We start from the raw sequence: 70,958 nt of genomic DNA on the forward strand, positions 1-70,958 counted from the left end.
TGTCCCTTCATTGCAGCCTGAAGGACTCTGTAGCATTTCTTGTAGGTCTACTAGTAACAAGCCAGTTTTTTATCTGGCAATGTCTTAATTTCTACTTAATTTTTGAAGGGTAGTTTGACAGATACAGAATTCTTGCTTGACAAGATTTTTTCTTTCAGCACTTTGAATATGTGATCCCATTGCTTTCTGGCCTCCATGAGTTCTGAAGACAAATAGGCTATTAATCATACTGAGGCTTTCATGTACATTATGAGTCACTTCTTCCTTTATGCCTTCGAAATTCTCTCTTTTGCTTTTGACCATTTGACTATAATAGATCTCAGTGAGGGTCTCTTTAGTTTATCCTGCTTGGAGTTTGTTAACTTCTTGGTGTGTAGATTCATGTATTTCATCAAATATGGGAAGTTATTGGCCATTATCTCTTTTTTTTCTTTTTTTAAAAAATATTTATTTTTGAGAGAGAGTGCACACATGTGCACACAGGGGAGGGGCAGAGAAGAAGACAGAGGATCTGAAGGCTCTCTGACAGCACAAGCCTGATGCAGGGCTTGAACTCATGAACCATGAGCCAAAGTTAAATGCTTAACCGACTGAGCCACCCAGGCACCCCAGCCATTATTTCTTCAAATATTCTTTATTCCCTCTTTCTCTGTCATCTCTTTCTCTGGAAATCCCATTATGTATATGTTAATATGATTGATAGTGTCCCACCAGTTTCTGAGTTTCTATTAATTTTTCTTCATTCTTTTTTCTTCCTGCTCCTCAGATAATCTGGATTGATCTATCTCCAATTTCATTGGCTCTTTCTTCTGCTTGCCCAAATCTTCCTCAAAACTCTCTCCTCAAGGGAATTTTTTTATTTCAGTTATTGTACTTTTCAACTCCAGAATTTCTTTTTTGGTTCCTTTTTATAAATTCTATCTCTATTGATATTCTCTATTTGGTATGACATTGTTCTACTGGTTTCCTATAGTTCTTTGCTCTTGGCTTCCTTTAGCTCTTTGGACATATTTAAGACAGTTGATTTAAAGTCTTTCCTAGTAAATCCAATGTCTCTTCAGGAAGTTTCCATTAATTTCTTTTTACCTGTGAATGGTCATACTATCTTATTTATTTATTTTTAATGTTTTATTTATTTTTGAGAGAGAGCGTGAGCAGGGGAGGGCAGAGAGAGTGGAACAGAGGATCCGAAGTGGGCTCTGCTCTGACAGTAGTGATCCCGATGTGGGGCTTGAACTCATGAACTGCTAGATCATGACCTGAGCCAAAGTCAGACACTCAACCGACTGAGTCACCCAGGTGCCCCATGGGCCATATGGGCCATACTTTCTACTTTTTTTGCATGCCTTGTAATTTTTGTTGAAAACTGGTTGTTCTGAATATTATAATATGGCAACCCTTGAAATATTATTCTCTCCACACCCCAGGGTTTGTTTTTTGCTTCCTAGTGTAGGTTGTTGTTGTTTATTTGTTTAATGACTTTTCTAAACTATTTTTGTAACGTGTCTATTCTGTAATATGGCCAGTGACATTTGTATCCCATTAGCTTAGTGGTCAACTAGTATTTTGACAGATGTCCTCAAATGCCTGGAGCCAGGAAAAGAAAACCAGAAGAGAAAAAAGAGAAAGAAAAAAAGTACTCTCCCAATTTTTGCAGACTGACTTTGTGTTGGAGGACCCCTTCAAAGATTAGCCAAACCCATCTACAACTCTGCTTTAGCCTTCCATTCTTGCTTGCACAAATCCTGAAGGTCAGCTAGAAGTGAAAGCTTAGGTCTTCTCAGGTCTTTTCTGAGCATATGTGCAGCTCTGGGCATGCATGTGGCTTTCTCAATTTCCCAGTATACATGAGAGCTGTTAAAAGCTCTTATTCTCTCACATATTTTCTTTCATAGCCTCTTCTTTCCCAGGATTTTCAGGCTATCTATTGGTTGTCCTGATTATTATCCCTTTCCCAGGCTGCTCCAGACAATATTTTGCCTTTAAATGCTTTTGGCAAAAGCTACCCAGGAAGCCCTGGGAATGCTCAGAGTCAGGTGAAATAAAGGCAGGTCCTTATGCCAGTCCTTGAGGGAGTCACTAGTCAGGTTGAAACACACAACCACAATCTTTGAGAATAAGGTCCATATTGCTCCTTCTGGTGGTATCAACCTGTGCCAGGAGTGCAGGATGTTGTCTTCATGGCTGCCGCTGACCTGGGGAGTGAGAAGTTGGTAGGCAGGTGATCAGAAACACTACTGCACTCTTTTACTGCAACATAGCCACTTCTTTTTCATTAAACTTTCCCCTACTTGTTGTAAGATTTGGGGATTTTTTTGTACTACATTCCAGAGTTCCGCAAAAGTTGACAGTTTTTACCATCTAATTAGTAGTTTTCATGGAGAGATAGAACCCAGGAGTTCCTTAGTCTGCAACTTTTGGTAATGTAACTTGACAAGAATAGTTGCTATAAACTGTTTATTATCTTCCAGAGTTTTTATAAAGTTGATTTTGACAGTGACAATTTATTTCCTGCTTTTATGAAAGGAAGAACTTTTGCAGTTTCCTACTCCATCATTTTTGCTGATGTCACTCAAACACAGAAATTTTTTGTATCTGGACAAATTGCCCATCCCGGTATTTTATCCCACCAGAGAATCATTGCTGGAAGGAGACAGTGTCTGACCATTCTGACTTCTGCATTGGCCTAGTGTTGGCTCTCAGCTCCAACATTTTCATTGGAGTAAGATTTATCTTAAAGAAGATAGGACATATTAAAATGACCAACAACACTTCTATTAGAGCAATCTAATTTTTGTAAAAAAGAGCATTTAAAAAAAAGATTATTAAAAGATTATTATTATTATTATTAAAGATTCTGTCTCTCCCTCTCTGTTTTCCTCTTCCCCACTTGCACTCTCGGTCTCTCTCTCTCTCAAAAATAAATAAACATTAAAAATTTTTTTAAGATTATTTAGGGGCATCTGGCTGGCTCAGTTGGGAGAACATGCAACTCGTGAACTTCTGGTCATGAGTTTGAGCCCCACATTGGGAGCAGAGATTACTAAAAATAGAAAAATAAACTTAAAAAAAACTAATTTAAAAAATTAAAAAGGTTAGTTTTTCTTCTCTCCCACTTGCTTTTCTTTCCATTAACACATTTTCTTTCTTTTACTTGTCTGTATTTTATCTTATTTTTCAATTAACATGCAAGTTAATTTTATAATCAGAAAAAAATCAAGCTTTTTCAAAAACAGGTAAATATCCTGTTTCATAAATAGAATAAAAGAAGTTTCATGAATGTCATAGGAAAAAAATCCAAGCTCCTTACTAAAGCTCATAAAGAACAGTTACATTTTTTAATTGTTTTTTTCACCCGAAGAAAAAGATAAATAGTTGCATTATTACTTTATTATATTAGTGTTCTAGAATTGACAATTAATAATTTTTCTGCCTTCCCTTAGGTCATGGTAGTCATACATACTTGAAGGAATGGTTCTTGTAGGTTGAACTAATATTCAGTAACCACTCTTCAGTTTATAACCTACTGGAATTCTATTTAACCCCATGCTCATATAAAAAACAAGTTTTTTTTTTTTCAGAGATCACAGTCAGATTTAGAATAAGCCAATAAAGGGACACCTAGGTGGCTCAGTCAGTTAAGTGTCCAACTTTGGCTCAGGTCATGGTCTCATTGTCCATGAGTTTGAGCCCCATGTCGGGCTCTGTGCTGGCAGCTCAGTGCCTGGAGCCTGCTTCAGATTCTGTGTTTCCCCCTCTCTCTGCCCCTCCCCCACTCATGTTCACTTTCTCTCCCTCTCAAAATAAAAAAATTAAACATTAAAAACTTTAGAATAAGCTGACAAAGATTCAGGATTTCTCCTTTTCTCAGATATTTTCAGTAAAATCTCATTTCCTCCCATAATCACCTGCATACTCACACAGAAACAGTCACATAAGCATTACTTACTTTTCCAAAATAAAAAGTTATCTCGAGTATATATATCTCTCTCTGCCCTACATTCAGATCTGTTTCTGTGTAGCTAAGTCAAAAGCAACTTAACTTCAGCTCTCATTGACTTGGCCTAGAGTTATGATTGAGTCTTACTGTTCAAGGCTTGCACTATGGGTAAACAAATTTCCCAGAAAAATTCTCCAAATTAGGGGATATCCTGGGAACAAATAGCAGAAAGAGATAAGGATAAAGTTAATGTCAGACTCTAGAAATTGGAACTGCCTATGAACCTTTCAATAAAATCCTGCCTTTTTGTTCTTCTCTTCTGGTAGAAGTAGTGCTTTCTTAATCATAATGAAGTAGAAATTAAATGCTTACCTACTGCTAATTTCTCTGGACAACGTGATATATTTTCTTCTTATTTACCCAGTCATTTGCACACATTTGCTGATACTTTGATTGGTGGGTCATAACACATTAGAAACTATCAGCCTAAAAAATAAACTATCAATCCTGGCTCACTGGAATAGTGATAACTACTAGGGCATCAGTAAGAACTATCCTATTTGATAGCTGCTGTGGGATTTATTTAATTGGGAAAAAAACACTACTGGAATTTGGTAGATGCTCAGAGTTTACATAGCATAAGTGTATATTATATATAAGAGCTGTTGATTCTTTACAACGGCTGGACTTGACTTTAAGAAGTCTAGTGTATGTAAAAGTATATACCATATTTTGTTTATGTTCATGTTCCCTCACTTAGTCATGAACTTTGTGTTAGTAACCTTTGCAGTGGGAATTGGAAAAGCTACCAATTTTGTAGCCTGTGCCCGCTGGATGGACTGAATATATTAGTCAGGTAAGAAGAATTAAGATGCTTTATCTGAAGGGTGCCTGAATGGCTGAGTCAGTTCAGCATCTGACTCTTGATTTTGACTCAGGTCATGGTCTCACAGTTTGTGTGTTTGAGCCCCGCATCAGGCTCTGTGCTGACAGAGTGGAGCCTGCTTGGGATTCTCTGTCTCTCTCTCTTACTCTACACCCCCATCTCTCAAAATAAGTAAACATTTTTTTAAAAATATGCTTTATCTGAGACTTCTGTTAGCATCATCATAATTTTTATTCTTTCTCATTCTTATTTTTAATTTCTATATTCCCAAATTAATTCTAACTGATAGTATTTTACTTCTGTCAAAGATGGTCTTTTATTATCCTCATCTCTTTATTTATAATAAATTTTAAATTTTAGTGTTTAGAAGATACTATATATTTTAGTGAATATTTGCCCTTATATAAAACCTTCCAATTTTAACATTGCTTAAATCATTACTTCTACAGTAACTTTTATAAAGTTAATTTATCTGTCTTAATACCCTTTGCTGCTTCTTACTTTGTTCCTAGGACCATTTTTATTACTATCAGCCATTTTTATTCCTATCAAAACACTAGAAAAAAATCTATGTGGTATCAGGAAATTGTAATGATCTTGGTCATTTTTACCAAGAATTTTTCCAAGAATTGCCTAGCCTAACTTTGGTTTATTTACCTTTATCTGTTTTCCCCTAATCAATTTTATCTTCCAATTTTTTTAAAAAAATTAATTTTTTATTGTTTATTTTTGAGAGAGACAGTGTGTGAGTAGGGGAGGGGAAGAGAGAGACAGAGACACAGAATCCAAAGCAGGCTCCAGGCTCTGAGCTGTCAGCAAAGAGCCTGATATGGAATAAGACTCTTGAGCCATGAGATCATGACCTGAGCTGAAGTTGAATGCTTTAACCTACTGAGCCACCTACTCTTCCACTTTTTGAATGAGTAACTGAATATGCATAGAAAGATGGGCTGCATCCTAAGTGTTCCGAGCTCTAATGTAATATTGATCTATGCCTAACAGGGGGAGCAAAATTCTCCCTTATCACAGATGGTGGAGAAACTGAAAGATCTAGGTACTGATTGACAAAATGAAAACATTATTTCTAGTTAAAAATCACTTCGAATTTTTATTTTAAAATTACTTAGTAACAAGTTACACTGTGACCAGATATGGTTTATTCCAGTAATGAGGGTGGTTAGTTATAAGAAAATCTATCATCATAATCCATTATATCACCAAATTAAAAGAGAAAGTTCTATGATCACATTAATAGTGAAAAGGAATTTCTTAAAATTCAACAGAAATTCCTAAGAAAAACTCTAAGTAAAATAGGAATAGAAAAAAACCCTACATAATACTAGTCTATTTACCAAAGACCAACAACAAAGAGTATCCTAAGTAGTAGCAAAAGACTCAAACCATTTTGTGTAAAAGCAGAAACTGTACAGTTATGCCTATTATTATTATTCAATATTATTTTAAATATTCTATACATGTGTTGTTCAATATGTTTAATATGATACCTACTAGTCATATATAACTATCCACATTTAAATTAATTAAAATTAAATAAAATTTAAAATGTAGTTCTTCTGTCTCACTAGGCATATTTAAAGTGCTCTATAGCCACATGTGCCTAGTTGCTACATTAGACAGCACAGCTATAGAACATTTCCACCATCACAGAAAATTCCACTAGACAGTACTGTTATAGAGAATGAAGTAAGATAAGAAAAATTTGTGTATATACTGTGAAAGAAGAGATTAAATGACCTTTCTTTGGCTAATGTATGCTTATATACATAGCAAACCCAAGACTTTGGTAACAAAAAATCTAGAATTAATCAGAGAATTTGGATTCAAGATAAATTATTCTGTACCATAGCTATACATGCCTAAAAAATGGAAATAAGAAAAAAATTACACTTATGATAGCAGGACAAAAGAACTCATAAACAAAAAAAAGATACAAATACTGCATGATTTCACTTATATGTGGAATCTGAAAAAGTCACTCATAAAAACAGAGAGTAAGTAGAATGGTGGCTTCCAGAGTTCAGGGAGAGGTCACGGGGGAAATGGAGAGATGCTCAGTGTACAAAAGTTCATTAATATAGGAAGAATATGTTCTGGAAATCTAATGTCCAGCATGGAGACTATAGTTGGTAATACTGTATTATATTCTTGAAATTTACTAAAAGATTTTTAAAAGTTTTTATTTAAATTCCAGTTAGTTACCATGCAGTGTATGATATCTCATTGATCATACAATAATATCTCATAGTTTTGATTTGTACTTCCCTGATGATAAGTGATGTTGAGAATCTTTTTATGTGTCTGTTGGCCATCTATAGGTCTTCTTTGGAGAAATATCTATTCGTGTCTTCTGATGATTTTAATTGGATTATTTGTTCTTTATATATTTTGGATACTAGCCCTTTATCAGATATGTCATTTGCAAATGTCTTCTCCCATTCCATAGATTACCATTTAGTTTCCTTGATTGTTTCCTTCACTGTGCAGAAGCTTTCTATTGTGATGGTATCCTAATAGTTTATTTTTGCTTTTGTTTCCCTTGGCTCAAGAGACATATCTAGAAAGAAGTTGCTATGGCAGATGTCAAAGACATCACTGCCTGTGATCTCCTCCAGGATTTTTATGGTTTCAGGTCCCACATTTAGGTCTTAAACCATTTTGAATTTATTTTTGTGCATGGTATAAGAAAGTGGTCCAGTTTCATTCTTTTGCATATTGCTGTCCAGTTTTCCCAACACCATTTGTTGGAGAGACTGTCTTTTTCCCATCGGATATTCTTTCCTGCTTTGTTGAAGATTAGTTGGCCTTATAGTTGTGGGTTCGTTTTGGGGTGTTCTCTTCTTTTCCATTGATCTATGTGTCTCTTTTTGTGCCAGTACCACACTGTTTTCATCATTACAGCTTTGTAATATAACTTGAAGTCCAGCTTTGCTTTTCTCGTTCAAGGTTGCTCTGGCTATTCAGGGTCTTTTGTGGTTCCATTCAAATTTTACGATTGTTTATTCTAGCTCTGTGAAAAATGCTGGTGGTACTTTGATAGGGATTGCATTAAATCTATAGATTGCTTTGGGTAGTATAGACATTTTAACAATATTTGTTTTCTGATCCATAAACATGAAATGTCTTTCCATTTCTTCACGTCATATTCAAATTCTTTCATCAGTGTGTTACAGTTTTCAGAGTACAGGACTTTCACCTCTTTGGTTAAGTTTATGTCTAGGTATTTTGTTGTTTTGGGGGCAATTATTAAGTAGGACTGATTCCTTAATTTCTCTTTCTGCTGCTTCATTATTGGTGTATAGAAATTCAACTGATTTCTGTACGTTGCTTTTATATCCTGTGACTTTACTGTATTTGTTTATCAATTCTAGCAGTTTTTTTGGTGAAGTCTTTAAGATTTTCTGTATATGGTATCATGTAATCTGCAAATAGTGAAAGTATTACTTCTTGCCAATTTGGATGCTATTTTTTTCTTTTTTGTTGTCTGATTGCTGTGACTAGGATTTCCAGTACTATGTTGAATAAATGTAGTGAGAGTGGTCATCCTTGTCTTTTTTCTGACCTTAGGTGAAAAGCTCTCTTTTTTTCCAAACATTGAGGATGATATTAGCTGTGGGTTTTTCACATGTGGCCTTTATTACGTTGAGGTATGTTCCCTCTAAACCTACTTTGTTGATGGTTATCATGAATGGATGTTGTAGTATGTCAAATGCTTTTTCTTTTCCTTTTTTTAAAAATTTTTAATGTTTATTTATTTTTGAGAGAGAGAGAGAGCACACAACCAGGGAGGGACAGAGAAAGAGTGAGACACAGAATCAGAAGCATCTTCAGGCTCTGAGCTGTCATCATAGAGCCCAACACAGGGCCTGAACCCACGAACCGTGAGATCATGACCTGAGCCAAAGTTGGACATTTAACCGACTGAGCCACCCAGGCGCCCCTCAGATGCTTTTTCTGCATCTATTGAAAGGATCTATGGTTTTTATTTTTTCTTTTATTAATGTGATATATCACATTCATTGATTTGTGAATATTGAAGCACCCTTGCAACCTGAGAATAAATCCCACTTGATCATAGTGAATCATTTTTTAATGTATTGTTGGATTCAGTTTGCTAATATTTTACTGAGAATTTTTGCATCCATGTTCATCAGGGATATTGGCCTTTTTTTAGTGGAGACCTTATCTGGTTTTGGAATCAGGGTAATGCTGGCCTCATAGAATGAATTTGGAAGTTTTCCTTCCTTTTCTATTTTTTGGAATAGCTTGAGAAAAATAGGTATTAACTCCTTTTTATTTTTTTTAAATGTTTTTATTTGTTTTTGAGACAGAGAGAGACAGAGCATGAGCAGGGGAGGGGGAGAGAGAAAGGGAGACACAGAATCTGAAGCAGGCTCCAGGCTCTGAGCTGTCAGCACAGAGCCCAACGCAGGGCTCGAACTCATGAGCTGTGAGATCATGACCTGAGCCAAATTCAGACGCTCAACCGACTGAGCCATTCAGGCGCCCCTAACTCCTCTTTAAATGTTTGGTAGAATTCACCTGTGCAGCCACTTGGCTCTGGACTTTTGTTTGCTGTGAGTTTTTTTGATTACTGATTCAATTTATTTGCTAGTTATGAGTCTGTTCAAGTTTTCTAGTTCTTCTTGTCTCAATTTTGGTAGTTTATATATTTCTAGAAACTTATCCATTTCTTCCAGGCTGTCCAATTTATTGGCATGTAGTTTTTCATAACATTTTCTTATAATTGTTTGTGTTTCTGTGGTGTTGGTTGTTATTTCTCCTCTCTCATTTGTGATTTTATATATATATGTAGAATATATATATATATATATTACACATATTAAGAGCTTTAAGATATTAATACTTTTTTATTTAGTAAGTCCACTTCAGATTAACTAACTTAAAGGGTTTATCTGACTTGCACACAATGTTTTGTGGGCAAGTATATTCTTCACTGGGTTATTTGTAATAGGAAATAAGTGGAAAAGATCTAAATGTGCAACATTTGGGGAATATTGTGGTGAGCTTTATGATCTGTACCTACTATGAAGCCAGTCAAATATATCAAAGAAGAGTATACCATAACAATCAAGAGCATAGGTTTTGAAGACAGATGTGGATTCAAATTGAAGCACCCTCCCTGGCTGAGTATTTTTGGGCAAATCACTTCATAGTCTTTATAAGCCCACTTACCTGTAAAATAGGGGCAATAAGAGTTTTCAACACATGCGGGTTTTGTGAAGAGTCAGTGACTTTATTCATGTGTTTAGCCCAGCCTTGGCAGATAGCTTAGTAAATAGTAACTCAGAATAACTCTAGGATGTATGTTTTTAGAGAAGAGAAAGTGGGATCAGGGAGAAGATGAGTTACTTACCCAAGTTCATATAGCTAGTAAGTGGTGAGCTGGAATTCAAACACAGAATTTTGACTTCAAAACCCAAGTTCATAATGAAAACACTGAAATGTTAGCTGTTATTTATGTTCTTGCAGCAGCTGCTTCATGACATGGGAAAATGCTTATGGAAAAAATATTGAGTAAAAAAAGTAGAATACAAGATTGTAGTATTATTCCACTTTTTCTTTGATATATATACATATATATACATAAATATGCATGAATAAAAGGCTGTAAGAAAATATGTCAATATATTAAAATGATTATATTTTGAGTAAAGTGTTTAGAACAATCCTGGCACATAAAAAATGGTAAGTATTATCATGATAATTTGTTTTGATCTGAAGATTTGCTAAAATGGACTAAATGTGAATTTAATAGTATTTATCTTGCTCAGGATTCAGACTTCCTGAATCTGAGAATTCATCTCTTTAACTCATCTGTTCTGGAACACCCTCAGTCATTACTTCTTTGAATATTATTTTTCCCATTTGTCTCTTCACCTCTCTTTCATATTTTTATTTCTTTATCTCTCTGTACTGTTTTCTGTATATCTATATTCCAGTGTACCACTTTTTGTCTTTAGCAGTGCTCCATCTGTGGTTTAATCTCTCCATTGGGTTTTTAGTTTTAAAATTATTTTTTTCATTTCTAGAATAATTTTTTATTTATGTATTAAAAAATTTTCATTATGTTTATTTTGAGAGAGAGAGAGAGACAGAGGGTGAGCTGGGTAGGGGCATAGAGAGAGAGAGGGAGACACAGAATTCAAAGCAGGCTCCAGGCTCCGAGCTGTCAGCACAGAGCCTGACGCAAGGCTTGAATCCACAAGCCATGAGATCATGACATGAGCTGAAGTCAGATGTTTAACTGACTGAGCCACCCAGGTGTCCCATATTTATGTATTTAGATTCAAGTTAGTTAACATACAGTGTAGTATTGGTTTCATAATTTAGTGATCCATCACTTACATACCCAGTGCTCATCCCAACAAGTGCCCTCCTTAATGCCCATCACTGATTTAGTCCATCCCCCACCCACTTCCCCTCCAGCAACCCTCACTTTGTTCTCTGTATTTAAAAGTCTCTTATGTTTTTCCTTCTTCTCTGTTTTTCTTAGTTTTCCTCCCCTTCCCTTTTGTTCATCTGTTGTGTTTCTTAAATTCCACATAGGGAATCATATGATATGTCTTTCTCTGACTGATTTATTTCACTTACCATAATACACACTAGTTCCATCCACATTGTTGCAAATGGCAAGATTTCATTATTTTTGATCACTGGGTAGTATTCTAGTAGATATATGTATGTATACTACATCTTCTTTATCCATTCAACAGTCAATGGATATTTGGGCTCTTTCCATAATTTGGCTATTGTTGATAGTGCTGCTATAAACATTGGGGTGCATGTGCCCCTTTGAATCAACATTTCTTAAAGTTTATTTTTAAGTTTATTTATTTTGAGAGACAAAGCACGAGTGGGGTAGGGGGGAGAGAGAGAGAGAGAGAGAGAGAGAGAGAGAGAGAGAGAATCCCAAGCAAGCTCTGCACTATCAGCGTGGAGCCCAATGTGGGGCTTGAACTTACGAACCATGTGACCGTTACCTGAGCCAAAGTCAAGAGTTGGACACTTAACCAGCTGAGCCACCCAGGTGCCCCTCGAATCAGCAATTTTGTATCCTTTGGATAAATACCTAGCAGAATTTTTTTTTTCTTTTTTTTCTTTGTCAATGAGGGCCAAGTGGCTGAGGAAGAAGTACATAGGGGTGTGGAGGCCAGAGTTCAGCCTGATGTTGAGTAGGTTCCCCAGCACCATGGTCAGGTACACGCCCAGGATAGGGGCAAACTACATACCTTGTGACTCTAGCCAGATGGGGAGCCCCAGGAGAAGGAACTCGGACACACTGCTCTGGTTCTCTCACCTCATGTTCATCTTCTGCTGGGGATAAAAGGATAGTGAAAAAAGCAGAAATCAACAAATGTTGATTTAACAGCAGGCAGATTAAAATGACATCCTTTCTACTGATGAAAAAAAAATTTTGTCTTTTAAAAAAATAGTGTCACTTTCTCGTGTTTTCAATTATGTCTGTAGTCATTTTATACAGAGTCATAGTGTTAAATGATTATGACACTGAAAATTTATCTGAAGATTTGGGGTCTAATCCTGCTGTTATGTGTTCAGGCATTGGCTTATGGTGTGGTATTGCTTCGTGTGTTTTGTAATTTTTTTATTATAAATCATATTCAGCATGGCTTTACCTGTGGCAATCTTGTGGAAGATTTGTCCCTGTAGAGCTGTTTTATGTTGCTTCTGCCAGGTAGTTCAAGGGATAGCTCTGGTTTATGGCTTTCCACTTTGTGTTTGGACCCCTAGTGATTTCTTTTACTTACTTGGAAACTCAGCTATACATTTAAAAGGCTACTATATTTTATTCCATATTTCGAAGTGTTTTAGAGTGAGGGAAGACTTTCAGGCTATTTTCACCACATTACTGTAAATGGACATGAAATATTATACTTATAATAATCTTAGAATGGCAGGCAGCATTGGCTTTGATGTTAATTCTTTATTGAGAAGGCCATCCTTTCATAGAAGAATATAAATGGATTTTTCCTGCCCTACTTCACTAAAAATATTTTTGCTTGCCTAAAAAGAAAACAAAACTGTCAACCTACCAGTTACCTGAGGTCTGCTGCCACTTTTATTTTTTCTATCCAAGTCATGGTACATTTGGCAGAATACCAGATTTCTTGTCAGTTTCTTGCAAAGGACTATAGTGAAGGTGAGGAGGATATATCTCACATATGTGAGATATGGATATGGATGGGTCACTATTAATATGAGAAAATCGATCATATGCATGATTCTCAAGCTTTTTGGTGAGCTACATTAGAAAAATAAAAGCTGTTTGGCATACTTTTTAGAAAGGAGAGAGTAATGTATCTCCTTTCACACATTTCAGGAATGTGTAATATAAATAATATGGATCCCGAACAAGTTGTAAATGGGTGAATCTTGAATGGTTGGTCATCCTCATTTTTTCCTCTTCTCTCAGCCATCAAAACCCAGCCTATTTACCTTGGCATTACCTTTCTACCTTAAAAATCTATCAGGTCTCTACTTCTAGTCTTGTCCTTCAGTCACACTGATATAATTCTAATCTTCCTAAAACCTGTGCTTTAAAATACTTTATATGTGGGGCGCCTGGGTGGCTCAGTCGGTTGGGCGTCGGACTTCAGCTCAGGTCATGATCTCTTGGTCCGTGAGTTCGAGCCCCACGTCAGGCTCTTTGCTGACAGCTCAGAGCCTGGAGCCTGCTTCAGATTCTGGGTCTCCCTCTCTCTCTGACCGTCCCCTGTTCATGCTCTGTCTCTGTCTGTCTCAAAAATAAATAAACGTTTAAAAAATTAAAAAATAAAATAAAATAAAATGAAAGACTTTATATGTTCCCCAGTGCCTGCAAAATAAAATCCAAGCTCCTGAGCATGGCATAATGAAATATTCCAGGCCTACCTTGTGATTCTTATCACCAGAGATTCCCCAATGTCTACCATGCATTTCAGTTGCACCAGATTACTAGCACTTTTCTTCCCCCCCCCCCCACCCCCACAAATTCTACATATTCTTTTCGGCCTAATTAAATATGTAATGAAAATATTACTGGTTTTGACGAAAATGTGTTCATGAGTTTGCTTCCATTAAAGCCAGGAAAATAAAACTTTAATAAATTATGGTCTTGGCATAAATAAAATATTTAAACTAAATGCTGTGAGTTTTAATGTATCTACTTTTCAATTTTGTAACTGCTTTAATGTTCTGGAAAACATTAACCATTCAAGAATACATAAAAACATGTATATGGGGTCCACATTTTTCCTTTTGACTCAAGCTCCAGTATGGCTCAGTATGGCACTTTTGTTGATCCTGTCCTTATTTAAAATTTTGATATTCTGTTCATCATGGATTTTTGCATTAATTTCAATTGGCAAATACTTAATTATCTAGATTATTGAGGTTTTTCTGGTATCCCCTTAAATTCTGCACACAAGGTGAGTGCTTTATTCATCTCACCCTTATCCCACATTTGCTTGAGGTCCTTAGGTATATAAATAATCTGAGACTAGTGGACATCTGAAAGAATTGCAGTTCAGGGGGCGCCTGGCTGGGTCAGTCAGTGGAGCCTGCAACTCTTGATCTCAGGGTTATGAGTTTGAGCCCCCGGTTGGGTGTAGAGATTATTTATTTTTATTTATTTTTTTTAAATATGAAATTTATTGTCAAATTGGTTTCCATACAACACCCAGTGCTCATCCCAACAGGTGCCCTCCTCAATACCCATCACCCACCCTCCCCTCCCTCCCACCCGCCATCAACCCTCAGTTTGTTCTCAGTTTTTAAGAGTCTCTTATGATTTGGCTCCCTCCCTCTCTAACCTCTTTTTTTTCTTCCCCTCCCCCATGGTCTTCTATTAAGTTTCTCAGGATCCACATAAGAGTGAAAACATATGGTATCTGTCTTTCTCTGTATGACTTATTTCACTTAGCATAACACTCTCCAGTTCCATCCACGTTGCTACGAAAGACCATCTTTCATTCTTTCTCATTGCCACGTAGTATTCCATTGTGTATATAAACCACAATTTCTTGATCCATTCATCAGTTGATGGACATTTAGGCTCTTTCCATAATTTGGCTATTGTTGAGAGTGCCGCTATAAACATTGGGGTACAAGTGCCCCTATGCATCAGCACTCCTGTATCCCTTGGGTAAATTCCTAGCAGTGCTATTGCTGACTCCTAGGGTAGATCTATTAATTTTTTGAGGAACGTCCACACTGTTTTCCAGAGTGGCTGCACCAATTTGCATTCCCACCAACAGTGCAAGAGGGTTCCCGTTTTTCCACATCCTCACCAGCATCTATAGTCTCCTGATTTGTTCATTTTAGCCACTCTGGCGTCGGGTGGTATCTCAGTGTGGTTTTGATTTGTATTTCCCTGATGAGGAGCGACGTTGAGCACCCGATTATTTAAAAATAAAATCTTAAAAAAATGAAAAGAATAGGAAGGAAGAGGGGCACCTCGTTGACCCAGCTGGTAGAGCATGCAACTATTGATCTCAGGGTCGTGAGTTTAAGCTCCAGGTTGGGAGTTGAGCCTTCTTAAACAAATAAACAACAACAACGACAAAACTAAAACTACTTGAAAGTGTTGCAATTCAAATATAGAGCTTTTATTCCTGGAAGTGGTTTCCATCATACCTCTCCACTTTTGAGTACAGAGCTCAGAGTTCTGAAGTGGGGAGAAATTTTATTTTTAAAATAATATTTATTTTTTGAATATGTAATACATTCACATGATTCAAAATTCAAAAGGCATACAGAAAAGATGTATGGTAAAGCCTCCTCCCATCCTTACTCCCCAACGACATGGTTCCTCTTCCCGGATGCAACCAACGTTAACAATATCTTTCAAGAGATATTTTATGCTTATTCAAGCAAATGTGCACATATGTTTTAATCTCCCCCCCCTTTTACACAAATGGTAGCATATTGTGTCTTCAATCTTGCTGTTTTAATTTAACTATGTATTGGAGTTCAATATTGGTATAGAGATCCCTCATACATTTTTGTATGTATGTATGTAGCCTCATAGCTACATAGTTAAGTATCTCATTGTAGGAACATTTTTTAATCAATATCTTATTGAGAGACACTTGGGTTGTTTCCAGTCCCTTTCTGTTACAATGCTGCAGTGAATAATCTTATTTGTCAGCTGGAACATGTGCGTATATCCATAGGATGAATTCCTAGAAGTCAGATTTCTGGAATAGAAGGTGTGTACATATATAACTTGGTGGATATTGTTAAACTGCTTTCCATGGAGATGATACCAATTTACACCCCCACTAGTAGTGTAAGGGTAACCGTTTCCTTTCACCACCCACACAACAGTATGTTACCAGAATTTTGTTTTGACAGTCTAACAGGTGAGAGATGTTATAGCTCAGTGTAGGTTTTTAAAATTTCTCTTAAATATAAACATCTTTTCACATATTCAAGAGCCATCTGTGTTTCCATTTCTTTGAATTGTCTTTTTATATCCTTTGTCCATTTTTCTATTGAATGGTCTTTTATGATTGATTCGTAGGGGTCCTTTATGTAAGGAAATTAGTCCTTTGTAGAAAAGGTTCAAAGATTCGCTTCCTATTATTTTTCTTTTAACTTTGCTTAATGAAGTTTTTGCTGTTCAGAATTTTTTATATAGACAAAATTAACAACCTTTTATTTTACAGCTCCTGAGTTTTGTGTGAAGTAGGGAAGCTTGATGAAAGCTCACTCAGGAATAGAATGAGGGGGATCTTATTAATCACTATATCAGTAACAAAGGGAATGTGAATCAGTTAGAAATTTCTGAAATTCCTGAAATTATTTGAATCCAATCCCTCACAGTCTGTTGCCTCAATTAGTGAATATACTCTTACTATTGTTCTCTCTGTCTTAATCCAACTACCATCTAGCTGCTAAAGTGATCTTTCTAAATACATACATGAGGGTAAGGGGAGGACTTTCATTTATTTTAAACAATTCTATATTGTTTGAAAGTTTTAAAACATGCATGTAGTACTTTGATCACTTAAAAAAGTGCAAATATCATTATATTACTCCACTGTTTAAAATCCTTCAATAGCTTCCCATTGATTGCAAGATAAAACTCAAGATTCTTAATATTATATGCTCCATTAGCCCTGCCACTTCATCAATGAGTCAGCTTTATTAAGTGACTTTTTGCTTTTCTCTTGTTCTCCCATATAATGACTCTGCCAGGGTTATCAAAGATGCTCAGTTCTGAATAATGGTAATCAATTGCTACTGCTAAAGCATCTATAGTGTACCAAGTGCTTTACATGTGATCTCATCTTTCAATCCTGTAAGGTGGGCATTACCATCTCAGTTTTATAAAGAAACTGAAAATCAGGGGAACCTGGATGGCTCAGTCGGTTAATCATCCGATTTTTGGTTTCAGCTCAGGTCATGGTCTTGCAGTTGAGTTCAAGCTCTGCATCGGGGTCTGCGCTGATGGTGCAGAGCCTGCTTGGGATTCTCTCTCTCCCTCTCTCAAAACAAATAAATAAACTTTAAAAAAAATTTTAAAAAGGAACTGAAGATTAAAGGTTAAGTGACTTCCCTAAAGTCACACAGGTGTTGGCAAAGTCAGGATTTGAACCCGTTCTGCCTAACTCTGAAACCTATTCTCTTTCTATTATACCATGGTCTCTCCAGAATGAAATGTTCCACTCTGGCCTTACCCTTTAAAGAAACATTTCTTGGGGTGCCTGGGTGGCGCAGTCGGTTAAGCGTCCGACTTCAGTTCAGGTCACGATCTCACGGTCCGTGAGTTCGAGCCCCGCGTCGGGCTCTGGGCTGATGGCTCAGAGCCTGGAGCCTGCTTCCGATTCTGTGTCTCCTTCTCTCTCTGCCCCTCCCCCCTTCATGCTCTCTCTCTGTGTCAAAAATAAATAAACGTCAAAAAAAAATTAATAAACATTTCTTCCGATCTCTAAATGCATTAGGAGGTAGTTTAGTGTAGTAGTTCAGACCATTAGTTCTGGGGTCAAACTGCTTGGATTCAAAAACCATCCCTGTAATTTATTAGCTGTGTAACCTTGAATAAGATCATTTCTCTGGGCCTCAGCTCCTCCATCTGTAAATCGATGTAATAGTTCCTCTGAGTTGTAATTTTTAGATGACCCATGTAAAATACTTAGTACAACATTTGGCAAATAGTATATATTTCCTCAGCAAAGCATAGCTATTATATTATAGATACAGCTCAAAATTCTGTTGACCCCTTTGTTCATCTAGAGTTCCTGATCAGTACATTTGAATCCTGGCTTGCTATATCCTAACCATCCCTTTTATGTATTTCTGTGTAGCAGAAAGTACCCTAATCATATTGTATAGGCTTTGCCTTTTTGAGTGATTTTTTAAGATATAGCCTTAGATACACAACACAAATTTTATTAGTTCATACATTAATGGTTAATGGCTGAAATGTTTCTCTTGTTAAAATGTTAATGGATGTAATGATTTAATCATCAAATTGCTTTAGCATTTCTTATATAAGTACTAAAAGTAGTAATTCAATTATTTTCTTTTATCGCAGGATTTGTGTGTAGTGATCAGTTCCACTTGCTTGTCTTCATAGTGGGACCTCATGATGGCCTCCTTATGTATATTCAGATATGATCTGTTGGCTCACTTTCTGTGTCAGGTATCAAGTTTGGGCATTGCCTTGAAGCAGCTGTTTTAGGGAAGCCAATCACATAACCAGCCCTCAACTGGATACTCTTGACTTGTCTGTGATGGGTGTGGCATTCAAATGAACTATCTGACCAAGGCTTTGGCTATTGCCAGTACCTATGCAGTCCTTTTCATATAGTATTTGCTTTTCCCTACTGCTGTCATCACCTCTCTGCCATTCTTTTCAAGGAATGGCAGCAAAGTCTCTCAGCAACTTTGGTGGTACCACCTGTGGTTTCCTCACCCTAGTTCTTGGGCTTTTTTCCTCCATGCCTTTTGAGAGGTCCCTTGTGGTATATGCTGCCCATTGACTGGGGATCAATTAATCTAAACAATACCCAAAGGGCGCCTGGGTGGCTCAGTCGGTTAAGTGTCCGACTTCAGCTCAGGTCATGATCTCACAGTTCATGAGTTCGAGCCCTGCATAGGGCTCTGTCCTGACAGCTCAGAGCCAGGAGCCTGCTTCAGATTCTGTGTCTCCTTCTCTCTCTGCCCCTCCCTCACTTGTGCTCTATCAAAAATAAATAAACGTAAAAAAAATACTTCATAAAAAAATCTAAACAATACCATTTCTCTTACATGGAATAAAAATGCACATTACCAGACTCTTCTGCATCAGCCTCTTTTGAATCCAGAAGATGAGACAGGATGGGAGCATGAAGAGTCTCAAAAGATGCACTAGTGGGTGGTCTTTGAAATAAAATCTCCCCAGGCCAAGATTTTTTAAGGTACTCACACGAATGAAAATTGGTTTAAAAAAAGCCCCGATTGCTTTCCATGTAGATGTTATTCTACATGGGGTTTATTGACTTGTTATATTTTTAAATCTAAACTCCTAATAGAGATTTGTTACCATAAATAAATATGTTCTTGCTTGATTTCCTTGCATGTGTCATCCCTAATGTTCATTCATGGGCTCATGGACAGGGCCCTTAGGGATAGTCTTGGTCCAGTTTTCACAGTATGCTTAGTAAAACCCTAGAGGTCCTAAGACAGTGCCTTAGGCACCACAGGGGTGGGTGAAGTGGGGGTGGGGGTGACAACAGCAGGCCTCCAGATATCCCCACCACTGTTGGAACAGCTTTGCTTCTCTGTTTTATACATTAGGCTTCCAAGTAAGATTGCATTTCGGGAACAGTCTGCTAATTCATTCCTTTTATTTCTTTATGTCTTAAGCATTGTACCCTGAATATTGAAATGAGAACTTTGAATGTTATTAGGGCCGACACTACCACCTTTCTATCAAGATCCTGAAAATAAATTTTGGAGACTGACAAAGCAAACAAAAGCTCAAATTGTTGCTCTGGTATACTTAACTTCCTCGCAGACGGGGACAAATGTTCGACCTTTTCTTTCCTATTATCTTGTACCTAGCAGTGTCACACATATACTTGGTGCTCAAGCATGTTGTATCAATCTGACAGACTCTTTCTTATTATGTACACTAGCTGAGCAAGCAGTAACACTGTAACACAAAATGGTTAACTTTGTGTCTAAATGTGAGGAGAATATTTTAATACTAAGTGAAGCAAGAGTAACAATGAATGAAATAGCTAATAAATAATGACATAATAATATATAAGAAAAAGAGTAAGGAAGAATAAGAAGGCAAAGACTAAAAGACCCTCCCTTTATGACTTGAGGTTTTATGAGAACACACTAAACTCGGGGCGGGGGGGGGGGTAGTGGTAGAAAACAATAGGGATATATAGATACAAAGTATATGCTAGATACCTACCCTAAGAGCCTGAGTTCTCCTGGACTTCAAAATGACATTATTATTACTTACCTACATGTTCTCCAAACAGCAGCTAGATCCCCGTAAAACTTAAGCGATATCACATCACTCATCTGCTAAAAACCCTCAAATGGCTCCCCATCTTGCTTGGTAAAAACCAAGTACTTGCAATGGCCTACAAAGCCCTGTATGATCAGTGCACATCCCTGCCTCCCAGCCCCAATCCCTCTCATGCATAGGTCTCTGACTTTATTTCTTAGCATTCTCCTTATTCATTTCACCCGTCATACTAGACCTTTTGACTAGTCTACTTTAGCATCACAGCATGCTGCTCTGACCTTGGGGCCTTTGGACTTTTTGTAACCTCTGCTTGAAATATTCTTCCCAGATACCAACATGGCTTGGTCACTTAATTCTTTCAGATCTCTGCTGAAATGCCATGTTCCCAAAGAGGCCTTCTCTAACCATCTGATGTCAAATCACAATACCCCCACAAACATTCCCTGCTTTTTCTACATGGCACTCCTTTGTTTTTTACGTACTCCTGAGTCTCTGGCAAGAAAGTATCTGGCACAGAGTAATCACTTAAAACTTTTGTTGGGGGTGCCTGGGTGGCTCAGTCTATTAAGCATCCAACTGTTGATTTCGGCTCAGATCATGATCTCAGTTTGTGAGATTGAGCCCCATGTCAGGCTCTGCGGAGCCTGCTTGGGATTCTCTTTCTCTCTCTCTCCCTGCTCCTCTCCTGCTCATGCTGTCTCTCAAAATAAATAAATAAAACTTAAAAGAAAAACTTTTGTTGAATTTTTTCATCAGGATTTTAAAAAATTTCCTTATAGTACATATATGGTGGAAAGCTAAAAGGACTTGAGGCTTCTAGAAATGTGTATTTCCCCAACCTTCGTGGACTTGAACTAAAGACTCCCAACAGGCAGTTCCACTTTAGGTCTACACTCCAGTATACTACTAGGATTTGAAGTTGGGGTGGGGGGTGGAATCCAGTCAATATAACCTCTTCTTCTACACTCAGGGAATGGACTGTCAACAGTGAAATTTCCCCCATCTCATCTCATCTCAAGGTTCTCTTTTTGTCACATAAAGGTCAGAGATTCCTGGAATGCCATGCTGTTCCTTGCACAGAGGAGGTACCTGGACTGATTAACCTTCAGTCTTGGAACCAGCCTACACCAAATCTCTCCAGGGTGCAGGTGATAACCAGAATAGAAAGCCTTCTCAATCAGAGTTTAATTTTGTAGAAGCTTTTATTTCAGTGATTAAAAAGATGCAATCAATGGAACCTATACTGATTAACATTAGACATGCACCTCTACCTGAAACTGCTGTTAGTTCTTGACTGGCCTAAATCTTTACAACCTACTTAGGCACATCTTTGAATTTTTTCAACCCTGATATACAGCGTCAGTAAGCTTCTTCCTTGTGGCAGTTTAGTAATGAGTATTATGCTCACTGGCTACATTCCTTTATAACCAAAGGCCTCTAGACACTCAAGCTACCTGTACTACCTTGAGACCATACCTTTATATATTTAAGTAAATCACAGCATAGGGGAGATTATCTAGAAAGCTGAAGTGTATTGTATGAATATCCCATCGATTTTTTTCCAACACTGATAGTCAAAACACTAGATAAGGAGGCCTACAGTTAAGTAGCAAATTACCCTTTGCTCATTGCTGCCCTTTCTGAGAGACACAAAGATGTATAACAATCTCCCCAGAAATCCTAAATGAATCCATGCAAATGACAGGTTGTACCTATGTGGTCCCACTATCAAATTAGAGAAAGCAGTTCCACTGTCAAAATTATAGAGAGCAATTAATGGGACTTTGAGAAAGCACAGTCCCACATACAGTAATATGCATCTAGTAGAGTTTTCCATTCATCTGTCAATTGTTTTCACAAGATTAGCATTAAAAAACAGCCAAATACACATATGTCCCTCAAAGCGTGCGCGCGCGCGCGCGCGCGCACACACACACACACACACACACACACACACACACAAAACTGGTCTTTGTTCATTCTCAGATGACAGGATGTCCCAAGAGTGACAAAGGTGGGAGCCAATCCCCCCATAGCCTTTTCTTCAACTATCCCATCAACAGCTCTTCATTTCTTGGACTACCTTCCTTTTCCAAAGAGGTAATGCTGAGATTAGTCAGAAAGGCTTTCTGAGAAAACTGGCTTGGTTTTCTGGGTCTGTTCCAGTCGATTCAAGATGAACTGGCTTGTATCAATGAAGCGCTCAACGCAGTTCACAAAACAGGCCTCAGCCCGACTATCCAACTTTGGCCCAGGCTTGTCCATGCACTTTTCCTGCTCGGGACAAGATACAGAATCACAAACAGGACAAGATACAGAATCACAAAGAGAACTTGGGGTAAAAAAGGGGGGGGGGTAACTTGTTATTTATAGGAAAAATTTCACCTAAACCCAGTATCTGTTATGTTAATATTTCTCATTTGGCGTATGGCAAGCAGTTATCTACAGCCTTACATTAAATTCTCACAACAATCCTACCTAATAGATACTATTATTAATCCTCATTTTACAAACAGGGAAGCAGTGGGAGAGATACTTTGCCCAAAATTATTGGGCCAGAAAATGGTGGAGCTATTACAGAGCAAAAAAGGGGGGGGGAGGGGCAAAATACAAGTGAAGTAACCTTTGGCTGAATTTGGCTGTAACTCCACAATGCTGCCACCATTTAATGCCTTTAGACTAACTGCCAGGGGGAAAAAAGGGGGGTGAAAGCATAAATCACAGCAGTGACACCCTGAAACCTATCAAACAAAAAAAGACATCTATTACCCAAGATGCTGTAACCTTGTATACTTAAGCCAGAAGTTCTTGAATCCTCTCAAGATGAATGGAAAGTTGTATGAATTTTCCTAAAGGGCCCACAAATTACAGATTCTTAGAGGAATCCTCAACCACACCCCCTCCTGGCCCAAATGTAATGAATTACAGTTTGTTTTTTTTTAAAGAATGAAAGTACCAAGTAGTACAGGACTTAAGTAAGCATTTGTTAGGGGTCAGAGTCCCACAATACCATAAGTTTATGTGAAAGGGACTACGGAACCAATAACTGTATATAGTTCAAGTTATTTCAAATGAATTTTATTAGTTATTCTCTGCTGTGTACACAAGCGTCAGACTCTCCACTTCCAAGGAAAATTATCCTTGGCCTCTGAATTCTATGAGATATTTTTTCTCAAGGCAGGGCAGTTATGCTGCCCTTGGCAGCTAGAGAACACTTTGATCCTAAGCTGCAAATGCCTTTCACCCTTTTGCCAAGTCCCCTCACAAGGCATATTCAATTCCTCAACATTGAGACCCGAAACAGCTTGGTATTACACAACCCAACAAAAAAAGCAAATTTAAGTAGGGTGGGGGGGGGGGGGGAAGACGCTACTTTTACAGTTAGTGGGCTACAGCGACTCATTTGTCACGGACAACGGTTAAAGCAACTGGGAAATCCAGGTTAACCCTGAGGAGTCCAGAAATGGGAGACTCACTTCCTGGGAATCGGGGCTCCAAAAATAAGATCTCAGTATTGGTGACCAGCACCAGGCAGCGTCAACCTCAGGTGCCTAAAAGTGCTGCTCGGGACAAGTGTGATCTCCAGTCCTCTGCACCAACAAAGCCATGGTCTGGCGTGAGAATTCCCCGAGAAACGGAGTCACCCTCTCACCCCTCCCGCTTGGTGTGAGAAACCGAAGGAAACCAAGGCAAGATGCTACCGGGTCCTCCCCGTCCCCGAATCCCGGACGTCCTGACAAGTCCCGCCCGGAAGGGGCAGGGAGAAAGCAGGGACAGTAGCTAGGTCCCAGACCCAGCTCCTCACCCAACAAAGTTCCGTCATCTGGTGCACCAGCTGCTGGAAGCGCTGCTTCTGAGTCTCCACCTCAATGAAATGCTGCAGCTGTGGGTCCACCGAGCCCAAACCCGCCGCGGACGAAGACGAGGAGGCATCCATCCCAGCGCCGCCACGCGTGCCGAGAGGAACTCTGCAGCAACTCACCGACCTTCACGTGTCTCCGCGACGGAACCGGAACCACAATCCACCGCCTCCAGACCCGCCCCGTGACTGCAACGCGCCGGCGTGTGGCCCCCTACCCCCGCCCGCCGCTCCTCCCAGCCGCTTGCGCTCCCCGCTCCAGCTCGCGACCCAGCGGCCGCTCTCTACGTCAGCTGGGAGGCCTCCGGGCTTGTAGCCGGGTGTTGCGATGCGGTCGAGATGCTATTCCAAAGAGAAACGGTCAAAAGTGAAAAAGGAAGTTACTTCACACCAGGTGGCTGGTTCGGCCTGCCCGAGAAGCCCTGGCCCTGCCCACTTCCAAATTGGCCCGCGCTTTTCCTGCCGCTGTGACTGCTAGGCCCGTCTCTTAGCCATCCTGGAGCCCCAGTTCTTTGATGGTGTTTTGAAAGAGGCTCCTGCAGAATTTGTCCCCAACTTTCAGATTCATTCCGGTCATGCTGCATGCACTGGTGCTTTGCTTGTGAGTTTATCTCTGATTTAGAGCCAGAATTTTCCAAGAGCCAGAGGAGTTAAATTGCCGTGAATCTTGCCAAGTTCTCAAAGTAGGAATATGGCAAACCAATGCCAGGCAACAGTTCTCTGCAACACTGAGATAGGGCGCTTCAGGGAGGTTGTGTGATTAATCGAGGTAGCAAGAAACCTTCATGCTTTCCAGTAATTTTATTTTATCAAAACACCCTGCCCTCCCATTTTTATGACACCATTTTATTCTTGCCAAATTCTGCCTCCCGCCCCCCAAGCTCTAATGCCTACCCAAAGAGCTGTTGGATACCTTGTCAGGCTATTTACATCCCTCCCTCCTCCAAATTTTCCATCCCAAATTCAGTCCTGTCTTAATACTCCTGGAAATTATTTTCTCTGAGAACAATACCAGGCACAAGAATTCCTTGGCTTTTGCTCAGAAGGTACTATCCCAGAGAATCATAGAAGAGAGTCATTCCTAGATGTAGAGAGGGGCCTTTGTGTATTCAGCAAGAGCACAAAGGATCCAGTGCCTGTAAACTTGGGAATTCCTCAGAAATGAAATTGGGGCTTGTGGAGGAGAGGGGTAGAAACAAGAAGCTTATTGGTGAGCTCAGGATTCTTCATCCATGACATCTAGGATGTTGCTCAGAAGAATTTTGAAAGTAGGACGTTCCTCTGCTTTCTAAAACCAAACAGAAAGTAGAGTGTAACAGACAGCAGGCTAAAATCCAAAATTCAAGGGAAATGCACTAAGCAGCAAATGTTTATCAAGTGTATACTATATTCCCTATAGCATAACCTGTCAATTACACACGAAAGAAAGAGGAAAAGGAATGGAAGTGCTCCATAATGTCTTTGTGCACTTTTCATCTTTAGTAACTCAGGTTATTAATGTAATGGGACAATTCGCAAATTAAACTCACAAACACTGATTAAACTGAGGGTAAATTCATTACAAAATTGTACATCAATACATCCTTATTGTGGATCCTCAAGTGAAAAATGGCTACTGAACAAGTTTAAATGTTTGACAGAACTGAAATTGTAAGCTTTCAAATACGGTTTCTATCATCCCACAAAGTTTTACAAAGAAATTAACATTTCAAGATCATGGGCTGCATCAGTGGGCAGAGATCCTCAGCACCTAGGACATTTTTATTACCACTGTCTGGCCTCTAGACTAAGACCCTTTGTGACCACCATGGTCCATAAACCCCTGAGGTATTTCGTGATTCAGGGCATATTCATGCCAGAAAGGTCTCAATCCATCAGAAGCAAAAAGTCATCAATTTCTTGTCCCTTTGAATCAGTGGTTCTTAAACCTAGCGGAGTATCAGAATTTCCAGGGATGTTTAAAAAGACTTTTCTGGGTGGGGAGGTACCTGGGTGGCTCAGTCGGTTAAGTGTCCAACTTCGGCTCAGGTCATGATCTCATGGCTCATGAGTTTGAGCCCCTCATAGGGCACTGTGCTAATAGCTCAGAGCCTGCAGTATGCTTCAGATTCTGTGTCTCCCTCTCTGCTCCTCCCCCACTTGTGATCTGTCTCTCTCTCTCTCAAAAATAAAATAAACATTAAAAAAAGTTTTTTTTTGGAAGACTTTCTGGGTTCTGCTTCAGACATACCTAATTGGAATCTCTGAAAAGGCCCAGTTATCTGCAGTTTTAAGAGTTTTCCAGGGATTCTGATATGCCAATTTCATGAGTATTACTTTTCTTTAAATGTTTATTTATTTTGGTAAAAAGACAGAAAGAGAGACAGAAAGACAGCGAGAGGGCATGAGCAGGGATGGGGGGTGGGGAGCAGAGAGAGGGAGAGAGAGAATCCCAAATAGGCTCCATGCTGTCAGCACAGAGCCCAGTGTGGGGCTTGCTCTAAGGAACCATGAGATCATGACCTGAGCCAAAATCAGGAGTCAGACGCTTAACTGATTGAGCCACCCAGGTGCCCCTCATGAGTATTACTTTAAACAGGCTCTGCAGAAAGCCTGTATGAAACAGTTAAGTAGCAGAGTGAGGATGTCCTAGTTGGAAAGGAGCATTGTCAATCTCCCTTAAACCTGCATGGCACAGGAGAGAGAAGGGAAATGGTTGTCCCTTTCTCCATACATCCTTTGTGACTTCAGTCATTTGTTGAAGGGAAAGGAACCATGCTTTGATCCATATACCCACTTTTCACCCCGCCAAGAGGACTCCAGATTCACATATATGTTTGTTGGACACTGTCCTTCCCTGTTTCTAGTGGCACAGAACTAAGCCGAGCATTCATTTCCTACTAGAGATTTAGGGTGCCAAATTAATGTTGCCAAAGATCTACTGAAAAGTGGAGAAAGCACCTCTGAAAAAACTCAAGGTGAGAGCAGGAAAACATTTTATTTTATTTTTATTTTTGAGACAGAGAGAGACAGAGCATGAGCAGGGGAGGGGCAGAGAGAGAGGGAGACACAGAATCCGAAGCAGGCTCCAGGCTCTCAGCTGTCAGCACAGAGCCCGATGCGGGGCTGGAACTCACAGACCATGAGATCATGACCTGAGCTGAAGTTGGACGCTTAACCAACTGAGCCACCCAGGTGCCCCCAAAACATTTTAGTAATAGTGGGACAGGCTCCTTATTTTCAAAATACCACTACTATCCACATACCCCATGATGCATTATATTTAAAAAAAAAAATGACCACTACTGGGGCACCTGGGTGGCTCAGTTGGTTCAGCATCTGACTTCAGCTTAGGTCAGTGGTTCTTGAGTTCGAGCCCCACATTGGGCTTTCTGCTGTCAGCATGGAGGCTGCTTCAGATTCTCTGCCCCCTCCCACCCTCCCCTGCTTTGCTCTCTCTCTCTCTCTCTCTCTCAAAACACTAAATAAACATTTAAAAAAATTAAAAATGACCACTGCCTATTTTAGTTCCTTTCAGGATTTTTTTTTAATGCCATTTAGGACCACAGCCAGAAAAGGTTGGCAGTTAGTAAAGTAGAAGAAAAAGCCAATGACTTCCAAAGGAATCAACACAAATTTTAATGACTTTTCTCTTCATTTTAAGTGTCCATACATTTGCCTGAGTACCGTTAACTGCCTGCTTATGCTAGGTGACATGGGCCCACAACATCCCCTCTCCCTAAAGCTGAGTTGGTAATGGAGTCTGTTAATGATACTGTAGGGAGAACTGGATGAGCCTGGGAAAGCCTCTGGCCATCAAAGGACTGGGGTACAGGCTGGGTCCAAGAATGTGTGTAGCTATCAGTGTGTGCCCAGCCGCCATGTGGCCAGGGAGCATGGGGACTGGGTGCCTGGCTGGCTAAATGGGAAAGTACAGCTTGAGGAAATCACTTAAGAGGTCCCAACAAAACACTTACCTCATGCCAGCAGCTGTACATGATGCTATATACCCTCTCTGAAGCTAGATGAGGCCTATAGAGACGTAGACCTTGGGCAATGTGTTCAGCTGTTTCACTGTTAGAAAATCTTTCATATGGCATCTTCCCCAGAGAGTAAATTTCCCACATCAAAACCCCTAGAAAATGAAAAAATGTATTAAGTCAATTTGCAGTCTCTTCAGGTAGTTGGGACACTAGTCTTCCTAGATCAATGTCAAATATTAGATGTAGCTGATTCCCCACACTTTCAATTTTGCATTTGGTCCAAACTTCTCCTGTAGTACTGACCACACTAGAGGGTAAACAGGGTCTTACTGGACTATTAGCTCCTCTAGGAAAGAGACAGCTTCTTATTTGTCGTTGTAATTATAGGGTCTGGCAGAGTCCCTTGGTACATAATCAGTATTCAGAAGCTGTGGAATACTGAATAAATTGTTCCTCTCAATATATTGTGAGTTCTAAGAAGGCAGGAATCATGTCTATTTTACTGTTTTTAGCCCCAGGAACCCCTGTGGTGCCTGACAATAGTAAGCACTCCCTAAGGATTAGAAGAATGAAAACAACAGATAGTAACCTCTGTGTGCAGGTTACAAAGTGGCAATTTCCCCACTGCTTTCCCTTCCTTTAAGCTGTATAATCTGTATAATTTTATCCACTCACCAAAAGCCCAGATGTCAGATTTGCTGCTGAACTTGCTATACATAAGGACTTCTGGTGGAGACCACCGGACTGGAAATTTGGAGCCTACTGAGCTTGTGTATTCATCATCCAGGACATACCTGTGGATGGTTCAAGACTTGTTACTGTTAGGATTTGGAGAGAGCTTGACATGTGCTTAAACTTTCTTGGCAAGTCATATGAACTGCACAAATGCATGCCTATGGGCCAATCAGTATGTTTTTAAAAGGTTATTTTTAATGTAATCCTGTTTTCTTATCTGAATTAGCTTTCTTGATTAATAATATGGTTACAGAAAGTATGAAGTGAAATAATACTCCCTTCTTCTTCTCTGTCCTTCTTTGTCTTTTCTCCTTCCTTCTAGTCTGTAGTTGCCCATGGGAATTAGACTGATTAGTAAAGAAGGAGGCTCAGGAGTAGAGACAACAGGATTAACAAATCAAAAAAAAAAAAACGTATTTGGAGAAATTGCCTAAAGAAAGAGGGAATGACAAAGGAGAGGAGAGGGATACAAAGGACAAAAGAAGTGACTTAAATAATTCAAAGAAAGAAAAGGAACAGAAAGACTAGAATGAGGGGGATAAAAGAAAGGGAGAGGGTGAAAAACAATAATGCTGCCTCATGTTTGTGCTGTGCTATTTTTACTTTTAATTTTTTTAATGTTTATTCTTTTTTTGAGAGAGAGAGAGAGAGAGAGAGAGAGAGAGAGAGAGAGAGACGGAACAGGGGATGGGGCAGAGACAGAGGGAGACAGAATCTGAAGCAGGTTCCAGGCTCTGAGGTGTCAGCACAGAGCCCAACGCGGGGCTTGAACTCACGAACTTCGAGATCATGACCTGAGCCGAAGTCAGACACTTTGAATGATTGAGCCACCCAGGCACCCCTATTTTACTTGTAGAGGGAAAGATGAAAAAGATACACTTACCTGGACAGGCCGAAGTCAGATACTTTAACAACTCCTTGATCATTTACCAAACAGTTTCGGGCTGCCTGTAGTACAACAATTACCAGTGAGACTCTGGCCCTGACATACAGGTCACAAAGGCACAAAGATTCTGCCCACCAGGGGAATGAAGCCAGGGAAGCTTCATCTCTTTCACTCCAGAGACACTTTCCCACCCAGCAGGAGTCAGCTGTTGCCACGGAGAAACTTGGATACATTTCCCATACATCTAAAGCAACCTGCTATGTAGACATAAGTAAAACATTGAGGGCATACAGAATGATTCCATTCACAGTGATGATTCCATGACACCCCTTCCTCTACCAAAATGTTGAGAGAATTAGGGAAAACAGAAGGCAAGTTTGTTTTGTTTGGTTTGCTTTTCTGCCAGTGGGCTAAGACAATTTGAGCCTTGGCCTCCCTGAAATAAGCAGTGGCACAAACTCCGATGCTTCTAGAGGCCAGGCAGGCACCGGCAAAATGAGAGAGTGAAGTGGGAGGGTAGATTGCAGGAAAATGCAAAGCATGCAGTTGGTCTGAAGGAGGCAGCTGTTCCTCAGCACCAGTTGACTGTTAGCATGGTCTGTGAGAATGGGCCTGGTGTTTCAAGATGGTCAAGATTTTCAAGACAAGCTGGAAATTCAGTTTTTATTTTTAATGAAAACACTTTTTATGTTTATTTATTTATTTTGAGAGAGAGAGAGAGAGAGAGAGAGAACAAACAGGGTAGGGGCAGGGGGCAGGGAGAGAATCCCAAAAAGGCTCCGCGCTCTCAGCACAGAGCCTGATGTGGGGTTTGAACGCCCAAGCCATGAAATCATGACCTGAGCTGAAATCAAGAGTCAGAGGCTTAATCCATTGAGTCACCCAGGTGCCCTCAGTTTTTTTTTTTTTAATGTGTTTTTAAGTGTTTGCTAAGTAACATACAACATTTTTTTTTATAAAAGAACAAATGTACCCAAATGTACAAATGTACTCTGATGTAACCAAATGAGGCTCTGTGCCAGGAGCAGCCCCAATGGGAAGCAGGGTTGCCCTTCTGTCCTGAAGGACCCCACCATTTTTACTTGCTGTGGTAGGGGATGGGAGTGAGTGACAGCTCTAGCTATCACCATGGCAGAACTTGTGTTGGGACTAGAGATCCTTGACTGGTTGACCACTGGAGCATAGGTTCACCTAACTCTTAATGCCTTCTAGATAAAACTGAAATGATGATTCCAGCAACCCTCCTCATCCATGTACTATATATATTCCTCTGCTACTTTCACCCCCTCAGTCCTTGGTCCCAGGCCAATCCTTCTGAGGTCCTACCAGGTCTCGGTGAAGAAATTGCTTTGACTCCAGGTATTCCATGGCTTCACAGACATCCTTGCACATCTCCAGCAGCTGCTGAGTCTGGAGGCGGTGGCGCATTTCCCTCAGGTAGTTCAGGAGGCAGCCATTGGCCATGTACTCAGTGATGATGAAGATGGGGCGCTGCTTGGTACAGACGCCATACAACTGTACCAGCTTCTCATGGGAAAGATTCCTACAGGAGAGGCAAAAAACCAGTCCTCACTTTCTGGCTCTGCATACTAATCAGAAAGGGGCTGGAGAGGAAAAGAGTTGGCCTGGAAGTAAAGTATCAGGTAAGGGACCATGATAACAAGTTGACTTTCCTCTTTCCCACCCTAAACCACAAATATGCCTAATATGTGAGAGTGGAGAGAGATTTGGAGCCCATCAATAGAACAGAAAATAAGCCCAGGGCTAACTGAACAATAAGGGTAATCAGAATCAGTCTTCCTTTTGGAAGTCTCATTTTTCACATTTATCCTTAAATGCTACTGAGATGGTACACCCCTGTGATCAACACTATTATCAACCAATATCTAAGATAAAGAAATGATTACCTCAGCAGTTAGTATTCCCACCAATCAAAGATTGACCTCAGGCCCTGGTCCCAAATCTCTCCTACTCTAAGTCACCTTAAGCCACAGTGGAAACAGTCCTGGTAATTCCTAGACTCCGGCAACTGGATTGAGAGTTGAGTTTGGGCTGTAACTCACATCATGACTTTGGCTTCTTCAATGAACTCATCCTCGGACATGGAGCCTTCTTTGATCATCTTGATGGCCACGTCATACTGGCCTCTCCATTTTCCATATTTCACTACCCCAAATTGTCCAGTCCCCAGCTCCTTTAAGAAGGTCAGGTCCTTTGGATCGATTTCCCATGATCCTATAACAACAAAGCCTTGATACGATTCTTTGGGAGTCATGTATGTATAATTCCTACAATAGATAAGAATCTCTACTAGGGGTAGTAATAGGCAAGTGGTAAAAAGGAAATGTTCAGGAGTACTAATGTCTCTTTGCCTGGGAAAATCTCAGGGACAGGGTGGTTACTGGTTGAAGGAATTGGAATTTTAGGTGCCAATTAGCCATAAAGGAAGGAGAAACTAGACAATCTGTTAAAATTCATTTATGGTTATTTTTTTTACCACAATTAAAAAATAATCCCTTTATGAATCTGTTTTTGCAGTCCCAGTAGGAGCCACCAGGGCAAGAAGAATTATTAAATAACTTGTTTGGCTTTGTCTTAATCTTCCTTGAGGCAGCTGGTGCAGAACAATGTGCTGCAAGGTCTAATTGGGTCTGCCAAAGGTAGTCCTTGCAACTGATCAGTCCACCCTACCCTAGAGAAATAAGCAGTTACCGTAGCCCAGGCCTGCAGTGGAAGGCGCATTCTTGTTTTGTTGAGACACTGGATATTTGAGCCTAGATATGAGTCCTGAAACATACAAAGAGGGTCATGCTGCTGGTGCAGTGTAGGAGGTGGGATGTCATACACACCCTCGCTTAAAGCCTTACACTTCTGATATTTATCTTTCTGGTACATTTTGAATTCCAGAAGATCTTCACGAGCCCAAATTTTTCTGGAAGTTTCTCCTTTCACAAAAGGATTTTCAGAAAAAAAGAGATAAATACTAATTGAAATACACTCCCCAACTAAATATATCCCCACCTCCAAGCCCAGGCTTAGCTCACATTCTACTTCTGCTTTTGATACTGAAAAGTGTAATTGGGACCCCATAAAATTACAGCCTTGACACTGCCTTGAATGGGGATAGCAGACAGCAGCAAGTCTTCTCAATGTATTCATGCCGTCACCAATCTCCCAGTTTTTCAAATGCCTACCAGACTGAGAAACTGTCTTCTGATATTTTCTAATCTGTATGTTCTTTGAGGGCAAGGACCTTGACTAATAACTTTACTGTGTTCTCCTCCAGTATCAAGAAAACTGCTGAGGACACAATAGGAACTCAATGAATACTTGCTGATTTATTAGTTACCAGTATCTTCTATGTCTTTCCTTAGCACTGAGATTTAGTCACCAAAAAGAAGTCAGTCTGTACTGGGTGCAAAGTCTGGCAGTCAAAGGCAGACCTCTACCCAGCATCATAAGGGTTTTCTTTCACAACTAACTTGCACTGCTTTGTGAGGCTTTTTGTCCCCTCACCACTTTGTCCTGAATTGCTTCTACTGGTTCTTGTCACACTCTTCTTATCTGGTACCCCTGATACTCACCTGCAGAGTTATGCTGATGGTAGTTAATGAGTTCAGGGATGGTGCTGAAAAGGTGCTTCTCAGCCAGGTAATACTGGCTCTGAGGTGTGGAACACACAACATAATGGCGTATCACCCCTTGAGAGTCCCTAAGGAAGTGGGTGCTGAGTCAGCAACTTGAGAACAAGTGTCATCAGGACCCAAAGTAAAGTGAAGTGAATTTTGAGTTTAAGGGACACAGGTAGTAGGAGAGGCACACTATTAAAGAACCTCTCCCCTTTGTCCCCAGGGCCTTGGAACAGTAATGCTCACCCTGTAGATTTAGCAAACACAGACACAGTATATTTTCCTGCTTTGCTGGAGTCTCTGACAATGAAACCTCCTTCTTTCCCCTGAAACAATGAAAAAGAATCTAACTTTAAGGAGGAAGTGGTGCTCACACCTGCATCCCACCTGCCCAAACCTGATAGAAAACTGAAGCCTTGATTTTACTGACAAGTTCCATGTTTGAACTGTAGCCTCATTGCTTTTGATACTGAAAAGTATAATTGAGACCCCCCACCCCAATAAAATGACAGCCTTGACACTGCCTTGCCTTGAGGTGACAGATAGAAGCAAGCCCTCACTTGTTGTGCAAGGAGAATGCCATTTTCCTGTGGTCACACACTTACCTCTTGCTTTAGCAGTTGCTCAGCTTGACTCCGAGTCATGTGTTTAGAATACCACCTGTAAAGGGAGAATGCTTCAGTGGCTCTTAGGCCACAGGGTTAGCAGCTTAGAGGTTAGAGCACCTTTCACGGCTCATCTATGCCAGTGGTTCAGTCAGTTCAATCAACTCCTATTTATTGAGTACCTATCATGTGCATAGCACACAGCATCCCTTTCCCAAAGACTGGTTGGAAATGAAGAGCACAGGACAAAAGGCAAAGGGGTTCAAGGAAGGGATTAGGGACAGGACATTCAAGGATAATCCATTTACATGATTAGGGAGAAAGGAAAACAACAGAAGTTTGATGTTTTCACCCTTTCTTATCAAATTGTCAAATACTTTTCTTTGAGTGGTTCTTCTGAATTTGGGTGGGTGAGGTTGTGTGATGACCTCTCCAGCTCTCAAAAGAAAAGAGTGTTTGGGGTGAGGGTAAGACATACCCACTGACTTAGGGTGGTGGCATCATTTGACCCAGTTGGCAGTGGCTTTAGTAAGTATCTTAAAATAAAAATTTTACTGAAAGTATAAGAATGTATACATTATATTCCATTCATCTGGGAAGACTGTGTGCTGGGAACATAAGCATACTCACTCATACATTTCTATGGAGTCTTCTGCTTCGGTGACATAGTTACTAGGAATGTAGCCTTCCTGCCTGTAGAGGAGACAGTGTGGTATATCATCCAATACTTCCCATCCTGGCAGGGGCGGGGGATACAGATTCATATGCCTGTATCCCCTGGCTCAGAACAGATCTCAAATGGAGGTATATAAACCACATTCCTCCCTCAAAGAGGATCATGTCACTGATGCATGGCTAAGCCAGTGAAGTGTGTAGCTTCTGCACGTGCAGCACTGATTATATGCGCATGACAACATAATGGGCCAGACCTTGTAGGCTCCGACAGGTGGCCACAAGTAGAGCTGCACTCTGGGAAGTACTTGGCAGGACAGCATAGTCACTTTGGTGTGGGAAGAACAATTTCTGATTGGGATACTGAACGGGGGAGTCATGCTGCAAGATTTTGCATGTGTGTGGAGAAGGTGGACACAAGGCTCCAGAAGGGCTGGAGTGGACTCACCCATTTTTATCCCGCGCTCTCCACCAGGGTAAGTTGCTCTCCTCCAGGATAAAATACTCATCACCCTTTCGTAGCTGTAGATCATTTGCATTCATTGGCAGGTAATCATAAAGGGCTACAACCTTTTTCAGCTCACTTGTAGAGGCAGGTGGTGCTGTTGGCTCAGGGGGCAGAGGCTTTTTCAAGATCTGTGTAGTTGAGAAGGAAAAAGTAGGGGATTTTGGCTAGATATCAAGCCCTCTCCTCTTCTCCCCCAACTCTCAGGCTTACTAGAGACATCAGTCTAACCTAAATCAGGAATAAAAAAAAAATGTTTATTCAGCATTTATTCAACCAGTTTTCAAGTATCTATGCTGGCTTCTCAGCCTGGAGTGCACATCAGAATCATCTAGAGAGTGGCTAATAATCCTAGGCTGTTTCCTATATCAATAGTGTCAAAATATCTGGGGATGGGACCCAGGCACCAGTAATTTTAAAACTTCCCAGACAAAAACCATGAACAGTCATGATGTGGAAACCTTGGCATTAAACTAGTACATGGATCTACTAAGTGGCTCCAAATCTTAGTTTCCTTGTTTGTAAAATGAGCATAATAACTCCTGCCCTGCTTACTCATAAAATATGAGAAAGAGGTTTTTAGATTTTAAAAAATAACCAAAAAATCAATAATAATATATTAGTGGTAGGATCAAGTATTGGGTATATGGGTATTCACTGTTAAATTCTTACAACTCTATGTTTGAAAATATTTTTCACTTAAAAATATCAGGCTTTGTTTTGTTTTAAACAGGTGATTGGATTAAATCATTGCCAAGAGCTTTGCAATAGCCCTCTATCTTACCACTGAATAGGACGTCCTAATTAGGACAAATCCCATGTTTCCTCAAGAACTCCAATTAACATTACTAAGTCCCCTGGGAGTTCTAAGACTGGTGTGCTTTCAGGGTGTGACTGTAAGTTTCTCTTTTTTTAATTTTTAATTTTATTTTTAAATTAATCTCTACACCCAACATGGGGCTTGAACTCACGACCCCAAGATCAAGAGTCATATGCTCTACCGACTGAGCTACCCAGGTGCCCCTGTAAGTTTCTATTTAAACAGTAGCAGCACCAATTTCCCTGTATACCTGGTCCTCTTCAGGTGTGGGAGGAAGGGGCTTTTTCGTCTTTCGGTGAGAACTCCCAGGTTTTAAACCTACAAAGTAAGAAACCAGTTTTGATATAGAATGCATCTTAGGAAAGGGCCCAGGGACAGATTTGATTAGGAACTTAGCTTTTGTATACATTACCTTTAGGAAAGTTAGAAAAAGTCTAAGTGCGTACAGCCCTGTACCAGGTTGCACAGCTTGGACAGCAGAGTGCCAGCAGGATTTCGGCCCCAGCTAAACCCCTCTCCCAGGCCCCTTTGTGTAGTGGGCAAAATATACAAACCTGGGTTTGACAGACCCTTGAAAGGGTGGTGGATAGGGTCAAAAGAGGGAGAAATTATATTGATAAGATCTCTTACTTCCATTCCTATTCTCCAAAATTTGGCAGCCCATAGCATTTTTGGCTGTCTGAGAGCAGCAGAGATACTGCCCATCGATCCAGAAGCAAGGATGGTATTTCTGTGCCAGATCACTGTTGTACCGGATTACTGTAATGGGAGAGAGAGAGAAAGAGATCACATCTGAAATTCCAAAGAATCCACCATTTGTATGTTTTCCTCTTTGACTAAGGTTAGTGGTGAGCTCTAAACAACTGCCACTTCTTGAGGACCAGTTGGCTCATATCCCTGTCCCTGGAGAGTTCTTGTGCAGTCCTCTTCAGTGGTCTCTCATGATGACTATCTCCTGACTACTGTGGTAAGAATATCTATGTGTCCAGAGCCCAAGAACAACAACAACAAAATATATATGTTCTCTGTTTTCCCAGTAACCATTACAATATTCCTGTAAGGCAACGTGTTGATTATGGTGTTCTTTTCCAGATACAGGAAACAATAAGCCCATGCCAAACTCACTCCAGTTCTCAACATGCCAATGTCCCAGCTACCTGAGTGGTCTTTTAGCGATACCTACTTTAGTGAGATTATCTGCATCAGGCTTTCCATGTTCATAGAATAGACAATAGAATGGAGCTCAGGAGCAAATGAAGTGATTCTGCCTCTAGAATAAACATGGTTCCAGTCTTCCTAGGGCCACCAAGGTGGGTTCAGCTCATTGTGGGAGATAAACACAGCACCTCCATTTCCTTCACAGAGTCATGAGGTTCAAAATGTCTCCCAGAAGCCAAAGTACTTTGCAAAGAATAGAGTGGTTTGCAGATAGGAGGAATTGGTATTACTGTTTTTAATATTGTGGCATCTCAAGAACCTGAGCATGAAGTCAATTAGATAAGTCATCCATGGGATCAAGTTGTCAGATAACAGATAGAGCAAAGACAACTGAAATGATTGACAATAGCTATCATTGGGACAAAAAGACTTCGGCTGGTCTAAAAATATGCACATTTGAGGACTTGCACATTTCAGCCTTTACTGCTAAGGAGAAGCCCATGTAACTTTTTTTTTTTTTTTTTAAGATAAAAACAAGGCAGGGGTGCCTGGGTGGCTCAGTTGGTTGAACGTCCAACTTCGGCTCAGGTCATGATCTTGCAGTTGACGAGTTCGAGCCCCGCGTCAGGCTCTGTGCTGACAGCTCAGAGCCTGGAGCCTGCTTCAGATTCTGTGTCTCCCTCTCTCTCTGCCCCTTCCCTGCTCATGCTCTGTCTCTCTCTGTCTCAAAAATATATAAATATTAAAAAATTTTAAAAAAACAAGGGAAATTTTTCCTCTGTAGAGACCAACTCAAGTCCTTACGAGCTTGCTAGTCTCACTCCATTCATTCACTTAAGACTTTGAGGGAAGCCTAGAAGCTTCTGGTGGCCAGGTGCATTTCACAGGCAAATGAACAAAAGTGCTGGTGTTTTTAAAGTACTATTGTGATGCTTTTGTAAACATGGATTGGAGTACTTCTAACAACTGTTCCCTGCTTAACCTCGTCCTTTACTTTCTCAGCACTCCCCTTCACCATCTTACCAGGTACAGGGTGGTGGGACCTAGTCAGATGGAGGTGCAAGCTAAGGGGCTGAATTGTCTCTAGAGAATTTTAAAACACTAGTAAAACCAACCAAAAGTCTGTCTTTTATTATTACCAGGCACTGGAAATTCTGAACAACATTCCAGATGTCAGCCAGGACTGATCACTCTCACTACCTCCATTCTCTGCCCCTCCCTCCTCCCACCATTACTCTTCACCCAGGGATTTGAAGGCCCTCTGGTGCAGGCCTGCACACTGGCAGACCTGCCAAGAATTCTTAACCAATAACTGGCTGCTCTACAAAACGAAGCTATGCTAATATGCAGATGAAGGCACATAATGCATTCTTCCCTCTCTCCCTACAGAAGACTCATTAGGAACTCACCCTACATTCCTAAGTAATGCCTGCCTCTTACAGGGTCCCTTGAAGATTACACCCTTTCTCTTGCTGGCTAATCCAGAACTGGTATTTCCAGCTACCTAGGAGGGAATTTCAAAAACATTTATCTGTTATGGACTAAATGTTTATGTCCCCCCTACCTTGAAATTCATATGATGAAGCCACTCAATGCGATAGTATTAGGAGATGGAGGCTTAGGGAGGTAATTAGGTCATAAGAATGGAGTCCTCATGATGGGATTAGTGCCCTTATATGAAGAGACAAGAGAGAGAGATTCTGTCTCTCTCTGCCATAGGAAAACAGAGGGAGAAAGTGCCCATTCTGCAAGCCAGGCAGAGGGTTCTCACCAGAAACCAAATCCACTGGCATATTGATCTTGGACTCCCCAGATTCCAGAATGGTGATAAATCAATGTTTGTTGTTTAAGCCACCTGGTCTATGGTATTTTTTCTTACAGCCTGAGCTGACTAAGACAGTGTCCAAGTGAGAGGGCCGGGAAAGACTACTTCACCAATGCATAGGGCCAACTCTGTCTGGGAAGCACTAATGGTTGGTGCACTTTCTCCAAGTACTTGATGGGCTGGTCTCTCATGTTCATATTTATCAGGATAATGTCTAAAATTCTGTTTCATTATGAATGAGTTCTTCCTCCCTATATTAGTTGTCGCAGTTTTGTCAATGCCACTCTTTCTTTCATTTTTGGTGAGGTCAGGACTTTTGCTTATTTTTGAAGTTGCAATTAGGAGAGGATCTATTGAGCTTGTCCAAACCAATATTCTAGAGTGAATGTAGACACATATTTGTGGTGCTATAACATTAAAGTGCCCACTGTTGTGTTCAAGGAAATGGAAGGAGAGAGCCCAAGTCCTCAGGGATACAATCTCTGCATGGAAAGTGCCACTGAAAAAAGAAGGCAGCTGGATATGGGGTACCTGAAGCCCTACTTTTAAATGGAGGTATAACTTACACATAATGAAGTGTGCAATCTAAGATATACAACTAGCCACATTTGTTTACAACCATTTAACCACCATTCTGATCCAGGACCTCAGAAGGCTCCCTCAGGCACTTTAATAGCCAATAACCCTGCAGAGGTAGCCAGTACTCAGATGAAGTCTCCTTCTCATGCCAGTGATTTTCAACTGCTGCATTTTATCCTACAGTGGGATAACTTATCCCTAGAGTAGGACTTTATGCCTCCTATATTATCTCACAATTGGCATTGCAGAACCTAGGGCTGTCTTGGTATTGTTACGACTTGCACCTAAGTCCCCCAGCAACTATGGTATTTTGTTGCAAGTTACCTACTTTTTTGGGTCATGTTGTCAGCCCAAGCAGGTTCAAGAAGACATACACCCAGGTGTAGAACTGGAAATGAAATGCCTTCAGAAACACAAGAGAAGAGAAGGCAAAATTGTACCTTCCCACACTACCTATCCACACTAATAACCCAACTCAAGTGGTAGTATTTTCTATTTGTTTTGGCTTTATTTTTACTGTTGTTGTAGTTTTACTTACCTAATGAACTTTAATAGTAGTGCATAATCAGCATTATGTTTGCCATTTGAGTTAATAAGCCAAGTTTACAAGCTGGATATTCTTTTTTTTAATTTTCTTAATGATTATTTATTTATTTTGAGAGAGAGACAGACAGGAGAGAGAAAGAGAGAGAGAGAGAGAGAGAGAGAGAGAGCTCAAACAGGAGATGGGCAGAGAGAGAGGGAGAGAGAAACAATCCCAAGCAGACTCTGCAGTGCCAGTGTAGAGCCCAACACTGGGCTCAATCTCGCAAACTGTGAGATCATGACCTGAGGCAAAATCAAGAGTCAGACCCTTAACGGACTGAGCTACCCAGGCGCCCCACACACTGGATATTCAGTCGTTGCTAATACCTTGAATATAGTGGACACTCAGTAAATATTTGTTAGGCTAACTTATGACTGGTTTTGAAATTAGTAGTTTAAGTGTAAGGGAGTTACTAACTTGCATGTGTCACTTTTTTTTCTCTTCTGGTTCTTGCTCAGTATGTCCCACTTTCCCCTATTTCCAAACTAACTCCTAGCTGTCCATCAACATGGAGCCCTAGTTAGTGGTGGTTGTATACTCTTACAGAAAAATCAGTGAGCATAACCATTGGTCCCTTTCTGCATTCAAGTCACTGTATTAGGCACTGTGGAGAGAAACCAAAGAAATACAAACATATATGCCTTCTGTGTGCTCATTTTGTACTCCTAGGGCTAAAGCAGGCCTCTTACCTTAAAACATGCCCCCCCCCAAAATCCCAAGAACTGGACTTTGTGGTATATCACCAATTTGCCATCTCAACATGGCCTTACTCTAGAATATCTTGCAGCTAACTACAGGTATAACTTCTGGGCTTGAGAACAAACCAGCATGAAACTATGTACTAAACTTAGGCTCTGGAGTCATTCAGACCTAGGGATATGGTAAAACTCCAGGCTTTACCATCAAGTGTGCCCATGAATGTGACCATGAGCAGGTTACTGAACCTCTTTGAACCTCAGTTCCCTCATCTATAAATAGGGGAATAATACATACTTCATAAACTTATCATGAGAACTAAAAGCTAGTACATTTGAAACACTTGGCACAGAGCCTGGTACATAATAAGTGCTTATTAAGTATTGTTATTTTTTTATTTTTAAAATTTATTTATTTAGTTATTTGTTTTGAGAGAGAGAGAGACAGCACACGCCAGGGAGGGGCAGGGAAAGGAAGGGAGAGAAAGATTCCTAAGCAGGCTCTGCGCTGCCAGCACAGAGCCCGATTCAGGGCTCAAACTCATGAACTGCAAGATCATGACCTGAGCCGAAACCAAGAGTTGGACACTTAACCGACTGAGCCACTCAGGCACCCCTATTATTGTTGTTTTAACCCACAGTTGCTGTGAGAATTAAATGAGACAATAAATATAAGGTACCTAGCTTGGTGTATGGAACATAGCAAGAATACAATAAATGACCCCTTTCTTCCTTTCTCCTCTCCTCTTTCAGCTTGAAAGATTTGGTGATTTTTATTTTGGCCAATCAGACTTGCACTCAAGGGAGTGAATAAGGGTGGTATGGTGAGCCGCCGAATATCAGAATCTAAATGTTAACAAAAAAGGCTGTCGTGCAATAACCCAACCATGCTGTTATCAGTCTGCCATCCTTCCTGTTTCTCTAGGCAGCCTTTCCTGATGTCAACTCAACCAGTTAATCTCTCAGTCACTTGACATGTGGCTATATATACACACAAATATGTGTGCATGCATCCTGTGCTGCAAGACTTTAGAGTCAAGTTTATCTGAGCATGTTGTATGGTCTTTGTGAAATGCTGAAACTATGAAAGTTTAAGTCCTCACAAAACAAGGAACATGAAATAGTTCCTTAGAAAATATTTACCCATGAAAGAGATGTACCATGCTTTCCTATACAGTGTTTTATAGTTTTCCATGTGTTTTCATAAACATTATATCATTTGATCATTAAGACAACCCTGGAGGTAGGTATGGCAGGCACCATTATTATTTCTATTCCAGAAGAAGAAACTAAGCCTCAAAAGGAGCTTGTTGGCCTACTTGCCAGAGGTCACCCAGTTTATTAGTGGCAGAAGAGGGCTTGGAAGAAGCTTCTCTGCTCTGACTTCAAGCATTCTCATAATCATCTAAGTTTTGGGAACTAGATATTTTATACTTAGGATTTGAAATATTGCAATAACCATTGAATGCCATACCACCCTTATAGTTGGTGGAAAGAGTGGGACTATTTTATAGATAGGGAAATAGAGGTGCCCATAACTACAGAATTGCACTAGAGAGATAATGGTGGAACTGCATTGAAACTCTTTGTCTAGTACGTTATCTTTTATTCATATAATGGAAGGAAAGGAGTTTAATAACTCAATTGTATCACTAATATTGGATAAAATACAATTTATCGTCTTCTTTCCTTCCTCCCTCCCTGTTTTCTTCCTTCCCACCTCCCTCCTCTCTTTCCTTTTGTTTCTTCCACCTCTTCTCTTTTTTCTCTGTCACCTGCCTCCTTCCATCCATTCTTCTTTAGTCTCTCCTTTCCTCCCTCCCTCCATCTCTCTTTCCCTGTCCCCCTGCTCCTTTCTCTCTTCTTTCTCTCCCTTTCCCTCTCCCTCTACTTTCTTCCCTTCTTTCTTTGAAAACTAGTTTATTTTCAAAATAATTCTCACCATTTTTGAGCTGATGAATCCAGCGCTTCCTCAGTTCTTCAGTTGGGGAGAAGACATAAAGAGGCCCTTCATCATATACAACCTGAGGCAATGGACACACAGACTTCAGCAGTTAGGATTCAGAAAAAAGAAGAAAGTTTTTGAAAGAAATAATCTTAAGCTGCAACTTTGTATATTCATAGTGGAAAACAAAGAAAGTTAGGGTCTTCAGTCAGCAGTGGAGCTGGGGTCATGTGAGCTGTCTGATAAATTCCTGAACAATTAATATCCAGGGTAGTAGGACTTAGGGGCTCTTAGCTTTTTAAATGGTCCTAGATCCTCTTGACCTGTGTTTCAGTTTGTGTGTAAACATAGTTCATAATATTTCCCTCTACTCATGATGGAGACAGGATTTGTGTTTATCCAACAAAGAATATGTTATGATCTTATTAAACTTTGTGTTTGTATAGGAGAGAATTGAAGTAATGATTTGTATAACTTAAGTCTTCATCGGTACATATGGATTATAATATGTAACAAAATTTTAACTCAGAGCTAATTTTCCTCCCATGCCCTAGTGGCCTCCCATTGCCAAAATAAACCAAGTTTGGAACCACAAAAGAGTAAAGTATATATTTACTTCAAAAAGAGTAAAGTATATATTAAGCATTGTCATCAAATCAAACAGTATTTTTTAAAAACTTCACATGTACAAGGCATTGCGTTAGGTATTGTAGAGGTGCATGAAACATGTGGTTCCAATCCTCACAGACATTACATATTGGATTCTGAAATCAAATGTAAATTAACTTGAATTAATTAATGGTATTATCCACTAGCCCAGCCAAACAACATCATCTTGTTGAAAGACAACAGTAGTAAAAACGATGTCTAAAACACTCCTCCTTCATAGGTTTTGTAAATTTTGATACAGTCAAGGATGTGAACAAGATCCTTGCAAATTTTTCTTTTTGCTTGTTAGTCTTGCTGTGCTTATAAATCCATGACAGAAAGCCCCCTCCCCTGAGACTTTCCACTTCCTTTTCTGGCTTTCACTGTTTGCAGAGGCTGCTATATTCACAACATATGACCTACAGAGTTTTCAGGATGTAAGCAAGCCAAACTGAAGGTTGAATCTGAAGCTCTTGCTCTCCCTCATGGATTACAATGCACCTATGAAACAGATATCTATGTGGCTTTTCAGTTATTTCAGACTTGAATAGAATTTAGGTTTATGTATAAGTCTAATAAGCCTTCCCCATACGGAACTTCCTAATACTACTCCTTCCCTCCCCTTTTCTGTCTTTTCAACCCACATGACCACCATTAGACAGATAGGCGGGACCAGAAGGAAGTGAAATGCTCACTCAACAGAGCATCTTTCTCAATGTAGTTACCATAGACAAGACACGCCATAATACAATTACTGCCATTATGGATTCTCTTTGAGGTGTAGGGACTAAAAGGTACTGTGTTAAATTGGGAAAATAGAAAAAAAAAACACTCTTAGCCCATGTCAGTGTCATTTCTCACTTGAGTGTCCTTATCCACCTCAACTTCTGTTCACTGGGACCTAGTATTCTTCACTGTGCCCCGCACCCCATCCCTAATTATTACATTACAGGTACCTTTGAGAGCTGGTGAGAGAAAATACCTTACCTGGAAGGGATAAGGGAACCTTTCAATGATTGAAATCTGCTCCATTTCACTGGATTCTTCACCCCTTCTCTGCAATGAAAGAAGAAAGCACATGCCACTGTGGAAAACAGTGTGGAAGTTCCTTAAAAAGTTAAAAATAGAACTACCTTATGATCCAGCAATTGCACTACTTGTCATTTACCCAAAGAATACAAAAACGCTAATTCAAAGGGACACATGCACCCCTATGTTTATAGCATTATTACTTAAATAGCTGAGATATGGAAGCAGCTGAAGTGTCCATCCATTAATAAATGGTTAAAGAAGATGTGATATATAGATATATAGATAGATATAGATATAGATATAGATATAGATATAGACATATAGATGTGTGTGTGTATACACACACATACAATGGAATATTATTCATCCATTAAAAAGAGTGAAATCTTGCCATTTGAAGCATGGATGGAACTAGAGAGTATAATGCCAAGTAAAGTAAGTCGGACAGAGGACAAAAAACATATGATTTCACTCAATATGGAATTTAAGAAACAAAATAAACAAGCAAAGGAAAAAATGAGAGACAGAGAGAGAGAGAGAGAGAGAGAGAGAGAGTCAAAGCAAGAAACAGATAAGTATAGAGAACAATTTTGTGGTTACCAGAGGGGAGGTGGGTGGGTGTTGGGTTAAACTGGTGATGGAAATTAAGGAGTGCACTTGTGATGAGCTCAGGGAAAGTATGGAACTATTGAATTACTATACTGTACACCTGAAACTAATATAACACTGCCTGTTAGCTAACTAGAATTAAAATAACAATTTAAGGGTGCCTGGATGGCTCAGTCGGTTGGGCATCCGACTTCGGCTCAGGTCGTGATCTCATGGCTTGTGAGTTCGAGCCCCACGTCAGGCTCTGTGATGACAGCTCAGAGCCTGGAGCCTGCTTTGGATTCTCTCTCTCTGCCTCTCCCCTGCTCATTCTCTGTCTCTCAGAAATAAACATTAAAAAAAAAAAACTTAAAAAAGAAGAGAGCATGGTTGTTAATTGATACATTGCTGTCTTTTGGATTTCCTTGGGTACTGGGAGTCCTTTGCAGTGGCTCTAGAAGACATTCCTGCACAGACAATTCTTATTAGAGATTGCTTCCTTTAACCCAATAGGGACACATATCCATAAGAACCAGCACATACATGTTCAAAAAAAAAAAAAAAACCTCATGCATTTCAAACCATCAAGGAAAGGGAGGTTACTCAATCAGTGGTGCTGGGACAAACATTTTACCACTAATATTGGTATGTGTGTTGAGGGAGAGTTAGGTGGCTATTTCACACCATACACCAAAGTAAATTCTGGATGGATTCAAGAGGTTAATATAAAAATGGAATTATGAATGACTGAGAAAAAAAAAACATAAGTGTATGTATAATCTTGTGGGAGACAAGGCCTTTCCAATATAATGCTAAAGGTTAGAAACATTAGGAAAAAGATGAAGTAATTTGATGGCATAGACTTTAAAACCCAGTATGGTAAAAATGAACAAGTAAAAAACACCATAAAATTAAAAGATAAATGAAAAACTGGGAAAAATATTTTCAACACATATTACAGTTAAAGGATTAATACTCTTTTTTAAAAAAAAATGTTTATTTTGACAGAGAGAAAATGAGCAGAGGAGGAGTAGAGAGAGAAGGAGACAGAGAATCCCAAGCAGGCTCTGCACTGTCAGCACAGAGCCTGACACGGGGCTCGAACTCACGAACTGTGAGATCATGACCTGAGCCAAAATCAAGAGTCAGACACAACTGACTGAAGCACCCAGGCACTCTAAGGATTAATACTCTTAATATATCAAGATCTCTTAAAAAGTACTAAGAATAAAGTAAACATTTGAGCAGAAAATTGGGCAAAAAAAATGAGCAGGCAATTCACAGATGGAAAAATATAAATAAGGTGTAAGACATAAACATTCAACCTTATGAGTAACAAAAAATTGCAAAATAAGTCAGAAATGAAATATCACTTTTCTTGGCTGCCAAATTAACAAATATTTAAAATGTCTGATACTGGAAAGAATGTAGAGAAATAGAGATACTCTCATACATAGCTTGTAGGAGTGCATGAAATTTAAATTGCACTTCTAGAAAATAGAATATAAAGATAAACATAACCAAACTGTACAAATTTAATAAAGGGAAGAATAATATTTTACTTCTAGGAAGTTATTTTAAGGAAATGAATAGCAAATGTACATAAAGATGTATGCAAGGATATTCTTAACATGGTTATAATATCAAGTTGGAAACAAATGTGTAGTAATAGGTCAGTTAAACAAATTGCAGTATATTCATAATAGAGAATACCACATAGTCATTAAAATCACGTTATTAAAAAGTATCTATTGTCATGGGAAAAGCCTCCATATATTGTTAAATTGAAAATGTTACAAAGCAAGATGTTTAGTATGATTCTATGTTTTCAATACCTAACATATGGGTGCCTGGCACACTTAGGCAGAAAAGCATGTGGCTCTTGATGTTGGGGGTGTGAGTTTGAGCTCCATGTTTGTTGTAGAGATTACTTAAATAAATAGACTTAAAAAATAAATGTATAACATACATAGTAGTATGAATATGTGTGTTGCTAGTGGAGAAAAACATCTGAAACTCTGTATACCAACATACAATAGCTGTTTTACCTGGATAATGGGATTATGCATGGTTTTATCTTCTTTATTGTGCTTTTTAAAGTATTTTATAGAGTTTCTATAATAAGGAAAAATAATAAATGATATATTTTTTTAAAAATTCAATCTGAAATCTGTAAGTGTTATGCCTTAAAGAGCCTCTGGGAAATGAGAGGAGACTAAACCTTGAGTTATTAAAGAATCTCATGACTCAGAGCCCTAGATTCTGGCCTTCAGACTAACTCAAACCTATAAATCTGATCCTGGTGTCTGAGACAGTAAAACTAATAATCTCTGATCAGTTTGAAAATTTTAAATATTGGGGCCCCTGGCTGGCTCAGTTGGTGGAGCATGTGACTCTTGGTCTCAGGGTTGTGAGTTCAAACCCCACCTTGGGTGTAGAGATTATTTTAAAAAAATAAAATCTTTACCACAAAAAGAAAATTTGATATGTCGTCTTAAAATTGGTGTTAGGAGTTTTCAAGGTTAAGTGAGTTGTTCTGCATCTGGGTGTAAAATGCTGAGACTCAATATAACCAATATGTGGCAGAGTGAAGAATTTTATAAGGGAGATTTACCATATTGCACAGCATCACCATTTTATTTGCAGAGAACTGAAGTGTTCCAAGTTTCTTAACCACTCCACTCCTGCTCTGACAATGGCCTCTACTTACCTGAATCTGTCTTTCAGGGGGAGGATTTTTTTCAGGAACCACTGTTTCAACGCAGGTGATCTTCTCAATATCTATTGAACCCTTCTTACTGCCTCTTCTCTGAGAAAGAGAATGAGGAAGAAAATGGAGAAAGGTTAAGACTGATTTAGCAACTAGATGATTAGATTTTGTTATCTAATCATTCAACATAGTGAGGTGACACCCACAGTCTACATCAGGACCTGTCATTTTGAAAAAAAAACAAAAAACTTCCAGATCTATTAATCTAATATTTTTTGACTATCAGATAAAGGAACATACTATAGAAGAGTGGATGACTGTGTGTGACTTTACCATAAAAAAGTAAGAAAGTAATTTTCTAGACTTGGATTTCATTCTCAACATTTAATGAATGATAACCAATTACAAGATTCCATGGTAAGATTTCATCCCTCCCACCCCTGCCGGCTTCTTAGCACCTTTGAATTTTTGCGCCAGCATGGCTGTAATTAGTTCAAGGATAGGAAACATTTTCCTTACTTTGAAATGTACCCAGGTCCCTACCACCTCCCTCCTCCAAACAGAAAGGATCTACTTCCTTCTCAAGGAAGATCTAAGGCCAGGTCCTTGAAACTCAAGTTTCACAGCAGAGAAACTTACCCCACGTTCAAAGTCATACTCATAATAGGAAAGTTTATTCACAGTCAAGAGAAAGAGGCGCTTCTTGAAGTTTAAAGGTGATGTTTTCTTTTTCTGTTGGGATCGCTTGAGAAAGATGCTCTCCAGTATCACTGTAGCCATCGCTTCTTCTTTCTGAAACTCACTTGTGTGCTGTTGATAATGAAAGTTCTTGAGGACCCAGATCTTTAATCCTCATCCTTCCTGGTTTCCCCTCAGCCTGGCCATCTAGTTTCAAATGGAACAGAAATGTGCAAAGCTAACAAAGATCCTTCTTCCTACCTTGACATCTTCCTTCCACAGCCCCCACCTCTGTCAGTTTTCAGGTTTAATGGATGCACGTTGAATTGGAGGACTGGTTCAACGTTGTGAGTTCACATACACTGGCTTTTTGTATAAGGCAATGGAATGCTCTGGATGTCAAATGACATGTATTTGTGTGCTTGGTAATGTCTAGAGGCAGCTTTATACTAACCACCCTTTTATGATATCTGTTAACAGCAAAAGCCTCTCTGCAGCTGTTGACTCTGATATTCCCAGAAGGGATAATGCAGGTGCCAGAACTCCACTGAGGCAGATATTGGACTTTCAGTTCCCAGTTTCCTAGACAGTGAATGTAATTTTTTCAAACACTGTCCCACTGGGGTCTGTAACCGAGGGGTCTAATAAGGATATGGAAGCTGCACCTGCGGGTATGGACATATACTAACTGCCGCCCAACTGATTTTGCCCATCGGCCACTGGCTGAGCTACAAAGGATAGAATCTTTGTTCTAAAATTGAAAACCAATTTCTGAGGAGGGAGTTGTTTTTGTTTTTTGGTTTTTCCTCCCTCCTTTTTTTTTTTTTCTTAGACTGGTTCTTTTAGACAGTGTCATACAAAAGTGATGCAACTTAGTCTTATGGATGCCATCTCTGACTATTTATGAAAAGTAACTTATTTCACCCTCTCCAAACTTACAATACTCCAGAAAGATTCAGTTTAGGTAACTGAAGTATGGAAATGCAAAGAAAGTTACGAAAAGTCACCATTTTTTTATTTGCACAAAACACATTTTTATATAAGTTATTTACTTGGTTTATGCACAATTGTATATTACTAATTCCATACCTTCCTTAGACAGATAAAGTGAAACTATAAATACTGCCACAAAACAGAGCACAAATAAGTGCTGAAAAAAATCACCAACCCCTCTCAAATTTGTTACAGGTGGGTTTTTTCCTTAAGGGGGGTGGCATTTTAAAAAATTAAAGTCCTTAATGATTTTGGTGGCACCATGGATGCAAAATAAAGTCAGCATTTTTTTATACCTGTGAAGCACAGATTATTGCTCACATCAGGAGAGCAAGGGAGTGGTTTTTATCAAAGTCTGAGGCTATCTACACCATTGTTCTGCTCTTTCCTGTGGTGGAGAAGGTTCTATTATCATACTGGGGACACAAAAATAGGTTGAAGGAACACCACAGATGTTCAGAATGATCACTTATCCACCATGTCAATGCTACTGTCTTTTGGTGGTAGACTAATTCAATGGTTCATAACTCAATTGTTTATAAATTGTGAATGGTTCACAATTCAACGGTTTATAAATGATCTTTTGAGAAAAATTAGGCAAAGGAGCAAACTTTTTCCCACATCATGTCACACAGCTCCCTGACTCCCTGGTTTACATGGTCTCTCACAGGAGTGACAAACTGATAAAAGTTTACAACCAGAGTCCTCTTTAACACAGATTCATCTCAAAGCCCACAGAAATTTCCTTCAACATTAAAACTATTCACTTTCCCAGAAGTAGTGGTAGCCCAGTAATAATACTATATTCTTAAGAATTGTCACTCATCAAGATCCTTGTAACAATATTACTTTTTTTCCCATGGTGAATTCCAATTAAGTACCTTTTCACAATCAAAAAGATTCGAATTACAGAAGATAAAATAAAAGAAAGTGAGCAGCATGACCAGTAAATTGGATCAGAAGCACCCCAACAAACTGCATCCAATTTTGCTTCTTTTAGCTGAGTAAAGCACACCCATCATTTTACCTTTAGCTTTGTTGCAAGCTCTTGATGGACACATTCCCTGCTCTGACCTGGCATCCATTCACTTCAGTCTTGGCGTCTGCTCTTACTTCCTATAAGATAGGTCCTTCTGGAAGCTGCCTCTGCTCTTTTTCTTTTTAGAACAAATCCAGTTTGTACAAGAGGAAGCCTTCTTCTCTTTCAAATGTCTGTGTTTGGTTAGGGTTTAGTGCTGGTCTAAGTATGAGGAAGTAAGCAAGCTTCTCACTAGCCATCACCCCTTCGAGCAAGGGGTGAAATGGCCTCTACCTCTAGATCATTAACCTAAAGGATTACCAGGATTTCCAAGGGCTAGCTGCACCCTCTTTGGCAGATTTCCTCCTATTCCTTGTGATCCAGTCCCTGCACACACAGCCTGAAAATGTGGTAGTTCTTCCTTAGTCATCACTGATCCATCCACCAATAATGTGAAAGAAGGTGCATCTGTCCTTTATGTCTTCCTGAATGTTGGTATGTGATGGACACTCTGCTTTAGAGGGCAGTTACAACTTCTTTAGGTACTTATTGTGGAAGGTTCTAAGTTTTTTTTCTAACTATTTCTGAAGCTGACAGTCAATTTGACCACAAAAGATGCACAGTGAAGGCTGACCCTCCAGTTCACTCAGGGAGTGGGGGTGGGGGTGGAAACCGGAAGTGACATGAATATTACACACACACAAACACACATACATACTGCTGCTCATATAAAGAAAGAGGAGGAAAAGTAAAAGAAAGACACAGAGCTCTTCATTTAAAATTTAGAATTCCAGTATTATGTTCTCTTTATTAAACTACAAATGCAAGGATTTTCACGTGGACACCGTTTGCAGCCTCCCAGCTCCCTATGGAGCAGCAGAATTCAAAAAGTGGGTGCTTGTTAGTAAGAGTTCAGCCATCTTACAAACTGCACTATCCTAAGGAACTAATATGAAAAGCTCCTACAGGATGGGTACACTAAACCACCTTTGGTCCTATTATCGCTCAGGCTGAGGTAAACACTATTAGGAACAACACCAGAGCAATGTTCAGAACACTACACAGCCTGCCTATGATTGGGAAGAGTCCAGGAGATGCTAATTAGAAATACCCAGTCAGTCATAGTTCAAATAGCTACTTAGCCAGAGTATCCAAGAAATATCATTCTGTCTTTATTTCTCCTTTAAAGCATTAATTAATTGCCCCAAGAGTCTGTCTATTCCCTTTTCCTCCCAGGGGAATGGAAGGGAACTCCTGTTTCTCTCAATGCAGTCTACCTATCAGGCATTTTATACTCATTATTTCATTTATTTCTCACAACAAACTGATGAGGAAAGTGAGACTCATGGAGGTTGTGTGACTTGCCCAACCTCATCCATCTGTGAACCCACAGCCCTCGTTGTTCTGTGACACCGACCTCACTGCCTCCCAGAAGGATTTTTTTTTTGGCCTTCAATGAGTTGTGGTGCTATCCACCTCAGCACCTTGTCATACCCCATGGCTATCATCAAAGAGTAGTTGGGACAGACCCTTCTGCATCTTATAAGAACATTTGGCAAAAGAGGAAATGGTGGTAATTTCAGGGGATAAGAGAGAGTACAGGACCCTGGGGGCATTTTCCTCTGCAATAATCCTCCACTCTAGAAAGGATGATTTATCCCTATTAACTTTCAACTGTACTTCTTCCCACATGTGGACTCTTCTTAGTCCTACCAGATTTTCTTACATTTTAAATCTTTCACAAGGAGATCCTAACTAGTTCAGGATTTTTCATTGTTGATGAGATAAAAACACAAGATTTAAGTTGAACCCCCATCCACTCTTTGTCCCTAGGGTTGTTACTGCACACTGTGAATACAAAATTTTGGTTGAATGTACTTTCTTTTATATTATGAAATGTTGCAAATAGACAGTACAGAGAATAACGCTATACTTAGAAATGCACCACTTAGCTCTATAAAATCCCAACATTGTGCCATAATTGCTTCTGATGTTTTTCACAAATAAAATACCATCCATAGAGTCAAAACCTCCTTGTATACTCCTCTACAATCAATCCCCTCCTTCCTCAGAGGTTACCAATATCTTGAATTTTGTGTTCATCATTCCTAGGCATGGGTCTATATTATTACTGCATATGTAAATATCCATAAAAGATATTTAGTATTGGTTTGCATGTTTTACATTTCTATACAAGTGGTACACATTCTTCAGCAACTTGCATTTTTCTCAGCTTAATGTTTTATGATTTATTTTCCTTGGTAGTTCTAGCTCACACATTTTTATCTATTTTTATACACATAAAGTATTCTATATGATGAGTACATCACACTTTATTTATCCATTCTCCTACTGATGGATATTTACGTTGATTGTCTTCAATTATAAACAATGCTGCCATGGACATCCTTGTACATGTGATCATAGTTTTCCACTCTAAGAATGAATTCTCAGTTACGCAAAGTGGCAAACCCAGGTCTGGCTTATCTGTTGGCCTATGTGCTTTGCATTATCCCTTCTTTCCATTTCAGTCCTATCTTCCTGATGTTTTACTATGAAATCTGGTAGAATTATCAACTGTCTGAAATTAGAGTAGAGTATCATGGGCTAAATTTAGCTCACCAAAAATCTCTTTTCAGTTCCAAGAAGCATATCATAGGTCCTGATTGAGATTTTCACTGAGAATTTCCTGGAACCAGAAGAGAAGTCTTCTTTCCAATGTAACTGTAGAAACAAAGAAACCTAATTGCTCTTGCTAAGTTCCCAAGAAGCTCTTTTCAAGCACCAAAGAAAATTATTTGGTAAGTTTCATGCTCAGCACTATAAGGGGTGAGCTTTGTGATGAAGTCCTCTAGCCAAAATCAGTTTTCTGGCTGCATGTTAACCAGGGAAATTCTCATCTGCTATAGTCCTCTCCAAGAGGTCTCAGGTTTCTGGTTCTTCTGGTTCTTCATGTTAATATTTTACACGAGAGCCAGGTAGATAATCTGTAAGTCTGCACTCAACATCAGATTGGTGGTAATACTTTCAGCACTGTCCCTCGGCTCTCAGGGTGACTACTGGGGTCTCCATCTTTCACTCCAGACTTGAGTGGCCCTTTGGCCTTCTTTTTCGGTTTAGTTTTTGTTTTCCCTGGTTTAAATATTTTATTTATTTTATCCTTCAATATCAAAATAACACATGCTCATTATAAAAAATGTTTCAAGGGGTGGCTGGGTGACTCAGTCGGTTAAGCCTCTGGCTTAGGCTCAGGTCATGATCTTGTGGTTTGTGAGTTTGAGCCCCATGCCGAGCTCTGTGCTGACAGCTTGGAGCCTGGAGCCTGCTTCAGAGTCTGTGTGTGTCTCCCTCTCTCTCTCTGCCCCTCCCATGATCACCCTCTCTCTGCCTCAAAAATAAACATTAAATTTTTTTAATTTTACAAGAATATTAAAAAAGAAAACATCAATTATAAGCTCACTATCCAAAGGCATTAATATTTGGGCATATTAACTTCCATTTTTCCTGTGCATTTTTCTTATATTTGAGATCATACTGCACATGCAATTTGTAGTTTACTTATATTTCTTAACATTATCTAGCTATCCATCCGACCAACACACGTTTTCCCCAAAATATCAAAGGTCTTGTTTAACAGTATTCCTGATTATCTTTCCATGATATTACAATCTCTATATAAGCATCATTCACCAAGTTAAAAAGTATATGCATTTTGCATTTTGAAATACATTGACAAAATAGTTTCCAGAAACATTTTACCAATTTCCACTCCAGATATTAGCTTTTGAGAGCCTGCTTCCCCATTCCTTTATTTATTTTCTGCTCCATTTCTAGTCAGTTTTATACTCTGTTTTTGCTGCAGACTAATCTGTGTTTTTCATTGAGCCAGTGATCTTGAACTCCAGTGTATTCCAACCTCCAACTTGGGTACAGTTTAACTTATCTTGACTCTCCAAAATTTCCTTCTTCTAGGAATGAGCTATATTGACAACCGTTTATTTTTCTTTTAGGGAAGAAAGGCAGTGATCTTTCTGAGGTTCAGATAACCAACAATAACTCTCAGGGTCTCTGATGATGGCTCTCAGAGAGTGAGAAGAAAAGCCTGCAATTAAGGCTTTTGTATTTCCAACACCCTCCCTCAGTGCACATGAACCTCTATAGAAACTGAAAGTCACACGTGGCCCATTTGTTTCAGGGTCCTCAGAGGAGTTCTCTCACCCCATCCCCTGATGGCTTCATTTGCATAACCAAGAGGCTTTGGGATGAATTATGTCAAGGTCTTGTCTCTAGCTTCTTGTTGAACACTGACTTACTGAAAATTCTAGCTCTCCCTTATTCCCAGGAGTTATCGATCTGATCTCAATACAGCATCTTTGGGCAAAAAGCAGCAAGTATCTGATGACTCTTTGGAGAACATCCAAACTGGTTTTCAAAAGGCATATCTTCCCCTTATACTAAGTCACTTCCTGGTATGGGTCTAGTCCACTGAAAGGAAAATCTCTATAGGAAATTTGCTCAAATGGAAATAGTAAATCATAGTGCTGATAATTTCAAATTGCACTGAGACCCTAGAAGCAGATGGGAAATTGCATTAGTTCTCACCATAAAGAGTTTACAAAGGATTCTAGGCAAACACATCACTGGTCCAGAACAACAGGAATTTGTACTTTAATGCAAACAGTTTAAATAGTCTGAATATAAAGGGGGTCAGAATAGAGCACACAGGGCTAGCCTTAAGAGATACTGTTTCGGTATAATGCTTTACGTTCCATGAGTATTTGCATTTTGTGGCTTTTTTGGAGGGTGACATTGTTTTATCAAATAACTGAGGCTCCAGAGAGGCTATAGCACCCTTAGTTCAGGGGCTTGGCATGCAAAATGAGGGAAAGAGTAGAACTAGCACACAACTAACAGCACAGAGGACAGTCCCACAGCTTTATAGACCCCTGCCTCTAGGCTTTGCTGCTGGCCTGCTTCTGGAAATGCACAGCATGGCACTGAGATTTTGAGCTTGGAGAAATGAGTGACCAGGATATGGGACCAGGATTCCCTTTGGAGTCTAATAGCCCACCCAAGGATGTCTTGATCAGGGTCAGCAATCCATTTTATTCTAAATGTCACACCATTTGCTCTAGGCAGGCCCTCTGGGGACACTAGCAGGTCTCAGGCAGAATAAAAATAATAGCAAACCTGGAGATGCTAGTACTTACTATTGCCAGGCTTTGTTTTAACTGTTTTACATATATTAACATGGTTCCTACTCACAACAATCCTATGGGGAAGGTAGTAAAAAAGTAGTGGGAGAGAAAAAATGGAAAAAAGCAGGGGAAGAAAAGGGCAAGAAGAATCCAATGCAATTCAACAATTATTTATTAAACACAACTCTGTTCTGGGGATATGGTAATGAATAAGATAAAGGGGGGTGTAAAGGGGAGTACAGGTAGAGAGAGGAGGAGGAGAGAAAGGAGGAGGGGGTGGAAAGGAGGAGAGAAGAGAAAAGGAGAGGAGAAATAATGACAAGAGAAAGGAAAGCTGTGCACATGGCAGGCAATGGTAATAGGAAAAACCTTCCCCATGACCTCAGGGGTTGGCCACAATTTCTGGGCTGAGGCTGAGGCTGTTTTCTTCTGGCCCAGGCTCTTACCCTCATTACCACGAGGTTGGTGCACACATAATCATTCCAATAATCCAGCGCACTCCAGACAACATGGGCCCAATGCAGCCCAAGGCAGGTAATTTACACCCTGGTTTAGACGGTGCTTTTCCCCAGTTTACACAGGTTGAGGACCTATTGTGACACGTGAACTTTTACTATTTTCTCAATCTGCCTCCTGCTTTTTCTTCTTCTAAGGGCTTCAGTGACACAAGTATACATTTTGGGCCTGCAAACAATATTTTACCAAATGGCTTATTTTTATCCTACCACCATCGACAATATTACTTTCCTGCCAAATTTTGCCAAGGTGCCCGTTTCCAACATTTGCTACCTGTTCAGATGATCACCCCATGCCATTTTTTTTCTCTTCTTGTTCCCCCCACAACCCTACTTGGAAAGGACCCTTACATCCCATTCTAATCATTGGAAAGGACCACCAGGGCCTTGTGCTGATGACACTCCCACCCTCTGTCAGCCTTCTCTGCCAGCAGAGGATATGGCACCAGCCACGCTTTCTCGCCAGCCTTCAGGGATCCCATGAAAAATAATTGTTGCTGCTGCCCAGCCTCTGCCATGCCCCAGACCCACCTCAGTCCTGACTTAATGCAGGTAGCTTTCCAGATGCATTGAGATGCCAGGACTTTGAAGGTGTGACTCGATCTCAGAAGACACTGGCCCTGGAGACATATTCTTACAGTCCAGAGAGGAAGGACAGTCTGAGCAAACCCCACCCTTTCACAGCCACTCAGTTCCCTTTTTTTGTTTCCTGACTTAAACCGATGTCTTTTTTTTCTTCTCAGCAGCATGGTATCTGGTTCCCTGCCTCTGTTCCTATACCACCACCCCCCAGCCCCCAGCTGTCCCCGCCCTTCATTTGCTTGGGACCTCTGACACTACTATCTTAAGTCTGCTCTGAAAGAACCCTTCTCAACATTACTCGGGACAGTGAGACTCTAGATGGGTCTGGGTTGAGCAGACAGGTCATCAGGCTGACCTCCCCAAGGTGAAGGGACAACATGCTTAAAGAACTGTGGGGATATTCAGCAGAGAGAGTGGAGACTTACAGGAAAGAGGAGAAATGCAGACCTTCAAAGATGTATCAAAGGGTCTAATGAGGAAGAGTGTCTTTACAGTCTCATGTCCTTGAAGGCAGAGGAGATTCAAGGTCACACAGTTAAACTTGATAACGAAAGATGGAGACTGCTCACAAGGGGACCCCCAAAGTGCAGAGCCTGAGAGAGGTAGAGACAAGACTTCCCCCTGCTGAGTCATTTTCTAAGAAAGCATGTTTTTCTACAGATAAAAATGTACAAATGTAAGCCCTGACAAAGACCTGTGCCCTTCCCCATTTTCTGCGGATGTTGATTTTCTTCATTTCAGATTCTGCCTCAGGGATTAACTCTTTTTTTAAATTTTTTTTCAACATTTATTTATTATTGAGAGACAGAAACAGAGCATGAGCGTGGGAGGGGCAGAGATAGGAGGAGACACAGAATCCGAAGCAGGCTCAAGGCTCTGAGCTATCAGCATAGAGCCCGACTTGGGGCTCAAAACACAAACCGCGAGATCATGACCTGAGCCAAAATCGGACACTCAACCGACTAAGCCACCCAGGTGCCCCTCAGGGATTAACTCTTAATTTACACCTTTCTCTTTAATTCTGTAAGTCTATAAACCAGACTAAGTGTGTTAATTGAAGCCTGAATGTTTCCTCAACTACTTCTTAGCCTGTGTTCTGGCCACAATCATCTCTTGGAGGATTCTCCTAGGAAATGAAGACAGTACTGGCTGCAGACCAGGATGGCGGCAGAGCCCCTGCTGACTAGTTGGCTTTCCCACCTTGACACATCAGGCACTGCCGTGTTTACTTGCCCTACATGCTGTATCCTAATGTGGAGATCACAGATCTCACTAGAAGTCTGTCATAAGTCTTAAGGCAACAAAACTTTTTAAAACACATTTTGTAGGGATGGTAGAGTGGATAATCGTTACATCTGCACAAGATAGATATATCCTTTCACTAGTCACCTCTGAACAGCTGCTCTGGTCCTCTGCCTGAGAGTTGGTCACAGACATTCTCCTCCCCTCCCCTTTTCGTCAGTCAGATGCTACCTGTTGTCACATGGCCTATCCCTTCTTGAGGGCCATCTTGGGGTGGAGACCGGAAATTGATAGGCATACAATGGGGGATCTGGAAAAGGGAGAGTGAGGCAAGGGGATAGGGTAAAATAAACCTATGCACTTTTTTACCATCTGCCCATGAGCCTTTCCCTAACACACTTCTCTAGATGACAGAAGGGCTGCACCCAAATAGTGCAAATAAATGGCCTAGTGTCGCCTCAGAAGATTCCTGATGTAATGTAAAGTTTTTTTGGGTGATATCTTGTTGAACATTTTTAAATGAACTTTGAGGAAGATATAGGAAGTAGCCTAGCTAATCTGGGAATGGTGCAAGGCTATTATGAATTAGATTGGATGACAGAACCGGAGCAATCAGTTTGCAAAAAAAGTCTTGGTCACCTGGTGTGATAAGCCAACTTCAACCAAGTGTATTTTACCAGAGCTAAGGGATGGGTCCCATAATTGGGCACTGAATTGAACTTCAAAGGACTCCAGGTGAAAGTGGGATTGCAGTAGCATTTGTGAAAATGGTTCATAAGGTTTTTGCTGATAATGATCAAGAGAAATGTCAGGTCAATAACATGGCTGCCAGAAAATCCAAGGTCATATTAGGCTTCCTTGTATAAGTAAAATATCTAGACAGAGGAAAGTGAATAGGTCACCTACTCTGCAAGGTGAGGCCATATCTAGACTCCTGTGTTAAGTTCTGAGTGCCTTGTCTTAAGAAAAATTAAGCAGGAGTATGTCCAAAACAGAGACCAGGATTAGTGAAGGAAATCAAAACCAAAGCCATGTTACACAAGGTGTAATAGAAAGAACTAAGGTTGATTAGACTAAGAGGGGCCATGTTCATTGTCTTCATTTTTCCATGTGACTAATGTCAAAACCCTGTAGAAACTCTTCAAATGGCAGTAAGACTGCCTAAGAGCCCAAATAGAAGAAGAAAATGCCAAGACTATGGGCTGGCTGTTTGGCAAAGAAAGTTTTAGGAAATGTAGCAGGTAGTGGTAATGTTTTTATTGTCTCCTTCCCAGAGACCATCCAACAAAAAGAGGATGATCAGAGAATCAACTCTGGACTCATGGGTATTCCTGGAGAGTTATGCAAGCATGAGATCCTAGGCTTTCATATTTCCTTAGCCCTTAGTCACTGGTACCCCTTCCAGAGTCCCTGATCAATTCTCTCACTTCATCATCCTCTATCCCGCAGATGCCCCTGCTTCCCCCATGTGATGTTGTGGTTAGGTGCAAGGCTGTGGTGTTAGAACTACCTGGGATGAGATTTCAGCTCCACAAAATAATCACTTGTATTGTGCCTGAGTTTCCTTACCTGTGACATGTTCATAACAGTACACAATATATGGATTGTTAGGATTACAAGAGGTAGTATATAAGGTGTTTAGGAAAATGCCGGGTATATAAGAAGTCCTCAATAATTGTTAGCTATTATAATTACCAGGCCACAACAGCCATATTGTATAATGTTAAAGAAACCCAGAATCTGGAGTCAGATCACCTGTGTTTATATCCTGGCTCCACTAAATACTATTAACATTGGGCAAAATGTTGAATATACTATTTGAATAGCTTATGGCCTCAACTTTCTCATGTGTAAAATGGGAATAATAGTACTCCCTACCTCCTAGAATTACTGTGAGAATTTTATGAAACAATCAACTTTAATTTTTTTTATTAAATTTTTTAAATATTTATTTTTGAAAGAGAAATCACAAGCTGGGGAGGGGCAGAGAGAGAGAGAGAGAGAGAGAGAGAGAGAGAAAGAGAGGACCCAAAGCGGGATCGATGTTGTCAGCACAGAGCCCCATGCAGGGCTTGAACTCGCAACCTGGGATCATGATCTGAGCCTAAGGTGGAGACTTAATGGACTGAGCCATTCAATTTAAATTTTTTTAATTTTTTAATTTATTTTTGACACACACACACACACACACACACACACACAGCATGAGTGGGAGAGGGGCAGAGAGAGGGAGACACAGAATTTGAAGCAGGCTCCAGGCTCCGAGCTGTCAGCACAAAGCCTGAAACAGGGCTTGAACTCACGGACTGAGAGATCATGGCCTGAGCTGAAGTCGGACGCTCAACCGACTGAGCCACACAGGCGCCCCTGGGCCATTCAATTTTAAATACTCAGTGCACTGAAGTCTTTCTCTGCTAGACTCTTTTTTTAATTTAATATTTATTTTTGAGAGAGAGAGCAAGCGAGCAGGGGAGGAGCAAAGAGAGAATCTGAAGCAGGCTCAGATTCAGTCACTCAGCCCGAAACAGGCCCAGGCACCCCTCTGTTGGACTCTGGAGACCTAGCACATGCCTTCTGCCAGGCACGCAGGAAGGGAAGAGCGGTGGATACTTTCTATCTCTCTGCCTGTTTATTGCTATTGCGGTAAGTGAAAAGTTTCATTGTCTCTTCAGAACAGCAGCCAGCTTGCTCCTTCAACAAACAGGTACTTTTTTTTTTTTTTTTGCAAAGTACAGTACTTTGTAATTATATATTTATGAGAGTGTATTTGATTATTTGATTATTGTGTCCCTCTCCTAGAAGAGTGCCCAACACAGAATAGGAATTCAATAAACATTTGTTGAATGAACCAAACAGCCATGTGATAAATGAAATAGGGCACTGGCTCCCTCCAAGCCAATCCCTCCACCAGCAGTTCACTGTCAAAAGATGTTCCCAGTGTCCTTGAAGTGGGACAGTAATGGCACATGGGTGAGTAGGGCCGTTCCATTTGGCCCTAGTCCTTGCTTTCCTTGGAGATAGGGACAGGGAAGCCCAATCTAGAATGAGCAGTGCTTCCTTCATTTAACGCTGCTACCTAGCGGCGTCCACTTAAAGTGATGAAGTGAGGAAACATTGCAAAGTGGGAAGACCGGAGGAAGTCAAAGACTGGATCCGCCTCCAGCGGAACCCTGTCTTAAACTCCCGCCCACGGCTACCAAGCAGGTCATCTCAGTCGCCAGGGGGCGGTGCTCACAGAGCCTTAGACTCTATGGTCATTCTCGCCAACTCCCATGAGCAAGAGCGACCAGAAACCTCCTATATACTTCCGTTTCCGGCCTGGCCTCTCTCTTTCCGTGCCGATAGCCTTCTCGCAGCCATGGTAGGACCTTGGGGAGGGTCTCTGTAACATCCAGTTTAATCTTCTCGTACCCTTTGACGGTGCCGTCCCAGGATGGCTCTGGGCCCACGCGTGGACTCGATGTACCAAAGAAACCCAGTGTTGCTGGGGTCGACCCCGGAGGCACTGGCTTTGGGGCCAGGAAATGAAGCGATGGGATCAAAGAGGTAGTTAGGTGGGGGTGGAGGGAATGTGCTGACTTTTGGGCTCACAGGAGGCCGCTGTACTGGAAGCACTTGCGGCTGTACCACTTTCTAGTCGAGTGTTGTGTGCTAGCGAGGAATCTTGAGAGTCGAGCTCTCATGGGATGTCTTAGCTTCAGCTGGGTAGGTCAAGGCATTGTGCACTTTTATCTGATAACCCTGCTTATTCTAAACTGTGTGCTTACTAGGTGAACGTTCCTAAAACCCGCCGGACTTTCTGCAAGAAGTGTGGCAAGCACCAACCCCACAAAGTAACACAGTACAAGAAAGGCAAAGATTCTCTTTATGCCCAGGGTAAGACAGTCTGTACGTAATTTGGTTTTAATGCATCATTCGTATACTAGTATAAGAAATGAGCGGTCCCATGCGCCCTCTCCCCTAATTTGAGTATTGATAATTATGCTGGGAAAACCAAAGTAAAACCTGTAAGAAAAGAAGACTTTACCATGTGGCAGTTGTGATTATCTTTGGTATACCATAACAAATAACTTCATTCTCCCAGGAAAGCGGCGTTATGACAGGAAGCAGAGTGGCTATGGTGGGCAAACTAAGCCGATTTTCCGGAAAAAGGTTAGTAGTAATTACTGTTTGACATGCTGCCCGCCTACTGTGGTAAAGACATTGTATTTTTCTATGGCCCACATTTCTCCAGTACAGGTGTGTGTCAGTGAAGTTCTCTGTTAACCTGCAGTGACCTGTCCAGTAGGCAGTGGGGCTGGGAGTGCAACCCAGGGCTGACCCTAGTCTGCAATACTGTATCATCTCAGTGTTTTATTCTTTTTGTCTTTCCCTTACTGAAGAGGCAAACATCAAGTTAAATGAATGTGTCCTGCCTTCCTAAGAACTGAAGTTTGAGTACATCACTAAATCTTTTCCTTTGCCCTGTTTCCTGTCATGCGTTAGTGAATCCTCAGTCTTCGCTTGCAGTAAGAATTACTTGCTTACTTTGTTTTTCAGCTCAGAAGCCTGCAGTCAGCTACCTGTCTCATGAACTTGTAAAGCTCTTTAAAATTGTCATTTAGGCCTTCCACTGGTCTGAATTCTCTGTCATTCTCATCCAGGCCAAATGAGTTTCTTTTCTGCCCCAGGTGATTGGCTACCCCTTAAAGTGCACAGTGCCTGGAACAGCATTCTTACGAACACAGCATTTCTTTGGTGCTTTGCTCATTCAGCCTAGTTTCAGAAAATATCAAGGAATAACTAGCGTTCATTTAGGTGCTGTAAATGCTTTGATCTCAAGGTGGTAAAAGGAATACCTGATAGCCTTTTCACATTCAGCTAATTTGTTTAAGATGGGGAGATTCTGCCTAGGTTTTGGCTTTTTTGTGAACTGTGAACTGGTAGCAGGATTCTTGTTATAGGAGTAGGCTTAAAAAGCTTATTAGTGGACCTTGAGTTAAATGATACAGCTGAATGCACATAAATTATATATATAGTTTTATGTAGTCTCCAGAGAATGAATAAAGTAACAATTATTAGCCCTATTCAATGAGAAAGCTGGGTTTATTTCATAGTTTCATGCACTTGGTTGACCCATTTCTGTCATTTGAAAAAGCTTTCCTTTAAGTAGTACTTAACCCAACAGTGCTATTTTTGAAGAAAGATTTTCTCTAGTGATTTATGGAGGGTTTGACTTAATTTTTTCCAGGCTAAAACCACAAAGAAGATTGTTCTGAGGCTTGAATGTGTTGAGCCCAACTGCAGATCTAAGAGAATGCTGGCTATTAAGAGATGCAAGCATTTTGAACTGGGAGGAGATAAGAAGAGAAAGGTATATAATTATGGGTGGAGGGTGCAATCTTTTCTACTGGAAGAGGTGAACATTTCTCCCCACTTACTGATTGTGGAATCAAGAATGGGGCAATCCTCTTAAAATACCTAGATCCATTAGCTGAAGGTATGAGGTTTTTGGTGTTGGGTTTTGGTATGAGTAGAAGGATAATGAAAAGTGACTTAAAAGATGGTGATCACTTTAGGGACAGACAGTGTACTTGAAGTAAAGGTTCTTTGCAACATAAAAAAAACTCACTTATTATCTGTTCCATTACAGGGCCAAGTGATCCAGTTCTAAGCTTCATATTTTGTTATGAAGACAATAAAATCTTGAAGTTATGTTCATTTGGTTGCAGTTGGTCTTTTGAGCATGAAATAAACTAGCACCCTCAACAAAATTCTGTTCATGGGGAAATTTATGATTGATGGTTCTTTTGGGTACTGTGCTCATTTTGGATTGAATCTAAACTGGTTGAACTCACATGAGACATGATTTCTCAGTTTTCACCTCAATTACTTGGGGTTCATGGGATTCTGTTTGCTGTTAAAGGTTATTGGTTACCATGGGACATCAGTAGAGATCTGCATTCACTAACATGGTGAGATCAGTAACAATTACACAGTGAATGTAAGTTTACTAAGAGTGAAATTCACATATACCCTTGCTACTGCAATCATTTAATGAGGAAATTAGGTCCAGTTTTTTAGGCATAGTATACTATATTGTGTCCTCAGACTTACTCTCAACATTGCTCAAACATTTTGATGTGGCCTGTCAAATTTTGAAGTAGACCTAAATTCTCATGTAGAAACCACTGCAGAAGATAAAGTTTCTAGTGAATTGAGCTGCTCAGTTGAATTTAACAGGTATCTGTCAATTAAAGATGTCTAATAGTTGTAAGTTTTACATTCTTTTCCTTTTTGTATACTATTGTATACTTGATTCTTCCTGATGTTCAGCTTTTCATACTTGTGTAGCAAAACTGGAGACAAAGTATATCAGCAATATATTTTGGTAACTAAGTACATCTCCATGAGATGGAGTAGTTTTCTTACAGATTACTTTGTTTCCATGAGTGAGGAAGTCTGGGCTTGCCAGTTTTAGCAACTGATGATTATTCCTCCAGTTTTATTGAAAATGATTGGTAATCACCTGACAGGCAAAGGAATTAACATGTACTTTGTGGGCCTTTTGTGCCCTGCTAGTTTTGTGCTGGTGCATTAGGATGGGTGAGCTGTGCATGCCTTTGGTCATGTTGGAGAAAGGGGATTGTAAAAGGGGAGGTGGTGAGGCTGGCTGGAAGCTTTAAGGATTGGTCCTCAGGCAAATGAATTGTAGGAAAGGGAGGGAATTGTAATGTCTGGATATTCCTTTCAAATGATTCACTCCTACATACCCTAGTCTGAAGGTCATTGCCTCATCACATTCTTTAGAGGAGGGGACTTAAAGGGGGGAGGGTGTTCTGGCCAAACGCCTGGTACTTTAGGTCACAATGTATCAACTATTGCTGGTGAAAGTAAGTCATATGTATTTGTTGGATCTAGACTGCAAACCACCTTGGGATTTGGAAACCTAAGTGGTGGGGTGTTTCTTGACAAGATTATTCCAAGCAACTCAGTAGGTAGTAGTGCAAGAGTTAAAAGTCTGGGCCGAAATCCTGGCTGAAGTTTATAGTGGATAAGTACCTGCCTCAGGGTTGTTGGTGAGGATTAAAATGAATCCATATACTTTACCTAGAAGAGTGCCTGGCAAATATAGTGTGCCCAATAAATTACAGCTATTATTTCTCATCTGTTAACATTTGTTCAAAAGCTTTTTCACAAAATGTTCTCTAAAGATACATTTGGAAGTTCTTAAAAAACTCCACTGTGGAAAATTTTATTGAAGGAAATGATGGCTGAAGTGGGAATGGAAGAAAAAGGAGACACCAATGGGGTAGTCACTTTGGCAACAAGATACACATTTAAAAGAAAGCTTTATAATGTGGTCTAATTTGCTGCCAGCCGAAGTAAAACCGTGCCCGTGGGATTTATCTGAATTTTTAAATCTGAAGTCCACTGATAAAACCCAAGTTTTCTCTTCACAGGCAGGAGCTGTGTGATTATGCAGTCAGGAATACAGGCCATCCCTTGTCCCAGGGAAGCAATAGAAATGGTATAAAAACGAGGTCCACCGATCTCCTGCAGGTTTACCATTGCCACAGCCCAAGCTAAATCTGATAGTGGGCGTTCCCACACCTCAATGTTGTCTTCCTGAAAAGTAAGCCAAGAAATTAGGTGTGATAAGCTTGGTACCTAGCAGTAAGCTGCCTTGTTAGTAGTGGCATTCAGTATTACTGTCAGAACTATTGAGCACTTCTAGAAAAACTTAAAATCCTATAGTGTGTTTTGGAAATAAAGTAATGGTTAGCAAAAAAAAAAAAAAAAAGGGAGCCTCATTACTGATTATAATATGAAGATTAAAAGCAAATATTCTCAAAAGATCAGGGGCGCCTGGGTGGCTCAGTTGGTTAAGCGGCCGACTTCGGCTCAGGTCATGATCTCGCGGTCTGTGAGTTCGAGCCCCGCGTCGGGCTCTGTGCTGACAGCTCAGAGCCTGGAGCCTGTTTCAATTCTGTGTCTCCCTCTCTCTGACCCTCCCCGGTTCATGCTCTGTCTCTGTGTCAAAATTAAATAAACGTTAAAAAAAAAAAAGATCAGTGCACATCCTCTTATGTAACAGATTTAGGCCCAGGACAGACATGGTACTTAGGCATAAAGCCATTCCATCTTTAAACACAAACATTTGGATGAACTGTAAACTAGAAGGCAAGAGAATATGATCCTGGCCAATTCCGGTTTTCTCCCATAGAACATTATTTACTGTACCTTTCTAAGCCGGTACCCCTGCTTGCCTAAGGGGTCTTGATTGATGGCAATTACATCCTTATCCTGAAGGAGGGCTTTGGCCTGAGGGCTGATGTGTCGGAGGTCATTGGACATGAGTAATGGAGCTGCCATGATAGCCCACAGGGCCATCTGAGTTACCTGCTGATCCCAGCTAAGGCCAAAGTTACCGATCACTAACTGGGACAAAGAAGAACAAGAATTTAAGAAAATGAAACAGTCTTAGTCGCCTAGACACAGAGATGCCACTTTCTATGGCACCCTGCTCTGAGTAGTACTCTCAGGTAAGGCCTGCTTCCAGGAACTTTCCCTTCTGATTTACCTTGAAAGTAAAGTAGGCAAACAGGTCCACTGCAGGGGCTTGAACAAGGAGGGCTCAGATTCTTACCATATCTGGGTCATTCCAACCCCCTGGTCCTGCGACATCAACAATTCTCTTCTGGTTAGAAGATGTCCAGTCTAAGATATTCTTTATACTTTGCCAAGAATCATAAACATCATCAAAATTTCTCCAGTGATTGCAGTACTGTCGGATTTCTGTGTAATTGGGCTATGGAAACAAACAACTCTTCTGTTTACTTCTACTAACATTGTTGCAAGATGAAAACAGTCAAGTTTAAAGGAGGCACCTGTAGTGTTCTTTAGTTTACAGATTAAAGGTCTCTATGAGGAGAGCTAAATCCCTATTATAATGGAATTTTATTGTAAGAAATTTGCTTCAGAAACAAGACATATAACTTAAAATCCCTACTTAAAATGGCTTTAACACTGTTTATACTGGAAATATACCAAATAGTAACTAAATATTGGGATTATGGAAAGCTTTTAATTTTTTTCACAACTTACTGTATTTTCACACTTTCCTAAAATGGAAATGCATCCCTTTTGTCATCAGAAATAACTAAAATCTTTATAAATAAAAAGCTGAAAAATTACATAGGACATACAAGCTCAGGATTAGGCAATCTGAATCCTAGGCATATAATTTGTTAAAAGAATGAATAAAAGTTTGTAGATAGGGAGGTAGAATATCAGGTTTACAGTGTTAAAAAGAGGTGAGAGTATTTTGCAGGATTAGAAGAAAATAACAGGGATCCATTCTGTAAGTAATTATTCAACACTTACCATAAACTAGGGATACAGTGATAAAGTCAGACAAGGTCCCTGCCCTCCTGGAGCTTACATTCTAGTGGGGAAGACAGACAATAAACCAGTCAACAAATAATTCCATACAGTGCTAAGCTCTTAGAAGGAAATTCACAGATCAGTGTGATAAAGAATAAATGGATAGAGGGCTATTTTAGAGTAGAGAAGAGGTGTCTGAATATGTGTCATTTGGTTTGAGACTTCAATGTTAAGAAGGAGCCAGCAATTTAAAAATCTTGGAGAAAGAATGTATCAAGCAGAAAGCAAAATTCAAGTGTAGAGTCTCTGAGGCAGGAGTAGGGTTGGGTGTTTGAGGGACAGGACAAAAGCCCAGTGCAGTCATGGAAAGACTGATAGGAGGTTGGAGACAGGCTAGGGCCAGATCAATAAAGTCTGATTTTATTCCAAATGCAATGGGAAGCCAGTTAAGGGTTTTAAGCAGGGGAGTGGTATGATTTACATTTTAACAAGATCACTGTGGTGCTGCTTGGAAAATGGACAGGAGTAGGAGGACAGTGGAAATAGATCAGGCTGATGATGCAGTCTGGGTAGAGATGATGGTGGCTTGGAGGACCAGGGTGGATGCAAGAGAGAAAGAAGTGGGCTGATTCAGGATGGATTTTATAGACAGTACTGATAGGATTGCTGGTGGACAGGTGTGAACTGTGAGGCAATGGGAAGAATCAAAGATGACTGATTTCCTAGGTGATGGTAGCTTAGACTCCAATTACAGCAGTAGAGATGGTGAGAAGTGGTGGATCCTGAGAGAGATGGTAGGATAAGACTGTTAAGTAAGGTTGGACTTTGAAGGAGACCCTTTGTCTCCTTTGTTCTCAAGTTCTGAGAATCTACCGGCAAGGCTCTATTGGATTCTGGGCTCACTAGCTCACCTTACGAAAAGGCCACATATAAAGGGGCCACTCACAGGAATACACAATGCTTCTGCCAGTCCTGTTCAGGGCCAAGGACATGTGCTTATAACCTGTATGAGAAAACAACGGGTAAAATAAGGGAATGAAGGGAATTTCCAGCTGGCACGGTGTTACTTTTTAAAAGGAGACTGCCCGAAAAAAAATAAATAAAAAGAGGCTGCCTGGAATGTCTGGTTATATTTTAAACTAGCAGCAGAGACATGTGGCTGCTCTGTGCTTAAATGTGTGTTTAGTACCTCCCAGACTGCTGGGATTGTTGAGGAGGTAGTGTGGGATGGTGCATATACCAAGGAAAGGTGGGAATGAAGATGTTCTTCTCTGTGACGGACAATTCTGGATGCCTTCCCCCAAGTGATGTTATGCAGAGTTACAATTATATTTGTAACGAACTCAGAGCCCTCTTGAATGAAATGTGCACAGTATTAGCCATGATTAGGCATGCATGGATTTTATACACATGCATGAATGAATGCATGGACAAACTGAAATAAGAGAAGAGGTAGGAGCTCTGGCACATTAAGAATAATTGTTTCCAGTATTGTGATAGGGCATTTAAAATGTGAAGATTAGCTCTTTGGATGTTCCAGTTACCCTGGCCTCCAAGTTCCTCCCTTTGCTCATGGCTAAATCTCTTTAATGAAACATACCATTTTCCAAATGTTCCATGCTGTCACAGTGACAACCATCAAATTTTAGCAGATCTACTCCCCAGTCAGCAAAGGTCTTGGCATCAATGTCATAGTATCCAAAACTCCCAGGAAAGCCTGCACAGGTTTTATTTCCAACATCTGCATAAATTCCTAGCTTCAGTCCTTTGCTATGGACCTGAAATGAGAGAAAAGGATCACCACAGTAGAAGGGCAATTATGAAGCAGAGAGAATCACTCCAGGCTGGGGACAGAGACAAGTATACTTCACTATGTATCAGGGACTTTTTTTTTTTTTACAAGCCCCCAAAATTATCCAGGTGAGTTAGTTGGGAGACAAAGTCTCCAATTCTGCTGAGTTCAAACTATATATGTAAGCTATAACGTAGAACTAAAGGGAAAGCTATCAGTCACTTTAATCTCTCTCTGATGGGATCCTAAAAGTTACCTTTCCAGGGCAATGATACAATTATCTGGACAAAGTCTCTCACCATGACCATACCTTAGGTTCCTCTGTGCCCTCTTCTCAAGTAGGCCTCATGTTGTTTCAGCAAGAATCCTGCTAAGTCATTCTCCTACCCTTGATATCTGATAAAGTTCCTCATCCCCCACCCCTGATATCTAAGTTCTTGGCCTGCCTTTAGCATGAATCCTCTTGCCCTTGATGTCTCCTCTTGGTAATTTTCCTTCCACTGACACTTTCAAGTCTGCTCACAGACTATAAAACCCCACTTGTCTTTGTTGTATTAGGAATTGAGCTTGACTATTACAATCTTTGTTGTATTAGGAATCGAGTTTGACTATTACAATAGTACTGAATAAATCTATCTTCATTGCCTTTAACTGCTGTCCAACTCTATTACACCTTAATTTTCAGAATATAGTTCTTCTATCTTATAAAATTCTAGTTTATAGTACAATTGCAATAGCTCCGCAAAGCTTAACATGGAAATATATGCACACATGTCAAGAGCCAAGTTCCTTTTTTCCTCTAAGAGAATTCAGTGGTTTTGGCAAAAGGAGAACTTCTTCAAGATAGGCCTCAAGAGCTATTGCAAAACAAGGATCTGCTGATGGGATGAAAATTCCACCTGATAAGTCTTACAATTTGATATTCACATGATGGCAGCTATTTTACCTTCTAAGTCTTTGTGAACAAGTTTCAGTACAGAAGTGCTTTGGGTCTCTTTAATGAAAGAATTATCTATAAACTCACATAATTAGCAAGGCCTTGGATCCCACCAGGAAAGCGTTTAGGGTCTGCCTGAAGTCTGCCTTTTGAATCTCTTTTGGGAGCCATCCAACAGTCATCAATACAGAGGTACTCATAACCTACATCCTTCCACCCATCTGAGTCCATGAGTTCTGCCATCTGCATGAAGAGCTTCTCGCTGATAAAGAAATGCCAAGAATCATTGAAATTCATTAAACAAATCATTAGGCATCTTAGGGTTTTGCAATTTTTTTCAATAATTGCTACTCAATAGTTCAGTAGTAATTACAATCAGTGCAGGGTAAAATGGACTGTGCTTCTTTCCTCCTCGCCGCCCAAGTAGTTCCACCCAAGAACCTCAAACAATTAGGAATGAGAAATACATGAAATTGAAAAGGCTATTAGAACTATAAGAAAAGGGGCGTGTGGATGGCTCAGGTTAAGCCTCTGGCTCAGGTCATGATCTCACAGTTCATGAGTTCGAGCCCCATGTTGGGCTCTTTGCTGACAAACATGAAGCAGAGTGTGCTAGGGATTCTCTCTCTCCCTCTCTCTCTGCCCCTCCCTGCTGGATCTTTCTCTCTCTCTCAAAAAAGGAAAAAAAAACATTTAGAACTAAGAAGAAGGTTCAGTAAAGTAAGAAACTACAAAGTTAATATAATCTACAGCTTTCTTAGATATTAACAATAACTTATTTGGAGAAAAAGATACCGTTGACAAGACCAACCGAAAAAAAAAAAAAACCAACAGAAAAACCTAAAATACCTAGAGATA

The 70,958-nt window shown here is 40.2% G+C and overlaps 4 protein-coding genes across 8 annotated transcripts in view; 1 reads left to right on the forward strand and 3 right to left on the reverse strand.

The window, feature by feature from the left end:
- Positions 1–12,000: 12,000 nt before the first annotated feature.
- TIMM8A (translocase of inner mitochondrial membrane 8A) lies at positions 12,001–24,388 on the reverse strand. The gene is made up of 3 exons (XM_049644071.1): positions 24,146–24,388; positions 22,424–22,614; positions 12,001–12,179 (listed from the first exon to the last, which is right to left on the reverse strand). The coding sequence occupies exons 1-2, from the start codon at positions 24,275–24,277 to the stop codon at positions 22,453–22,455; spliced, it is 294 nt and encodes a 97-aa protein (XP_049500028.1). The 5' UTR covers positions 24,278–24,388; the 3' UTR covers positions 12,001–12,179; positions 22,424–22,452.
- A 96-nt stretch (positions 24,389–24,484) lies between these two features.
- On the reverse strand, positions 24,485–56,869 carry BTK (Bruton tyrosine kinase). 5 transcript variants are annotated; one of them, XM_049644065.1, is made up of 20 exons: positions 56,713–56,868; positions 53,091–53,192; positions 48,419–48,589; positions 47,780–47,878; positions 44,437–44,505; positions 42,799–42,880; positions 36,644–36,772; positions 36,264–36,331; positions 35,137–35,324; positions 34,647–34,709; positions 34,017–34,071; positions 33,658–33,737; positions 33,367–33,494; positions 32,495–32,569; positions 31,846–32,017; positions 31,109–31,325; positions 29,780–29,844; positions 28,837–28,955; positions 28,156–28,313; positions 24,486–25,487 (listed from the first exon to the last, which is right to left on the reverse strand). In XM_049644065.1, the coding sequence occupies exons 2-20, from the start codon at positions 53,118–53,120 to the stop codon at positions 25,416–25,418; spliced, it is 2,040 nt and encodes a 679-aa protein (XP_049500022.1). In that variant the 5' UTR covers positions 53,121–53,192; positions 56,713–56,868; the 3' UTR covers positions 24,486–25,415. The 5 variants fall into 5 exon arrangements, with proteins under 5 accessions (XP_049500027.1, XP_049500022.1, XP_049500025.1 ...); XM_049644070.1 differs by lacking the exon at positions 34,647–34,709 and having other exon boundaries at positions 24,485–25,487; positions 56,713–56,869; XM_049644068.1 differs by lacking the exon at positions 53,091–53,192 and having other exon boundaries at positions 48,419–48,664.
- A 4,371-nt stretch (positions 56,870–61,240) lies between these two features.
- RPL36A (ribosomal protein L36a) lies at positions 61,241–63,705 on the forward strand. Its single transcript, XM_049644077.1, has 5 exons — positions 61,241–61,366; positions 61,776–61,881; positions 62,090–62,157; positions 63,236–63,358; positions 63,638–63,705. The coding sequence occupies exons 1-5, from the start codon at positions 61,256–61,258 to the stop codon at positions 63,656–63,658; spliced, it is 429 nt and encodes a 142-aa protein (XP_049500034.1). The 5' UTR covers positions 61,241–61,255; the 3' UTR covers positions 63,659–63,705.
- Positions 63,706–64,545: 840 nt separating this feature from the next.
- GLA (galactosidase alpha) overlaps positions 64,546–70,958 on the reverse strand; it is an 8,654-nt gene continuing 2,241 nt past the window's right edge. The window contains exons 2-7 of the mRNA XM_049644072.1: positions 70,188–70,362; positions 68,972–69,149; positions 68,283–68,374; positions 66,635–66,796; positions 66,229–66,426; positions 64,546–65,613 (exon numbers count right to left, since the gene is read on the reverse strand). Coding sequence (XP_049500029.1) covers positions 65,350–65,613; positions 66,229–66,426; positions 66,635–66,796; positions 68,283–68,374; positions 68,972–69,149; positions 70,188–70,362 — 1,069 coding nt within the window. The 3' untranslated portion in view covers positions 64,546–65,349. The remainder of the gene's footprint in view (positions 65,614–66,228; positions 66,427–66,634; positions 66,797–68,282; positions 68,375–68,971; positions 69,150–70,187; positions 70,363–70,958) is intronic.

This window comes from Panthera uncia, chromosome X (genome assembly GCF_023721935.1).
Source record: "Panthera uncia isolate 11264 chromosome X, Puncia_PCG_1.0, whole genome shotgun sequence".
Lineage (NCBI taxonomy): Eukaryota > Metazoa > Chordata > Mammalia > Carnivora > Felidae > Panthera > Panthera uncia.

Bases quoted from the DNA above. Each gene is read 5' to 3' on its own strand.
- TIMM8A (XM_049644071.1), bottom strand. From the start codon at position 24,277: ATGGATGCCTCCTCGTCTTCGTCCGCGGCGGGTTTGGGCTCGGTGGAC. The intron at 22,615-24,145 runs GTGAGGAGCTGG...TGTCCCGAGCAG, and splicing joins AGATGACGGAACTTTGTTGG to GAAAAGTGCATGGACAAGCC.
- BTK (XM_049644065.1), bottom strand. From the start codon at position 53,120: ATGCTTCTTGGAACTGAAAAGAGATTTTTG. The intron at 35,325-36,263 runs GTATACAGGGAA...TCAACTACACAG, and splicing joins CCACACCTGAAGAGGACCAG to ATCTTGAAAAAGCCTCTGCC. The intron at 33,495-33,657 runs GTGAGCATTACT...CCACTTCCTTAG, and splicing joins GTGTTTGCTAAATCTACAGG to GGACTCTCAAGGGGTGATAC.
- RPL36A (XM_049644077.1), top strand. From the start codon at position 61,256: ATGGTCATTCTCGCCAACTCCCATGAGCAAGAGCGACCAGAAACCTCC. The intron at 62,158-63,235 runs GTTAGTAGTAAT...AATTTTTTCCAG, and splicing joins AGCCGATTTTCCGGAAAAAG to GCTAAAACCACAAAGAAGAT. The intron at 63,359-63,637 runs GTATATAATTAT...GTTCCATTACAG, and splicing joins GAGGAGATAAGAAGAGAAAG to GGCCAAGTGATCCAGTTCTA.